Source organism: Spea bombifrons, chromosome 6, assembly GCF_027358695.1.
Source record: "Spea bombifrons isolate aSpeBom1 chromosome 6, aSpeBom1.2.pri, whole genome shotgun sequence".
In the NCBI taxonomy this organism is placed as follows: Eukaryota; Metazoa; Chordata; class Amphibia; order Anura; family Pelobatidae; genus Spea; species Spea bombifrons.
The window spans coordinates 34766418-34828827 of NC_071092.1; the positions used below are offsets into that span (position 1 = coordinate 34766418).

Consider the following 62410-nt stretch of genomic DNA (forward strand, 5'->3'; position numbering starts at 1 on the left):
CTGCTCAAAATAATAAAGGGAACACTAAGATTATACATCCTAGATCTGAATGAATGAACTAATCGTATGACATACTTCTGTCTTTACATAGTTGACAACAAAATCACACAAAAATTCTCAATGGAAATCAAATTTATCAACCCATGGAGGTCTGGATATGGAGTCACACTCAAAATAAAAATGGAAAACAACACTACAGGCTGATCCAACTTTGATGTAACGTCCTTAAAACAAGTCACAATGAGGCTCAGTAGTGTGTGTGGCCTCCACGTGCCCGTATGACCTCCCTACAACGCCTGGGCACGCTCCTGATGAGGTTGCGGATGGTCTCCTGAGGGATGTCCTCCCAGACCTGGACTAAAGCATCCGCCAACTCCTGGACAGTCTGTGGTGCAACGTGGCGTTGGTGGATGGAGCGAAACATGATGTCCCAGATGTGCTCAATCGGATTCAGGTCTGGGGAATGGGCGGGCCAGTCCATAGCATCAATGCCTTCCTCTTGCAGGAACTGCTGACACTCCAGCCACATGAGGTCTAGCATTGTCTTGCATTAGGAGGAACCCAGGGCCAACCGCACAAGCATATGGTCTCACAAGGGCTCTGAGGATCTCATCTCGGTACCTAATGGCAGTCAGGCTACCTCAGGCAAGCACATGGAGGGCTGTGCGGCCCCCCAAAGAAATGCCACCCTACCACCATTACTGACCCACCGCTAAACCGGTCATGCTGGAGGATGTTGCAGGCAGCAGAACGTTCTCCACGGCGTCTCCAGACTCTGTCACGTCTGTCACATGTGCTCAGTGTGAACCTGCTTTCATCTGTGAAGAGCAGAGGGCGCCAGTGGCGAATATGCCAATCCTGGTGTTCTCTGGCAAATGCCAAACGTCCTGCACGGTGTTGGGCTGTAAGCACAAAACCCCCACCTGTGTACGTCGGGCCCTCATACCACCCTCATGGAGTCTGTTTCTGACAATTTGAGTGGACACACATGCAAGTGACCAAAACATCAGCCAGGAAGCATAGGAACTGAGAAGTGGTCTGTGGTCACCACCTGCAGAACCACTCCTTTATTGAGGGTGTCTTGCTAATTGCCTATAATTTCTACCTGTTGTCTGTTCCATTTGCACAACAGCATGTGAAATTGATTGTCCATCAGTGTTGCTTTCTGAGTGGACAGCGTGATTTCACAGATGTGTGATTGACTTCGAGTTATATTGTGTTGTTTAAGTGTTCCCTTTATTATTTTGAGCAGTGTGTATATATATATATATATATATATATATATATATATATATATATATATACATACATACATACATACATATACACACACACACACACACACCTATATACATGAGTGAACCAGATCTACTGACCTGTTTGTACGAGTCAATTCTGTCACCGTGAAAAAAAGTTCTATTTAGAAATTCATTACACTGATAATGTGGTTGTTGGAGCCCCTAAGTATAGTTGGTACAATGAAACGATTGACACGAGCACCTGTCTATCTGGTTATGCGACAGAAGCCATACATTTGTATTCAGCTAACTAGTGAGGTTTCACTTATAACTTGGAATGAGCCTTTTAAAATAAAAAAATCACCCTTACACCTGTATACTGCCTCAAATATTGTAAGCAATGAGAAATTCCAAGCAAATGTTTGTGCCAAGACCCTTAGGTCGGTCTTTCCAGAGATAATATTCAACTCCTTTCCAAAGGGGAAATGCCATTTGAAGGACACGGAATATCTACGAGGCCCTTCTGGCAGGTGTGCTTTGGGCAGACGATCTTGCAGAAAATTTTAGACTTTCCCCAATGGCGACAGCCCATATGTGGCATTTTGCATTTTCTCTTTTCTCGGTTGACCTAATCTTGTATATTTGTAATTTTTAGTTCATAAACAAATAGTGCAATATAGGAAAACAAGAGAGGTATAATAAAATAAGCACCCTCAGTTAAAAATATTTTATTTTTGGTTCATGACTTAAAACAAAAGCCCTCACTAATGTCATAAAATACTTTATATTTTAATATGAAAAAAACACATTGCGATATACAATTGTGCACATAACGCTTTTCATTCCAGGTTGATATAATGCATATATGAAACTGATAACTCAAGCATTAAACTTAGCCAAGGATGAATAATCTACATTTTAATAAGTTAAAGAAACCAAGATTATACATAAACAGTGAACTCTGAAATCTGTTAAAAAGTTAATACATTTGTACGTAAGAAAATTCATACAAAAGGGCAACACTGAGGGGACAAAAATAATTTGGTAGTCATTTGGTTATAAATTCACCTTAACCCCATTTTTATTTTTTTTTATAAAAAATGTTTTCTTTTATTTAGATACATCTGAAAAAGTATATTTGGAGTATATAACTATTTACATGAATTTAAAAGAATTTATGTTAACAACGGATATAGCAACATGTATCCGTATCGATGTGGCTGAACACATACCGAATTAATGAGGTCTGGTTAATAAAAGTCATCTGGCGGCTGATGAATTACTAAAGCCCGCTGTCAGTTTTCTAGGGCTTGTAGTGCTCTAAACGCTGGCCAGTGTACCAAAAATGATATATATATACAAATAAATCATATTTAACCCTTTCATCACTGGATGTTTCAAAGCTTTGCTCACACTTCTGGCATGGAATTTAATTTATATTTTCTAAATCTTAATTAAGTGCATCATCTCTGTAAAAAAAAATAACATTAAAGTGACAACACATAAAAATGGCAATAGATGAAAACAGGTATAAAATATACAGTTATGATACACAAAATATGCAGTAGAGGCTTTAGCATCCTCAACACAAAAGCAATGTATTAATTGCACCGGTAACATGCATTCATTCAGCAAAGTCTAAATGCTATGCTGTGGTCTTAAGAAATTAACATTTACACTCCAAAAAGCATTTGTTCCATTGTCCCGTACATGAATACTGTTTATTATAAATAAGCATTTTTTTATATATCACATGTCACTAAGTGCACCTTATAAACTGCTTCTATTTAGAAGAATGCATACACAGGAATTTAAAAACAGAACTGAAATTTCAAAACATTTCTTCAGTGTTTTTTCTTTCCAGTTAAAATGTTTACATAAGAGGAATTCCAGAATGGCACATAAAATATGCCCCCCCCCCGGCCAAGGGGGCTTTTCCAGTGACTCGGCCAGACACCGTGGAGGTATCCCGTCTCTACACAAAGTGGGCCTCTCTGTGCTCGAGTTCCTGCATGCGCTTTGGCCTGAGTCTCTGATATGTTGGCTTTATATCTGTTGGCTGGGGTTCCTCAGAAAGAGGTTTTGTTAGATTTTTGTTTTGTCCATTGACATCTGAAACAAGGTCTGCGTTTGTAACTAAGTTCACATTGTTATTGTTAACTTGACTGTACGCTTTATTCGTGGTAACAGATACCATGTTGCTCTGGGCAGTCTCTTCATTTGGCTTCGTCTTATACGATGGAGGTTTGTAAAAAGTTCCTGGTGGGGGCTGCAAAGTTCTGGGTGCCCTTAAAACGGCAAGTGGATTGGAGTCTGCGGAAATCCCATCACTTGCTGTCACACTGGATTTCACATTGCTTGAAGAAGGTATTTTTTGGAGTGTGGCATTTGCAGATGTATTATTTGGTGAGATGGTCGAACCTGCTCCTTCATGTGCTCGGATCTCCTGCGGCACGTTGGTCATGATCATCGCAGTCCTTGGGGTAATGTCATATTGCTTGTACTGCTTATCCCATGCTTTACGATTACCCTGGGACTCGTAACAAGAGAGTCTGTGACATGAATTTACAGAGAAAGTTTTAGTCTCGGAAACTTCTTCAATGATGGGATTTTTGCAGAGTTTGTCTGAAACGGCAACACCCACATTTCTGGAATTTTTCTCATTGAGTAGAGAGGGAGGAAGAAGTCTATCCACAGGTAAACTCACGGGGCGGACACCTGACTTGACCCTGGGAGCTCTTAACTGAACTTTGGTTATTTGCCGATAGGATTTTACAGGTACAGAAGTGTTTGTTTTAGAAAGGTCTTCGGTGCTCCTTTTAGTGTTTTCAACTTCATTCTCTGCAATTGTATCCATAGCACAATCTAAACGAAAGATACAAGAGACACAGGTTAATTATTCTCCCCATTGGTAGTCCGTTACTAGTGTAAGGCCTTGAAGCACCTGTCAAACTATTATAAGGCAATCTGCTCTAGGCTAAAGGTCAATTAAAAACACTATAGAAACATAGAATTTGAAAGCCATTTGGTCCATTTTGTCTGCTTGTTTTTTAAGATGTATTTGATCAGTACTTGGTCTCATCTTAAATTCAGAATAGTAGGATAGCATAATTCAGGATAGCATCTTAAATCGCATGCATGTTGAATTCCCACACTGTGTTGACCACCCTCTCAGTAACATAGGTATAATGCAAGAAAATAACTTGCGAATTTACCAAACAAAAAAGAATTTTTATTAAACAAGGAATGGAAATAAAGTTCTTCGTCGGTTAGGTTTGTAGTTCTAAATTCACAGCCCTCCTACATGCATCAACTTATTGTATTCCAATAACAGTGACACTTGCTATTGTTTTTAAGTGCCAATGTAAAATACTTTCTCTTAATGGAGAATCCTAAAGCTATATTAATTATGAAACAATGCAGTTTATTAAGTCCGAAACTACTACTAAGAAGATTCACTACTTTGAAAACAATTTTGGTTTAACATAAATCGTTAAATGCTGTTTATAACCGTGTAAAAGTATATTTTTGGTTTCATTACAGCAGATCATTGAAGATATGATTATTGGTGTAAATTGTCCTGGATACAGGGATACTTAAAGAAAATGTCTTCTCCTTTAAATTAAAAAACATTGGGGTTATATATAAAAAGAGATTTTAGCGCAAAGTTTGAAAAGCGGTCTTATTACCAGAGTAAACAATGGAATGTCTTGTTAGATGGACAATTTCATTGGTTACTAACTCTACATAATCATCACGCAGAATTATTATACATAAGCCCTCGTGTCTCCTCCACATCTTAACACAGCATTCTAACCTATTTTTCTTACACTGATGTAAACTATCTTTATTACACTTTGTGGTTACGAGAAAAGGATATGGGCTCACCTGGATCATCATAAGAAGAACCCTGTAACATGGACACCGGGCTCGCTGTCTCCGATGAAGACTCTTGTAAATGGTCTTCAAACAGGCTTGTACTATGCTCTGTAAGATGGATTTTCAGATGTTATGCTTTAAAAGAGAGCTGATATGTAACCACATTTGCTGTTCCCCTTTGAAGGAAACATATACACACACACACACACACATATATATATTTATTCCTAGTTAAAGACACATTGTCTTATATACAATACTTGCCATTTTCTTCCAAAATGTCTGTGGTTATATGCTTCCTCTCTTCTGTTCCGCTGAACAGTAAAGATGTTTCATCCAGTGAGCTTGCTCGCTTGGAGACGGCAACACTCTATAAATAGACAGATACAGGCATGTAAACAACATTTTAGCACAATCAATAACATATGTGGCTCTTCGGAAATGTAGTCTTACTTCATTCCCAACTGGCAGTGACTGTGACTTCCTAATTTGTTGTGGTTCTCGCTCTTCTGATAAAAGAGCGTTCTCAGAAGAGATTTCATCAGTGCTAAACATGTCCGGACAGACATCAAAGATCTTATCATAGAACGTTATGAGGAGTTCCACCATTCGAGCCTGATACGGGTAATCCACTAGAGAGGACAAGGAAATAGTTGCATCCGTCTGTCTTGGTCTAATCAATGTTGGTCCAAATATTATTCCAAGGTTGCTTGCTGACATTTTGTTTTCTTCCACTTCATCTGTGACTCTGCAATGATCCAAAATAGTAACAGTTATTCTTGGGGTTTTTGAGACTCCACAGACATGTCAGATGTTAGGAAGTGGGCTAATAATGAAGCACTTTCATTATGTCACATCTACAGACCACTAGGTTTAAGGAGCATTTGTTTAGGAATATTGGTAATTTACCTGTGAAGATGTCCTATTAAATACTGCAGTGTTTTATAGTTGGGCAAAGGAAGCTGTCTCAGTAGGTCTCTTATTTTAAGAACGACTCTGTTCAGCTCGACACCTGATGGTTGTCTCTTTAAGGACGGACTACTAGCTTTTGCATCAACTTCCTCGCTGACACGTTGACTTTCTTTCGCCAACCCAATCAATTCATTGTAGAGTCGAAACAAAATCAAGGGCTCAGGAAGCTGGTGAGAGACAGGACAGACATGTTACCTCTGTCGACTTTTTAGAGAGATAAAAAAAAAAAGCAATGTACAAGTATTGGCATGTCAAACCACAATGATAGGACAAATAGCAAATCCTAGTGGGGATAAAGTGAATAGTCTTCTTATATGATATCGATAACTTGTTAAACAAATAAGGCCTGTACCCCACTCTGATGAAAGTCTGCCCTCAAGCTACACATGAAGAAAAGGAATATCACCATGTCATTACATACATTATAAATTCCTGGTATTGTTTGTTGTTGCCCTCATTTGCTGCTTGAATATTATTATATTAAAAAAGTGAGGCTGATCATTAACCTATTACTAACTTAGATAATGATCTCAGATACTGCCCGCAAGAAACTTTTTCCTGCAAAGTGTATTACTGTGTGGACTTAAAGCAGCAGGAACATAATTTTTTTTTAAAATATATATGCGTATATATGCATGCCCAACATTGCCCAATACACAGTCGATCTGCCGCTACAGTAGCAGATTGGGTGCTTTAGTTTGTGGAACCCGGCTGCATACGCCAGGCCACACACCAAGGAAACATCAAAATGTAATCTGCAGTTGTGCTTATCAAGCTGTCAGGGCTTCTTTATCATCTCCAGTCTGGCCCTGCATGTGTATAAATAATTGCAGGTAGCTACTCTTGCTACAATGAGTCTATTCAACAAGAGAAACAGCACACATGCTGCATAGTATGAGTAAAGAAGGTGTGGGGGATAGGATACCTAATGAAGGGCTGACCATAAGGGGTTATGAAAAGACAGTAAGAAGCACCCTAAGCATCATTTGTGGTTCATCCATGAAACAGAGATATAAAGACATGTCCCAGTTTATAAAACCACCATAATGTCAAGACAAATCCCAGTTCATTTACATACCTGACGCAGGTATAGTTTGAGGACATTGCTTATGTCATGTGCATAGAGGTCTGACAGCTCCACCAAGTCTTTTCCATTTTCAAAAGCTTGGCACAGTTTTTCAACTCTAGACTTTGCTCCGTTTACTCTATAGATGCCCTTAAAATAAAATAAAAACAGAACTGGAGAATATTGCCTTAATTCTTAAAAAAAAGAATATATGTATGTTATGTTCATTCACATGCACAGATAAGCAATGTAACATGCCACTTCTATAAAATGCAATTGATGGAGAACATCAATGATTCTAATATTTTGCACATTTTATATATATATATTTTTTTACTGTTCATGAGTTTTTAACATTAGTGTCAAAAATAAAAAATAAACCAATCTTTGCACGTATTAGTTTATTATTATATTTATTATTAAAAAAAAAAAAAAAAAAGGATTTGGGACACACCTACCTTTATGGTTAGCGCCCTGCTTTCTATTTCAGATGTACACTTCTTGATGATAAATGGAATGCCATCAGGGGTGTTCTTAGCAGCCTGAGTGAATTCCACTCCAAACAGATGAAGTCTTCCATGAAGCTTTTTGTGTCCACATTGAATGGCTAGTGTTTCTAGACACTTTTTGTGGCAAGCGAGGGAACACTGCAATAAAGAAACTCAGTGAATGAAAAGTTGTTTCTCTGAGCCATGCCTAATACTAACAATTGCGCGATCATTGACTTAAAAGATGAACTGAATGTAACTCAAGGGTGTAAATGTTTGACATTTAGTAGAAGCCATTTTCAGCTGGTAATGTTAAACATAAAGAATGTTCTCATCTCTTACCTCCTCACACTCTGCTCCATGAAACACAACCAAACTATCACACTCTCTGCATTTGGATGGGGCCCTTAATTTCCGGAGTTTGTGTGTTTGAGCCGCTTTGGACATGATGGTATTTCTGAAGGGCCCAGGGGAACTGGCTATCTCTGAAACAAGGTCATTTAAACCTGTAACAAACAAACCAACATTTCAAATGGCCTAACATCCTTAAAATCTCAAACAGAGACAAAACCAAGAGTGGCATTTGTTACTGTAAGGGTAGGCAATATGGATTTTCATGTTTTAAATAACTTGAAGAATGACTGTATATTTGACAGGAAAGCAATGTTTAAATTACCATTATCTGATGGGGACGGAGGTTCCCTTTCATCTAGATCATCTGCTGATGACATAGTGCCTGTTGATGGGGTCCTGGGAAGACGTCTCTTAAAGTCACCTAAAACATAATCTCAGTATTACTACAAAACTGCAAACAAAGACCCTTTTTATATATCCCTCTGATAGACAATAGGAAAAGCTTCACACCTAAGTAAGTTGTACCTGGGCTTGCAGATGGAGAATCCATGGAACGTGACTCACTACTGCCCCCGGCACTTTCCGAATCACTGCACATGCCTCCACTCTGATTGCCTACAGACCATGATCTAAACGGGGGAGGACCTCTTATGGCTATAAAAATAAAATGGAACATATAGATTGGAAAATGATTTGGACTAAATTACATTTATCAGACCTTTTCACTGAAGGACACCTATCTATTGAGTCTTTGGGTAAAATACCTTGAATATCTGTGCTACTGCTGGACCTCTTCTGCCCTATCTTGTTTGAACGGCCATAGAAAGGGCTGCCAATGTCTTCAGAAGGCTGCATGTTGAAGTCTGTCGATCCTTGACACAGGTTTCCATCTCCTTGTTCTTTGGCCCTTAATAAAGGAGAAATGTGTCAAACATCATCTATTAGTTTAAAGCAATGTATTATATAACCTGATAAATTGATGGGAAATCTATTGAAGAAAATGCCATTTGTTGGACTTTACAGTAGGCATATAACACGTTTTATAAATGGTGGTCTCCAAACATACCAACAACTAATACTTATTATTTATTTTATTTAAAATACCGTAATTTCCTTTCCGTTGAAGCAGGCTAATTAATTACAGTGAAAATTGTTTTTTTCTTCAGACAGGGTCCATGTGAATTGTGTACATCACTGATATTTCTCAATGCTCATAGCCGCTCTGACAAATTTGTCCTGTGGTATAGGGTAGGTTTTACGGGCAATGGAGTAACTGACTTACCCTCCAATCTGAGTACTTGACGCTTCAGAAGATCCTGCCTCCATGTGACTATTATCTTTGGGTAAGCGCTTTACAAATTCTGAGTACTGGTGCCCCGGTTCATAAAGCTTAGCATTCTCACAGAGAGTCTGGCAATTCACTGGGACAGACACAACTTGGGCATGTTGCAACTGGAACAGGTTGACAGTGGCCTGTAGGCACAAACAGACATCCATTTAAAACAACACTAACTCCTGCATGTTTCAACTTTAATTAGAACACGTATATGTGCAATATTTGATATATTCCAAGCAGAGATGCCAAAGAAACTGACTGTTGATCCTAATGAGGCAGCTTAACCATATAAAATCCAGGAGGCCGTGCCATGAACTAGACTTAAAGGTCTTCAAGGCTGTGTAATTTTTTTTAAGCATTTTCTAAGGATCTGACAATGAAACAAACACAGCTGTCACCCATGGCAGTCTAGTCAATCCTGACGAGTAACACTGCAAGCTCTATGGAAGGCTGCCTGCGTGGGAATGAATGGCGTCTGCATTATTTAAAATCCAACCTGTGTTCTACTAAGGACTAGACTTTGGAGTACTTGCATTTTGGATGAAACGCACTTAAGGATTAACAGTCAACCAAGTAATAATAGATTCATTCAGTCAGATAATTAACTTATTACAATTTGAGGACACTGGTTCAGCAGTCATAGCTCAGGAGCACACAAGTAATGTTTGTTGTAGAAACTCTCCAGCAGTGAAGGACTTCCTCGTACAATGCAGGGCGATACTGCAAGCAAACTTAAATCATTGGAAGGGTTTCAAAAGGAAATTGCGGTCTTTCAGCTCAACAACACAGGGGGTAGGAAAGACGACAGATCAATTTAATATAATCTAAAAGTAAATTTAAAATGAGTTTGGTTTACCGTCTAAAACATTTGCATAACCATCATAATCTAAGGATATCCTGCCTGCTAGTTATGCTGTTGCTTAAACATCAAACCAAAATAACTTGGCAAAGCTCCACTTGAGGTGCATTCACCAAGGTACAAATTAAAAGTTAAAAAAGTGATATTTGTGTTACAGGATCAAAACACAGTTTTCATCTTAAAAGAAGAAAAATAAACTTTTCTTTGGACAACATACAGCTAAATTGACCTCTTCTATTGAGGGGCTGCATAATTGCTATGGACTGCATTATTCTTAGGGTGTGATACTGTGGTGGCCCCTGAAAAATGGGACAGGTTGGCCATCCAGTGACAAGACGTAGAAGACTTTTCTTGTTGTGAATCACCCTGAATCACCTAAGACTACGCAGAACAAACATTCCGACTTAACTTTGAATCAAAGGCATAGCGTCCTGGTTAGGTCACCAAAATCGGTTAAGAAGACTATGGCTGTAGACAATGAAGTAACGAGACAAGCCTATCCCTTGCAGGTATCCTTAAAAATCCTTGCAGGTATCCTTAAAAATCAGCTATTATTGTTCAAATGCTAGAATACTTGTGTGTGGCTGTACCAGGGTTAAGCTTACAGTTAAATAGTATGAGCATTCTTGCACATAAGCTGTCAGTCTATATAGGTGTATACAAGCGAAAAAAATAATTTCATCTCTTTAAAAATTAAAAATGAAATACATTAAAAAAATTACAATTGACAATTTTCTTATACCAATGTCATCAGCACCGTATCCATTTTTTTGTTAATCAGCTTGTTAACTTCAATCAAAATGAATGTATCCAGAGAACAAAGAACACAAGACTCACAGCTTTTAGGGTAAGGTCACACTGGAAAACTAGTTCTCGAATCTGTGTTAACATTTCACTCTTGAAGCTCTCCATATCGCTCCTTTTCTCTTCAACGTCTGCTACACATGCTTTATAATGTTCTTTTGCCTCTTCAGCCTGGCAGATACAAAGAAAAACAAAAAAGAAACCATATAATATGAAAAAAAGTCAAACCAACCACACAGACACACCAAAACAAGTTATGGGAAATATTTTCTTTGTTGTACAGTCATCCCATCTTCATCAAAGGACCGCCGAGCAATGAACAAAACTACTGGCATACAATACAACACACTATTAAAACTCAAGATTGCATACCAAACATAGCACCATATCTAATCCAAACCAAACCATTTCAAACCCATATTTCAAAAAAGTCTAAAACATTTACATTGACTCATGATTGAGTAGCAGACATTGTCCAGAACAAGAAACAGAGATGCTTGGAATTCTCAGTGCCTTTGCTTTGATTGCTGCTATTTTCTTATGTTCGGCATGATCATGGTACAGTAACCTCTCCTACTGGCTAACTTTAATTACATGAAACCAATGTGAACCAACTCCTTTTTCATTCAAATGCCACATAAATCTGCTACCACCATTATCATCTCCAAAGAAGCTTTTCTATCTCTTACTAAATCTGACAGCTATTCACCATAAACCGTTCTCCACCTAAAGTTCTTGTAGTTTAATCTGTTAGCCCAGTCTTACGGATTCTTATCCTTTGTGGCCATAAAGTGTACTTGAGGTACAGGGTGATGATCAAACCAACCAATGGCTCATGGTGTTGCTTGACTATTCAGGGAAGATATGTGCTTCTGCGCATATTAAAATGTTTAATGTTTTCATTAGGATGTGAGAGTTCCATCCGCCCCAAAGGACCAATGTTTTATGTTTGGCATTGTGTCCACCTAATTTATGAAATTCTCAAAAATCAATGAAATAGTTATCAGATGCACAAGGTAAGAAAAACACTTAATGAAAAGCATATTATTTACTTCTTATTAACAAGAATACCCCTTGTAAGCCACGTATCATTCTCCATGGACACAATGGTCACTGACCTTTTGTAACGCTTCTTCCTCTAGACGTCTCCTCTTTTCTACCTGCTTGCTGCCATCTTTCAGGAGGCCTCCACTCATACTAAGCTGTTCCTCCTCTGCACGGATTGTGCTGCACTTGGCTTTTTCGTGCTCGTCTTGCCTTTGGATGTTCAATAACTTTGCTTTCCGTAACGCAGCCTCCAACTCTTGCTACAAAACAGAACATTTCAATGTACTAAACGGAAAAATCATTGTATTTGTATAGCCCTGAAACATCTCAAGTCACTTCCTGGATAAACAGAGCTGTAATGTCAACAATCAGCTTATGAAATTTGGAGCTGTGCAGGTGAGCTCATCTTGTAGGTTTAAACCGATAACCCCAATTGTAAGAGACAACTTGAGAGACTAAGCAATAGCAAGCAAAAACGTAGTATAATGCACAGAATCTGATGTATGCTCATTGAACTGTATTTAGAAATAATTGTTCATGGATAATGCGATAAGAAAAAATAAATGTGTCATATATATATATATATATATATATATATATATATATATATATATATAAATAAAATAGGTTCAAACCTACCATTTTCTTCTGTTCTCTCTGCCAAAGCTCTTTCAATTCTTTCCTTTGCCGGTCAAGCTCTGATCTCCTTGCCTGAAGGGGCTGAAAATGTTTCAGTAATGCAAGTTAGTTGCAGAGAATGTAAAAATCACAAAAAAATGGCAGCAGTATTTTATAAGGCTATAACCGTAAACACACTGCAAATATCTGGTAGACTACATGGTGCCAAAAAAAGGAAAAGAAATGGAGAGAAAGGAAAAAATACAAGATGTTTTTGGCTTGTCTAAACCAAAATGCAATTGGTGAGTGCAGCTGAATAGTATCTGTTATGTGATCTCATGGCCACAATAGATATGAAGCCTTGAAACTAGTGTAGATGACTAATAAGCCTTGCTTATACAATGCCGGTGCTGCTGGAGGCTGGCGTGGATGTGGGGACATCCACTGCAGGCGTGACCTGTGCAATTACCATTCAGACACCTTGAGAACACTATTTTTGCTGGGGAAAGGGCTAAAAAAGCCAGCAATGAAAAAGAAACAATGCATGGCCACAACGAGGCCATACACAGTAACCGGAGTTGGCCTGAAAGGGAGGACCGGGAGTTCCTCAGTATACAGGACAGGGTATCTAATGCCCCAAGACACAGAGTGCATATAATCTGGTAGGAACAAGTAGGACTGAGTGGCATCTCTGACTGTAAGGAAAGTACTCATATTTGTACTTCACTGACTACCTGGCTAAATGACACAGAAGTTAAGATTGTTCTGCTTGCAAGTGCCATCATTTCCTTATCCACGTTTTGTTGCGTTAGGAGAACAGGTCATTCTTCTTACCTGAATGAATTTGTTGCTCTGAAGAGCAGCTATCGTTTGAAGACAAACTTGGCTGCATTCAATGTCATTTTGGAAAGCTGCTGTGAAGATTGAGTGGAATGGCATAAAGTCCTAGGATGCAACACAAAGACCCCAATGATGAATTACTGAAGAGTGTAAACACCAGCCAAGCATTCAAGACCAGCCAATACTATAACAGTACAATAATTAGCATACTTAAATAATTGTGCTCTGGTACAAAGTATTATATTATAATGAGGGAGGGGTACAATAATATTGCAAAATGGAGTTATTTTTTATGACCTTGTTTTCCCTTTTCCAATGTGAAATCTTACCTGGGGACCAATTATTGATTTTGCAGTCTCTGCCATTTTCACAAGGTTCCTGGCAGCTTCTGCTTCTAAGGGTTAAAAAAAAATACAATATATTCAAATAAAAGGCCTTTAATTCAACGGAAGAAGGAAACCAATCCAGCTGAACGGTTACAGTCACTGAAACGGCTTGTAATTTAGAAATCACATTACTGACAGTCTGAAGCACATGCCCAGAACAAGATTTAATTCCAAAGCTTATTAGAGGCCAAAAGAAGCCACTCACCCACACTAAGCCTTTTCTCTACCCAGGCCAGTATATCCTTGGCATATTTTGACCAAGCTTTGGCATACGATAAAGCAGATTCAACTCCGCTGTCGCTCTGCAGAAGCATGTTGTCCACCTCTTCAGCCCGAAGGTTACCTAGAAAAAGAATAAAAGAAGAGGTGGGTGAGAGAGGAGTTCATGAAATGCTCCACGCAGACTCCAGCTGTAGTGTCAGCCAAAGGCGAACGTTAAAGTAACTCTGATTTTGAACTGTGCTTTAATGCTGGATGACACTAAGAAGGATTGACAGGGATTTAAGAAAGAAAGGGCCAGAGTCACCAGCAACTAAGAGGAGCATGTTGTCTGCCTTATGACCACTGAGGCGTCTGTGCATTTTAAACAACGGCTTTCTGTACTTCAAGGACAATGTATTTTTATACAGCAGATTTTATATATATATATATATATATATATATATATATATATATATATATATATATATATATATATATATATATTATATATATATATATATACACACACACACTAATATATAGTATTAACCTAACCGTTAACACCATTATGAGAAATAACTTAAAACCATTTACCTTGTAGCTCATCTCGCTCGTGAACTGACCCCGCTGAATCATCCACAGACAGGTTTTCAGAGGACTTATATGAAAAAAATACCAAAAAGAACGTAAATAAGTTGAGAAATACAAAAATAAAATTAAAGGAACACTCCAGTCTGAGACGGACAGAGAAAAAGCGAACCGCTCATGTACGTGAGTTGAGGTTCTATTAAAGTCTGGAGAAGTAGTAATAGGAGGAGGTAAACGAGAAAAAAAAAAGTCATTTTCTAGGTACTCTAAAAATCAAGGCAAAATATAAAGCCAATAGGGACCAGCCTAAGCCACAAGTATAAGGGCACAAGGCATGTTAAACATAGTTTTTGACTCCTTACTGTAGGCTAACAAGTAAACATATGCAAACGAGGGAGCACATTTTAAAAGTGGTCATAGCATCTGCTAGGAGAGTTAAAGAGGTTAAAGAAATGTAGAAATTGATGAATTCTGGAAATAGTTTGGTGCCACGCCATTTTAACGCAATATGTCTCAGTGTACAGTTATTGGTTGGGCGACCGCATTATTTTACAAGGAAGAATGGTGAAAGCAGATTATCTGATTAGATCACCTGCTCACCCAGAATTAGTGGCGTATGTTTTTGGCAGTTCAGCTAAAGGTCATCATAAATCAACTCTCAATAACCTCGTGTCCCTCTTACTGGGTGGATCTGGGCGGAAGTGGAGAAAACCAGCGATGCTGGATAGCTTATCTATTTAGAAAAAGTTACATGCCAAGTAAAGTTATCCAAGCTTTCAGACCCAAGAGGTCTGTGAGGTCTTTGAGGTCCTTAAAGCGTATGTAGCTGTACATGGTTTTCTATTGGGGTTGAATAAAATTATATCAACATCAACTAAATGCTCCATTTTCACTTGGGCTGGTACAGCTCTATTTTTCTTTTGCCAAATAAATGGATCCTGATCAACTTGCCATAATGAGAAACAGCGTATCTGTATACCTAAAATACTCAACTGGGAAGTAATTGGCAGTGGTTCAGAAGTATTTCTATCCAAACTGTGCTAAAGGTACTATGTAACAAGCAGGATTTAAGTTTTCTTATCCCTTCCATGTGACTTCCTGGAATAATATAAACATTTTTCCACAGTAGTTCCCTTCATTGTCTAAATGATAACTGGGCAAGGTTAGGAGCTGACACACACATTGTTATGTGGGCAGAAGATCAATAATTCTTCAACGGCAAAACCAACCACAAAACTTTTCAGATTAATCTAAATTGAAAGCGAGGCAGAAACACAGACTTACTCGACTTCGACGTGATGTATGGAGCCCCAGCGAAGACCCATTGTCTACATCTCCCATAAGGAAGTCTGAAACACTGAAAAAAGAATGACATTGATAAATAAACATTTATTTTCTGTCAAATTTATTTGTCAAAGTATGATCCAACACCGGTTTTTTGTTTGCACAGCACAAAAAAATATCTTAAAATGGACAGACATATGCTATAAAGACTATGATGTAATGAAATCTGTACTGAAGAGCTTCCGAGGGTACAAATTTTTTTTTTTAGTAAAGGCTACATCTGACCTGCGAGTCTACTGGATCTACTGGTAAGTCCTACGGCACTTTGAGACCCGTAGGTGAGCTCTCAGTTGGACTTGCTTCGTCCAGAGAACAAATGGCCTTCTGGACACACATTTTCTCTATTACACTAAACATTTCTTTTTAAGATATCACGGGCTCATTTCCTGGAATTATTTTCTCTCAACAATTTCCCGTCCTGCAGACAGAGGCCTGCACTGGACTTCTGCAACGTGACCAGGCAGACCCGATCTTGGTATACACAATTTTTTTTTGGTCTGTTCAGCTCTTCAGTCATTTAGAATTTCTCACACTTACTTACACGTTACCGAAGGTGAAGGCTAAAGTGTCAATGGATGAAAAGATTTCACTGAAATGTTCCCTCCTGTTTTCCTCATTAATGTTCTTGAAGTTCACAGCTGGAGGGAAAAATCAGAAGTTTTAGGATTTTGGAGAACCTATGAAGATTCGGAAAAGGAATGCAATGCAAATTCGACACAACATTTAGTGTTTACATGTTTCACCTCTGGGCACTACATTATATATGAAATGGCTGCCAGTCTAAACATATAAATTAAGGACCTAATGATTTCACACAAACAAAAATCAAGAACGACAATTGTTCCTGGAAAATCTTATTGTTCTGTTTGGTGTATGCATATATTCACCGATTACATATAAAAGATTATAAGACCAGATAGCATATAAGTGAACCAATAGATGTGGGGGAGAAGAATGAACCCTTAATCATATGAATCACTTCAAGAACCTGCTTTCAAGTCCTATAAAACTGACTGATGCCATGTAACAATAAGCTGCTAACCTTCCCACCAAACACGCATCATTAACCAATGTTACTCTCCAAAGGCTCTTCTTGAAATAAGTGCCCTCACCATTGTGTTTGGGACAGCAGGTCACAGATACTGCCTTTGAAGATGTAGAGAGGGGCAGTAAGTTCTGCCCATTCCCCACGCCAGATCAATAAAAGTATTCGTCTGGTAAATCCATTTCATATGCAAGTTTATTGCCCCAAAATAATGAACCTTTGAAAGATATTTATCATGCTAGGGACTGGAACCAACCCTTATGAGATAACAGCCAAAAGCCAGCTCAACAAAAAATAGTAATAGGTATTTGGACATAAAATGTTAATTACTTCAGAGAAGAATCAACCCCATCACTGTTGCAAGCTTCATGCTTGTAAATACAGGGTCTTTCCGTGTGGGGGTGCCCTGGTAAAGGGTCACTATTAACCACACGTTGGATCTTTTGGTACGGCTAAACAGAACTCAGCGGCACGTGGGCTGAACCAGCATGTAAACATACGGACAATTTCCTATTCGCCAAGTTGCCCAGAGCACAGCCAAGGTTAATCTCACCAACGTATTATTTATACAGTGTCAATAATTTACTTGTTACTTCATTAAGCACATATGTTTCAACGGGAACTTGGCAGGAAATATGCCACAAAAGAGTAAAGTGTAATTCCCTGCAAAACGCAGCTAACCGCGGAAACCGTTAACATATTCTGCAAAACTCAGGAGTACGCCAACTGTTACAGGACGTATCTTAATTCCGGGACAGATCTGGTAATTACCAGCATGGCTAATAACTAGGCCCTAGTCACAACCACCGGGAAGAATGAATGTACGCTCATGGGATGGAGATGATTAATCCAACCGTGGGTGCCAATATGTACCAGTAAGGCCCAGTAAAGCGGCCATTAGCCATTAGTAATGGGACTTTTTATGGCTGTTCAATAACCCACTGGCAAAGTTTGTAACACTGAAAAAATCTAGAATCAGTACAGAAGCTAATCTGATTTATCCATTAAGCACATTTGAAGCACATCTGTACCATATAGAACAGATTATAGGCAAATGTTTGTTTATAGAGCTTTAAGTGCCTGAATCATATAATTAATGGCACGTTTTGTCTATAGCACATTTTATGTCTCATATAACTCATTTTACATTTGAATGGTGGCTTTAAACATAGGTTTTGAAAGCATACAGCCTACTGAATAAAAAGCGTTGAGTGGGAGCGGGTTTATAAGTCACAATTCAGCATTGAGGCTTTAGGGTTATGGTGATACTTCCAAATTGAATGGCACTTAAGACAATGTAAAAGAACAGCCCATGTGATGATTCACTGTCCCTGAAATGCACAGATCACAGCGTTAACTCCGTTAAATGAAAAACACGGCAGCCTCCCCTTCCTGTGCTCACATCTGGTTTTGTGCATCCATTGTATTCATATTTTGCGCTCACCGGGGTGGCGCTCAGACTGAATAAATAGGACAGATGCACCTAAATATACTCTGAAAGTACGGCGGGAGTGGAGGAGTAGATTCATGCATGGAAGGTCCCACATGTTCCCATACGGTCTCTTTTGCCCCATCCAGCGCTGTGCATGGAAAGACAAAATGTTTAGTTTCGTACATAAGGCTTATGGTATGTAGCAGAGCATATAAACAGCTAACCCTTCACATGTTGCAGATAAATAATACTGCATTGTGAAAGCATTTCTTTTGGCGGCTGTAAGCATGATTCTCGGGAGTTATTTGTTAAAGGCAGTCTCTCTTTAATGACATCGGATCCTTACAATGATAATTACTGGCTTACTCGAATTAAAATTCCTTACCTGTCTAGGCACTGAAATCTCCAAAATGTGCCCCCTAGGGCTGACCTGAGGATTGGGATGCTGTACCATGTGCCTTTGATGATTTGGTCTTAAGACTGGGGGACAGAGATAATGATGGGAAGGCTGGCACCATTCAGCCCTGGAGGAAAGCCTCCTCTAAAATATTTGGCTGATGGTAGCAAGAGTAACAATGGTCAATGCAAATAACCTGGCCCATTTCAGTACATGTTTGCCAAAACCCACTGCTTAGAAGAAGCACAAAAAGGATGCTGTGGCATAGTAACTGTTGCCTAAAGCCTCAAAATAACAGTCACCAATGGGGTAACTGTCCCCCTTACCAGGGGTACGAGTTATATGCTGAGTGGCATCCCCAGATGTCACATGATGCAAGAAAGAAAAAAGTATACAAAGCTGTGGAATGCACAAGCAGTAAAAGTGTTAAAGATTACATTCTTAGAAAATGACTGTTTTTTTTAGTTGTTTTTTTAATAGACACATGAATGGTATAAAAAAAGCAGAAAAAAAACTACACAAAGAAAAAAAGCCATCCCTAAGCCCCATTCTTCTTAATGTCTGCGTTAACAGTAATGAAAACACTGAATGAGCTAAAACAGCATTTCATTCATTCCCACAGAACCTTTACTAATGTGCTCATGTCTTACTTCTACAATGTGGCTTCTGACAGGAAGCGGACATTCAGCTAACAAGCAGAGCAAGGAAGACACAATAGCGGACTGCACTCACAAAGAACGCACAAGGTGCAGGCGCTCAATACTTCCAGCAGTATTATTATTTAAGAGACCCAGTCACACAAAAATAAATACGTCCTGTCAAAAACGTTAAATGCTATTAAAATTAATGATCATTTAGCCCAAAAGCAGAGTTATGGTAATTTTTACAATGATTTTAGTCTTTGCTGGGTGAATGAGTCTGCCCTGCTGAGTGGTCAAAGCAGAATTCAACAACATGAACCCATACATGCTTTGCCTGTTCAACATTTTCCACCAAAATGATTTCCCATTTGTGCTTCTCTTTGAAGATAAAAGTACCTCTAACCTAAAATGAAATTCTAGCACAATTACATTTAGAATGTTTTCTACTTTTAACAATACTGAATACTGTGAAATGCCTCGTCCACAAACTTCTACGATGACCCCATGATGGAGAAGACTCTCTCTGCGATAACTCAGAAATATGGCCAATATGTAAGTAGCGGCGAGAAGGGCTTGTGTTTAGTGGCAAGTGTATGGTATGAGCAGTAAGGGAGCAGCTTGCACAAGAGGCACCCTCTCTAGGACAACATACCGAGTAGAAGCAGGAAAGGTCCGCAGATGGACTAGGAGACCCATATTTTCTTTAGTTTGCTGCAGGAAATATCAGAGACAAAGGGTGTGTGGAAGCTTTAGAGGGAAGCGATGGCTCAGAAGAATAAACAAAGCATGGGTAAAAGCACACAACGCCTGGAGTGCTGGGGCCTCCATCGTCTTGTACAACTGCGAGGAGCCACCATGACATAATATGGGGTACAAATGTGAAAACTCTCACGTGTTTTTATGAAGGGATCATGAAAAAGAATAGATTGTTTTAGTTGAGGCGAGGCAGCATCAGGTACGCTCGACTGTGAAACAGTTTGCTGTGTTCCAGGTTGCCTAGATGCCACTTACATGCTTTGAGGATTTCACCTTTGTTATGTACAACAGTCCAATTTAGGAGTCACACACAATTCATATGTAAGAAGATACTGTCATTTAGAACCAGGCATTCTATGTTTTCATTTGAATACGTTTTGGCAGCGGAGGTACAGAACTGTACCACGTTAACTGCAGAAAGAAAATGAGCAAATCTGACACCTTTCTTGGCTAACTGAATTACTTTACATTGCAAGGTTTCGAGACTATGGCGGAATAGATCTTGCATGTAAATGCAATACAGTATCTAAGGTTTTACATTTGTCCACAAAATAACACTAACAGGACATCAATGTCTGCTTTATATGAAAGACAGATCCAGATTGTAACTTTACATAATGCCAACACTCTATCTATAGATTCTTCAAAAGGCCTCGCTAACAATTTTTACGATACCCCCACATAAAATATAGGTGATATCTTCTGCTATTGCACATTAGGAAAGAATGTCCCATCCTCTGAAAAACAGCACATAAAACCAATGGCCCAAACTAGTGGTTCACCCAGTCTGTGTGCTCAGTGATGACACATCTGCTTTATACAGATGGGGAGAAGTGCTCAGAAATCGCGAGCAGTCAACAGGATCGGAAATAAAAAGCATCCATGCAATATGGAAAATTCAGTTTCCTGCTCACTGGCGCCTTGAATTGACCCCCAGAAAGACGAGGATCCAGAGCTGTAGTTATATTTACACAGCCAGGGGAAGCTCCAAACAACTCCAAGATGATTCCGGCACACAGGAAACGTCTCGCCTCCTGTTATGCACACATACATGGTCCGCAGAAAGCCGTGAGCGGCTACCTTTGCTGATACATCGTAAACAATCATTAGGATAATGGTTATAGCTGTGTGGTCTAAGAGAAGTTGAAGTCCTTAGTCAAAACCTATACTATATATATTTAGCCAAAGTAGAATGAGATGGAGTCAACATTTTGGACCTCAGGAGGTCTTTTCTGCAGATAATAATCCAAGAAGTAGAGAAGATGCAACAATATATTAAGCCAAGCAAATGAAAACAAAAATATTCCATACCGTTCTCCTAAGCATGCATTAAGTAGATATACCACCACTACACGGTGGCACTATACTTTGCGCATAGTAAAAATAAGGGAAAACCCAACATCTTCAAGAGGTCACAGAAAATATCCAGAAACTATTTTCAGCTTGGGAAGCCGACAGATAACTCAGGAACAGAACCATGATTCCCTAGATCCACAGAAACTTTCCTGTTTCAGCAGAGCCTTTCTGTACTACTTCTAAAAGTGTAAATACAGTTTAAAACTATGCATTTGTTTAATCTAAAACAAGAAACCCCTCACAATGTATAGTAAAAAATACATTAAAAATGAAAAGTCCTCATCTATTTTAACTAGTTCCTGGCTGTTCTTTTCTGGTTTAACCCCAGTACTGTAACTGGTATCAGAGTCATGTATACAGATTACAGGAGGAAATGTCCGCTTCTATTCCCACAGAGGCTTTTGTAAGAGGATGTAGTCAGCGCAGAAGAATGTGCATTTTCCTTCTATCTAGAAAGCATGATCTAAGTCTGGAAATGACTTCCACTTACAATACGTTCGTACGCAAACTATTTCATTTCAAGAACTTTGATTTAAAAAGCTGTACTGTGTTTTTTTTTTAGAACATATTTTTGGTACAGACATCAACTCAGTAAAGCAGTAGGACTCGAATAGAAGAAACTAGGCTAAAAACATACAGTAATTGTCCAGAAATCCATGTGTTTTAAACAGAGGATTCAGAAACAGACATAGAAGGCTAGATAGATTGATTACTAGAAAAAAAAGTTACTAAGACGAGACATCGTACTCACCAAGCCCATACCAGGATCCACTATCAAAAGTCAAGATCGGTGTTGGGGAATCCGAGAAACACGCCTCGATTTGTTTGTGGATTTTAAAGAAGCAAAATACTCCGTGCGGGATATTTCCTATGTAAATGTGTGGATTTTTGGGGGACAATTTTCAAAAACCTCTACTTAAAATAGGAAAATCCAGGCAGCCAGTACCATCCCTCGAGAAAGCTGGGAAGAATAGAAATGCTAAACCGTAATCCTCCTCTGAAACGAAGAATTTATCTGCACTGAATAGTTTTCCTGTCGCAGGAAGGCTTTGTCGTCACAGTCGTGTTGGGCCTTTGAACTGCTGGGTTTCGGGAAAAACAATGTAGTTGGAATGAGTGCTAATGGAGAGCTCCAAAATACAGCCCAAGTCTGCGCAGCGCACCGTCGTATCACTAAGCCCTGCTCTTCCTTTTCATGTAGTGTGTAAATGCGTGGAAGATGGAGGGACGCGGCGTGGCCTCCTTCTGTGTAATGCTGCAGTGCGTACTCGCCGTGTTTTAAAATACGCACTCTTTCCCCAGGACATCCTGGCTGTACACAATAGGCACAAACAATGATCAGGGGGCCTTCGATACACAATACGAAAGGAAAAAAAAAACCTCTCGCTGTCTGTGCATCAATTAACTTCCACGGTTACGCTCCGCCGTTCTCTTATTAAAAACAGATTTTTAAAAAATTAAACTTCTTAATAAAAAGGACTTCAGGAACATAACGATACGCCTCTCTGTTCTATTTTAATGATGATCACACGAAGCCCAGTGCACATAGACTCCATCGTAGGCAGAGAAACATTCTAGCCCATCATTATTTGTTTGTAAAATACCAAACTTTACTTGGTCTTTGGCCTTGTGCTCAGGGTACCCCCTTACTTAAGCCCCATCCCATGAATGGTTAAATTAAATTTGAATTATATTCCATTAAAATCGGACCCGTTAAACTGGTTTTGTTAACTTTTTCGAACAAGGAAAAAATGAAGTATGGTGGAAATACCCAATGCGTTCCCCTAACTCAACTACGGCTGAAGATAACACAACTACATGTGAAGTCATACACTTATCTTTATTTCAACAAAACTGTACATCAAACCGCTTCTGTTTCATTAGTACAACAAGGGTGTCAAGTCAAGAGCTACAAACACCTTGCTTATAATCCTGGCGTCTGACAAGAGCTACAAATGGAAAGCTTGTCACACACCTCCAGCCTCCCCGGGAACGATAAACGACAAATATCTCAAATATGTCCAACGTCTAAAACAACCACAACATTATAGCGTGTAGGCCGTTTATCTTCCATACATCACCAAGTTGTAGGTGAAGGAGATGCACCAGAGGACTATGGTATGTATGGGGTAGAATTAGAGCAATCAGTTACAGACATGTGTTGCTATGGTTACAGCCTCAGATTCATTCTTTATACATATCCCCCAAAGTGATCAAAAGTACTATCAGGGAAAAGTTAAGTTTTAAACTGGAAAAAAAAAACATTCAGTACAATTCTAAAAAAAAAAAAAAAAAAAAAAACGGGAAAAAGAAATAAAAATATGTACTTAATGAAAGAGCACAAAATAAAATAGATACAGAACAGTTGTTCGTCTAACTTTCACTCTTTAATACTTCTTTACAAATGGCCGTTGAAAGACACAGTAGGATGCAAAGTCTGCCTTTTCAGCTGGCTTGGAGGAGAAAATGTATTTTGCCAAGTAAAAATTCAGACACTCTACATAACGCCAGTTTCAGGCAAAGAGCGGAATGGGGGCATACTTTCCCAATCTCGTCTAAGTATTCTATTTATCGGAATATAAAGTTTCATCGTGTTCTACAGTACTGTACGATAGGTAAACAGGACATAAGCATCACTTCTTAGGAGAATTTAGACTTACGGGATCAAAAGGTAAGGAGAGCCCTCCTCTAAATGAGCTAAGAAGCCTGGGCAGAAAGCCTAAAAAGAAATCGGGAACAACAGTTCTGGAATGTCTGATTTGTATGGCTATTCTGGGGCGTGAAAGGGCACTCCAGTCGCTACTGCCCTAGGCCTCCACAGCGTAAATGGGATGGACGGGGAGATCAGAGAACCCTTGCAACCGGCTCATTGAGCAGTGGTGCCCCAGGAGCCCGACCATCCGATAGGGAGATCTGCTCCTGGTTTTAAAGCAGAGAGGCGGCCACCCCCCAGAGCTGCCACCCTAGGCCAAGGCCAGAAAACCGTGTAAAAAAGACTGGAAAAAAGAGCAGCTCAAAGCATTTTGAAAGTAAGCACTGTCTTTGCAATTGTACTCTGCCTCTCTCCTTCTCACTTAAAACAAATAAATACACAGGAATAAAGCACTCTTTCCAAATCGAGGCAAGTCCATGAATATATTTATTTTATATTTACACTAGCTCTGTATAATTCACACACACATATATATATATAAAATTGAATATATTTTTTATAAATCCCATTTATTTTTTTAAGAAAATGTTTTACGTATATATGAATATGGTTTTAAAACAAAGGCCTATGTGTCCTCAAAAAATAGAAGTTTTGCGGGTACACCACAGGGAAAATAATGGATTAAAAAAAAAACGCTCTGGTTCAGTGGTATATACCGTATTTGCTCGATTATAAGACGACCCTGATTATAAGACAACCCCCCAAAATCTGAATATTAACTTAGGAAAAAAAGAAAAAGCCTGAATATAAGACGACCCTAAAGGAAAAAAGTTTTACCAGTAAATGTTAATTCATGTAAACTATTTTTTTTAATAAAAGCTATGATTGAGAAAAATATTTTTTTTTTGTTTTTATTTCTTGTATTTTCCAACCTGTCCCCCAGTTACGCACATCTGCCCCCAGGCTTGCCACACCAATATGGCACTGTGGCCCATGATATGCCTTTTAACCCTCTATATGCCACTGTGCCCCATGGTATGCCTTTTGACCCCCTATGTGCCACTCTGCCTCCAGAAATGCCTTATACCCCTATATCCCATTCTGGCATTTAGGGGGTTAAAATGCATATTATGGGGCAGAGTGGCATATAGGGAGGTATAAGGCATTCCAGGAGGCAGAGTGGCATTAAGGGAGTTAAAAGGCATTATATAGAGCACTCTGCCTCCAGAAATGCCTTATACCCCTATATGCCACTCTGGCATTTAGGGGGTTAAAAGGCATATTATGGGGCAGAGTGGCATATAGGGAGGTATAAGGCATTTCAGGAGGCAGAGTGCACTATTAAATGCCCCCTTAACGCCACTCTGCCTCCTGAAATGCCTTATACCTCCCTATATGCCACTCTGCCCCATAATATGCCTTTTAACCCCCTAAGTGCCAGAGTGGCATATAGGGTTGTAAGGCATTCCAGAAATGCCCTACACACACACACACACACACACACACACACACACACACACACACACTTACTTACTTACTTACCGGTGCTTCCAATTTCCTGCTGTATTGCCGGGGCAGCGGGTTGACGTCTCATTCCGCGGCAGCCGGAAGGAGGTGGAGTTGGCAGCGGGGGTTTGTATGCGTCCGTCGCAAATACCTTCCCCGGCTGTCAGAGATCAGGAACTCTTGAACTCTGACAGTCGGGGAAGGTATTTGCGACGGACGCATACAAACCCCCGCTGCCAACTTCACCTCCGGAAGCACCGGTAAGTGTGTGTGGGGGGGGGGGGGCGACGACAGGAGGATCCAGGTCCCCTGCAGCGGTGCGGGGGATCTGGATCTTAGTCTCCTAATCAGACCTCTATTTGAGGTCTGATTAGAAGACGACCCCGATTATAAGACGAGGGGTATTTTTCAGAGCATTTGCTCTGAAAAAAACCTCGTCTTATAATCGAGCAAATACGGTAATAGCCCTTGTCCTTAAGGGGTTAAACAGAGTATCTCTGAGCACAGTAATGATGCTCAGCAGAGCGTTACGTCGCTTTTGTAATAAAACCAACTTCCCCCCTTTAAACCATTAATAGAAAACCTGCACATAGAGCACATGCAGAATAAACGGCAGCAGAACTTGGGAAAGATTACCTTTTACTTTAGCAATCACTGTCCCGGCAGCACCAAGAATATCCACAGAATTCAGGGTTTGGTGCTTGCTTATCACGGCTTTGAGAACGCGTAGAAGTTCCCCCAGCCGCTCGTGGACCACTTGATGTAAACAGTCCTGATTCTCTGTAAGGGGACAAGAGAAAAAAAAGACAAAAAGTAGTGAATTTCACGCTTCCAATATTTTCTATCGTAGGAGGGAAAAAGAGGGAAAATTCTCAAAATCTTCAATAATATGTTGACAGTCATCATAGAAAGTTACCACTGACCTATAGATGTATATATACGCATGCACACATATATATTTATGTGAATGGGTTTAGCCGTATTAGTCCAGTAGACACAAGGAAAAAAACAAAAAAAAACAAAAAAAAAAAAAAACTGTTTTTTGCAGAGTATGCGGTGATACTTTTTTTTTATTATTGGACCAGCATAATATTTAAAAAGACAAGCTTTTGAAAGTTATCCTCTCTTCTTTAGGTCTGAAACAATATAGCCTACAGTAAACCTTTTAAAATCCAAATAATGAAACCTTATGTTAAATACAAAATGTAAATGTGATCATAAAAGGCTATTGTATACACACTTCTTTTCAGCAGAAATAGTCACTGAACTAAACTGTCTCAATTTACATTGGTTTAGAAGTCAGAAGTGTCTCGGCATTGACTGCATTCATATTTTCATTACCGTTCTCCAAAAAAAAAAAAAAAAGAAAAAAAGAAATTAAAGGGAAAAACCCACAAACAGGCGCAGCCTACGTAGATTAATGATAATATAATATATGTTGCGCAATGATCGTGTAAGCGGCGATCTAATACTGAAATGACAAGGTTCAGGCTGCTGCCCACGGCAAACAATTAACTAGTTCATTAGGTAAAAGCAAAATGTTTAAATCAATGACATAAATCTGCGATCTACGGAGGTACAGGTTGAGGCTGGCATTTTACATTATATAAACTCGCATTTATTTGTCTGTTAATTGGTGCCTTTAAGGTAGCCGTGAATCAGTACAGGCAGTTTAATGACATCGCTAATGACTGGAGAAGACCCTACATACAATTAAGGGATGCCGAGCGCGGCAGCGTAAAAGAATAACTTCCTCTGCAGGCAGAAATTTAGCTTCAAAAGGAAAATGACTTCACCAAATTAGATCACGAGCCCCCTGAAGCACGTAGCCGCAGAGAAAAGACAGGTCGAGAGTTCTTTAAAGGAACACACAGGCCTTTACAGGCTTAGACCAAGGGTCAGAGGTTATCAAGAGCCAAATGTGCTTCTTCTCAAAAGCTGCAGAATACATAGCACCTTAGTACCCTCCTAGCCCCTACGTGATATAAAAAGCTTTAACTATCACAAACCCGAGCGTGAGCTTACTGAGACAAAGCGGGGAAAAGAGCTTGGTAGGACAAGGCTTCTAAACATGTAGTTTGGGGAGTTCTTCACCGACAGTTTCTGCCCTTGGGGAACACACTGAGAAAACCCCATCAGACATACAAAACACAAGGCTCACGAGGACAACTCATCACCGAGTTCAGATGTTACGTTCTGAGCACATTCACTTAGTGAAATTAATGGGGAACTCCCACCATATTTTTAGAAATAGCATCAGATTAGAATGAGTTAGGAAAAATACCGTGCGGTTTTCTTTTTAAACACATTTTCAGGCAGCTGCATATTAGCCATTTGTATGTATTCTAGCTGTGTAACCAATAGAGAGGCTCGGTGTTAGCCACCCAGGTAGACGCCAACTAATAGAAGTCTATGGAGGAAGGGACTATTTAGCACTGCCATAAACAATCAGAAGATCACATGACTGACAATAATGGCAGCCTCCAGGTAAAATAAGTTTATTGGTACTAAAGAAGATAAAGTGTGTTTTTTTGTCAATGTTATCCCTCGTTATTTTATACAGTAATTCTAAAGGAGAAAAATAACCATAGCAATACAACACACTGAACTTTATCAATGAGTCTTCGTGATAGCGTTCACCATATCGTTGCTTCTTCTGGCTTGGGAGCCGTCTCAATACACGCGCTCTACAGCAAAATCGCGGCCAAGTTTTGTGAAGAGGCATAGGCTGGAGGACATGACACTTCACCCACAGGCCTAGCAGCAGTCCCAATAAATGGAACGTTTGGCTGGACGGTCTGTGTCTATCACACCACCGGTGCTTAAGAATGATCCCCGCAGCACCCCACTGTCAGATGGGGGTTAATCGAGAGTTGAAACGTGGCAGACGCTTGCCCACATCAGAGCGAGACATCAGAAGACAGCAAGCAAATCAGCACCTATTACTACCCTTAAATATTTCTCCAAAGGGTTAACAAAACATCCGCTAAGAAGAACAAGGGTTACGAAAGTCAAATGGCACAAAATTGTAAATATTTAAAAGGTGAAAATCTTCTAGTTAACGTTTTTCTTGCACAAGCTTTAGTCTGCCGCTTTCGCAAGACTTTGACCACGGGGTCTTCCGGTGCTCTGCAGAATGCGGTGTTTGAACAAAAAACAAGTTTGCGAGAAGCAACCAAAGTGCAGACACGGGACAAGTATTACATTCGGCAAAGAAAAACGCTGACACCGAAGCACACATACTACAGAAATCAGACAATTATAAAAAAAATCATTTAAGAAACGAATAAATTGATATGGAGGAACATTCATGCAAAGCATTGCAAAATGGCACAAAAATTACACAAATGATTATTTGTATGAGCATTATCACTCATTAACTAGAACGTGAAATGCTATGAATCCGTCTCTACTGCCATTATTCTCTGGGACTTTCACGTTTCTAATGATGATCTGTATGATGTCTCAAGGATCTGAGTTAATAAAATACCCTAAAATGTGCTTAAATAAAATGTTAAAAAATGGAACTCCAAGTGAAATATTAACTTGAAACAGGTGTCGGGAGACAATGTACATGCGCGTAGTTTATGTTTTCGCTTTTTATCCCCTTCGGAAGTTTCAAACATGGTGCGCTTTGCCCAAAATTCTAAGCGGGAGACAATGGGGTATGCTATTAATTGGCCCAGTGACCCATAGCGATGTCGGCACATACATCCACATACATAAAGACTTTCTTATTATCCACAACGCCCAGGAGCTTGTAGCCAGACAATAGGTCGTAACTCCAGAGCCGAGACAGGTTCATGTGTAACACGCCATTTACACCGTCATATTACTTGGCATGTAAAAGAAAACAGCTTGCAAACCAGCCAAGGAGTATCTTTCCCCAATGGCTAAATCAGCAGGTATTTCAACCAACGGAGCACAAATCATACACAGACAACAAACCACGAGAGCAGCGTATGATATAAAGTATACTTTAACACAGTATACTCCTTGATTGCCAGCCAGTGAACTATTCATTGCCTGGGTGAGTCCCAGACCAAATGGAACCCCAGGGAGAGACCATCTTTGGTCCCAACTATCCCCTCCTACCCGCCTGCTACCACGACCAGCCCTGAGCGTTACTTTATTATATATGTGGAAGCGGAATGTTAAACGGGAATGCTTCGGTAGAAACGGGTGCTTCTGCCACACAAGCTATGCTTTTCGGCAAATATTCAATTACTCTGACAGTAAACTGGTTGCCAAATCAGCAGGAAAACCTTGGGGCAATTTCTCCAGATAGGCTTCACCCTTGTACGCACTCAGTTCACCGCCGTAAGCCATCTTTCAAAAAGTCTTCTTATTATTAGTCTGTACCCACTGCCTGTGCTTGGTGATTGATGTAATTATTGTATTCTATAAGCATCAAGGTATTGCCTCCACAGGGTATGGCAATCATATGAAGCAGGTGGTGCCATTAATTATTAGTAAGGAGCCATGGTTTCTTTGGGTATGTCAAGCCCTGCCTTTGAGATTTATGTTCGTAAAAGTTAAAACCAAAGTGATGATGGGAAAAAAATACACAAAGAACGCATTTATCAAATGCAACACAAGGAGCAGCTACAACACCATGAGCTGGAACCGGTAAGGTGGAGACCGAGGCCAAGAAGCTAGAAGATAAAGGACCTCACTAGCTCCACACACCTTCTAACTTACAAAGGGTGCGCAGAACGAAAACCATGTCGGGGGGGGGGGGTGTCACAAAGGTATTGCGGTTCTAGCACCGATCAGAGAACGGATGCCGTCCGGACCACGATAGCCCTGCATTCTGCACATCTGATCTGGCTGCTACAGGATGTCTCTTGTGAGAGTCGTATCCATTTGTACAAAAACCTCCTACAGTTCAGATAACGAAAACAATGCACAATGCATCAAGTTTCTTCCACGGAGATAAAAGGCTAAACTTTCTATAACCGCACAGTGCCGTTATTCACCGACACACAGAGTCTTTTCACCGTCTGCGATAGCCGACTGGCTTACGGAAACGCTGGGAAAACGCCATATTCTGCCAGGACTGATAGACTCCCCCCCGTGCGGGGAAGAAAACCTGAAACTAGGACGGAGATAATCAGCCCCGGCTAGTATTGGGCACAAGCAATGCATTCTGTGCCGTCTGGCTGGGGCCATTGTCTGGGGGTGAGAAAGCATTGTAAAGGGTACATGGGGCTTATCGCCCAAGACGTGTGCCGCAGGTCATTTTGCATGAAACATTTCTGTGTACGGTGTTTTAAAGGGGAACTCCCGCCGTGTTCTTATTACTAGTAACAGATTCAAAAAACTACATATAAATATTGTGCGTTTTTTTTTTAATGGCTTTCTGGTTTTTGAATATGTTTTTCAGACTGCTGTCTATTAGCCATTTCTTGGTGCTTTAGCTCTGTCATTTCAGCCCAATCTCCTAGACAAACATCTCAACTCTTTATCATACTGCCTGCCGTAAACAAAGGAATGGCTCAGTGTTAATTACACTGCTGGGGACTGACTAATGAAAGTCTATGAAGAAGGGACTTCATCAGCATATCCACAAATAATCAGCCCAGTGTGGTATTTGATCCAGGAGATCACATGACCGATGGCAATGGCGGCCTCCAGGGCTGTACATTACTGTATACAGCATCATATTTTATTCTCTAAGGGGAAAAGGAGTTCTGTCCTAACGTTCTCTGACATTTATTCATCTCATCCTTACAATGGCTGCCAGAACCAATCAGCAACAATCAGCAACCTAACAGGGCAGAGAGAACATAATGGGGAGGAATAATCGTACAGATGTTCCAAAAAGGACGTTAATATGGCTATTCTCATATGACAAATCTAAATTGGATCTTGAATGCATATAATTATTTTATTTTAATATGTAAGTGCGGATACATTGTGCAGAACTGGATTTGGGAAGTGACAAGTGCACTTTGAGACACATGCATGCATACAATGCGAATGAAACCAGGATTAATGAACATTAAAAACTGGTTTTGGGGGTCTTTTCAGTACTTACATTGTTCAAACCCTACTTACTTAAATAAAAAGGGTGGGCAGAGACAGAGAGAGGGGGATGTGATGGGAACATTTAACAAAGGACAAGAGGGAAGTTTATTTCAAAGTAGGAGAAATGCTAAAACAAGGTGTCGTAACCTAAAACTAGAAGCTCAGAGGTTTATGCGTAATGTTAGAAAATGTTACTTTACAGAGAGAGTGGTAGATAAATGGAACAGCCTCCCAGCAGTGGTGCAGGCTAATACAATGAGGGAATACATGCACGGGATAGCAATAAAACTATCCTGAATTTAAGACGAGACCGGGAACTGAGTAAGGTCTAAGTCCGTACAGCAGGAAAAAGACGGCCGACTGGCTTTTATCTGTCGTCAAATTCTACGCTTGTACGAGTTTAACAGAGGATGGAGGGAGTCAATCTCTACCTCGCCGTATACAATGGCTTTCCCGATCATTCAAAAGAAGAAACCGAGGAGGCACTCAGGAGAAAGAAGAAGTGTTACACATGCAGAGCTTAACATGAAAATATTTTCCAAATGTGGACTTGATTAAGTCTGGAATTCTGAGGGGAGGGACTGGTGCATAATCACAGGAGAGGATATCCTTTCAAACACATCAACGCTACGTGCCGACGAACATATGGAAAACCACCTATACACTACTTTCGTTGTTACAAACCACATTATGGTTTTAGACATAAAAGAAAGCCGCCTCTCCTGCGAAAACCATTAGAGTCCCTGCGCAGCGACCGGACAGTGTACTCTTTCTGGAGCGCACCAGCAACGTATCCGGCATCTCCAGGCCAGACGGACCGGCACATTCATGGACGACACATCACTTGTGTTCAGAATGCCGGACCCTGTCCGGGGCTGTTGGCCAAGGCCAGGAGTTCTAGTTTCTTTTTAGATTTCCTCTTTTAGGGCCAGTTACCGTAACCACAGAAACGGGGTAAAGAATGCCGGCAATTCCGCCTCCAGAACCGGCAGCAGCTAGAGCGCAGAGAGTGCTAAAATGCGCTTTATGCCGTGTATGCGTATGCACTCTCCAATGGGTGCTTAGCACTAATTGTAATCAAGGGGAACAGCAGCCAATCACATGCATGCTATCTGAATATTGGTTTTGCTAGCAATCTTGTAATTGGCTGCTGATTCAGTGCTTTCAGTAGGAGCGCTACTGAGCATGTGCAAAGGCATTTACATACCAATACTTCCTGGTTTCAGTCGAGGCAGCCAGGGGGAGGAGGAAAACCAGGGTCTCCATTTCTAAGTTCAAAGGATGCATGCCCCAATGCTTATGTAGTAAGAAATCAAGTAATAAAGTTATTCTGGTTAGAAAGTTTTTCCTCCCCCTTTTCATTATTCTGACTTCTTTCCATTTTTGGTTTCCTATGCCTTAAAGGGTAACTTGGCTATCACACCTACATTAACCAGCATTACCAGCTAGGAAAGCATTATTCTCCAATCCACAAAGCAGGTTAATCATTTTCCCGATGACCTCACGCCGGGAGCCGCTGATAACAAGTAAACAGACCTGAAATAACATAAAGGGCTATTCACAAAACCTTCGGACAGCTGGGATCCACAATGCCGCAACATAAATGCTTGTTTTCATGGCATATGCTATGGTTTCCAGAAAGTCTGCTCCAAAAAAAAATACCTGGAAAAAAAAGTTTCCTTTGCTGGCCGCCTCTCCACTCGGATTGCTGTGGGCCCTGTGGTGGACAACAGCCCAGGGGCCCTCAGCGAGCTAGGAGACCACGTGAGGTGTGGAGCAACTGTGGGAAAATGGACATTGGGCAGATGGAAATGGGGCAACAGGTGACCAACGATGGAAACCGGGGGAAGCTGGCAGAAGAGAGGGGGTCCAGGTGCCAAGTATGCACTGAGAGCCAAATTATCAGACAATGTCCCCCCATCATCCCTTTTTTTTTTTATACGGTCATCAGATTTAGCACGGGACGATACATATACGAAAAATATATGCTACAGGACGACGTAAACACACATCCGGCTCATAATTCACTAGACAGCACCATATTGACAGACATTAAGAAATGCACAAAAGATACCTGCATAGTTAAGGCTGCTTCTATAAAATGGGTTTTTAAGGCTGCTTCTATAAAATGAAGTTTGTAAAGCCATCCCTAAAATATATAATATGTACAAAACTGTGCATTTCTCTCATTAGAACCGTGCATTTTCCCTAAAACGAGTTTATGATATGTTTTTGATAATATTATATAATATTGTCAGGAAGGGTAGGAAATCTTTACACGTACCACTGTGCGAACTATGTGGAAAGGGCAGGATATTCAGGTTGGGGAGGGTGTGATAATCCCTTGCGTACAAACACCGTGGCAGACGTACGCATCATACCCTGAAAGGGGCGACCAGACTGAAGTCACGACATCATTATTCTACAGACAAGAAAGACCTGTTCAAAATGACCTCCATACAAAGCAATTGTCTCCTTCAGTTGCATGACAAGGAAAGGAGAAGAAAAAGTGGATTTTCTGAGAAAGGAACAGGTTCTGAAAGGTGCAATTATTTTAACAAGTCAGCCCTGACCACTTAACCCTTCCATGTTCCTAACCATTTCATGCCTACATAGCGGCTGGTAGCACCGATGGCTTTGGGAACCAGCGCACCACAAACCCTTTGAATCCAGACTATAGTCCAAAGGGATGACAGTAGGAGGAGTGGGCAGACCATAAATTAACACACAAACAGAGCTTTTTAGGTCAGCAGGACACTTTTGAAGGAGAAGAACCAGATGCTTTCAAGGAGCTTCCTTTAGTTTTCTAAAAGTCAGATGCATCTGTGCGGGAGAAGTGCAGTGACCTCGGGTTATGAGACCTCTGTCACCCTTTACAAATAGTAAAACATCACTGTACACAAGAAACGAAAAAGCCAACTACAAGCACTTGGCTACAGGTGACAAGAAAACAATTCAAGAAATGTCAGCCGGTCTGGATTAAGTGCAGTATTATACATGTTTACATATACACACAGACGTATAATATGACAGGGCTGATCTCTAGATCTTAGGAGTCAGGCCTGACTTTGTTTTAAAGAGACATTAGAAGGCACAAAAGGTTGAACTGCTGACCCTGTGGGCCACCTAAGGCTTGGGCAGGAATTTTCGATACCCCTGCTTGAATACAGGTATGCACTGTATAAACTAAGTAAATGCTAACTAACGTGGATGATATACCCTTACTTCGGATCTGCACCGACCCTAACAATCACTGAAAACAGCTAACTGAATTAAAGCTGCACCTGTATTCAACCGCACACGGGAACGAGCCTGACTGATACGTTTCATAGTGTTTCAAACATGGAAATTCTTGCTCCTTGACCAAATCAGATTGGCCTTGTTATGCAGTAACTCACCTGTGTTCAAGCAGTTATCCTAGTCCTTCCACGGTTCTGGATTACTACACCAATGCTCTAGAAATCAGATCCAAGCTAATTTAGAACTTCTGTATTAAAGAACAGCCCTTGATGGCGATTGTTTGAAAATGAGACGGCGTTTGTTTTCATGTATAACTGGTTGTTAAAATCGTGTTTCCCCAACAACCTAAAGCAGCAGCTAAAAGTTTGCTAGGTTTATAAGTGAAACCTCAGCGGTCAGTATCACACAATACACGGTCAGCAGGATATCGCTCTCCTGACAATACTACAAGGACAATAAGGGTTAATCCTCCGGCCCTGCTGGAACGGCACATAAAAGGCAGAAGGGAAGCAAAATGGAGCACATTTTCCTCTTCTTTTATTTCATTTAATTAAAGGTAAATGCAGAAAATATTTTACTAAACTAACAGATTAGTCACTTGATATCCTTCATTTAATTGCTGCTTCTGCATCAGTTCTACATTGAAATTCATAGATTAGCGCCCTCCCCCACTATGAGAACGGGGACCACCACAAAGCATCTTTTCATCATTCCATTTCAATATGATGTATGCCACATTCCTCCAACTTTTCCATTTATTAGCCTGCAGATTCCGATCTCATCCAACCTAGATGTGCTCACTCATGCATTTTAATCTCCGGCATAAATTATCACAAGCTGAACCCAATTTATTTATTTTTTACAATTATTATTATTTTTTTTTTTTTAAAGGAGAAATATATACAGTTTCGTGAGAAACCAAGAAGGACCTAGACTAAGAGGTTAAAAACTCCTGTCTTGGACAGAAGGCCCAGCAATGCCCACTGAGCAGACTTGGCAGTTAAATGGTTAAAACATAGAAACAGTAAAACGAGGGGTAACCTATGACGGTTTAGGAAGTGGTGGAGAAATAGGATATGATTTCTGGATAGCTCGGAATACAGATGGTTAAATCGAGAGCACATATTAAGTCGATAAATATGACGTGGATGACTATTAAGTCTTATCTCGTAGGGTAAAAATATTATATATTAGGTTTCCCTGTAAATGTTTATTATTTTGGAACACCACATGTTCTGGGCTCTAGCAGAATTATGCTAAAAATGTCAACAATCAGATCAGAGATCAATGGAAGGTCTTCAATCTGTGTCTGCGCATTCATTCAGAAGGTTAAGAAGTTGTATTGGATCCTGAGTGACTCTCTGCTCAAAAGAGATTACTATGGAAGAACCGTGTGAGGACTAGACCTAGACAGCTCTGGGGATCTTAAAACTGCTGAACCGTTCAGCAACAATTACCCTTTACGCTGTTTATGAGTGATTTAACATCCCACCCACTATCACAAGAGGAACACACAAAAAGCTTTACAAGGAGCCGGTCTACTGGTGATGACTATAGCCCTAAAAACGGCATTATTAGAAGAACTGCATTCAGGGAGACCAAAGCCACACTATCACTTCTAGAAAAGGAACGGCACCAATACACACAAAAAAAAGTAACTCAACCTCTCACACTCATTGTTATTCAGTCCATTAACTGCGTTCCTACCAGAAGGCCTTGCAATCCACCTGCAAGATCATTAAAGGGGCCTCATTACAACTTCCGACGTCGGATAGATTTTTTTATGAGACAGCATGATTCGTGACCAAAAAACAGATATGCATCCAAAGCCATTACTATGAGATGGTGCAAGACTTTGGGTCCAGCAGTAAAAACCAACGAGCCACAGCTACGTGGACACCAGGAGTAGAAGAGCATAAGATGTGGTTTACTACAAGAGCATATCATCCACAATATACTCGCCTCCACTGCAGAACACATTGCGTGTGAGCTACGCACTACGGCGAACCGCAGCAAACTTGCTTCTCACGCTGCGTGTTGTGCAGACACCCCATGGAATGGAGATCTTTGCATGAAGGGCTTGGTTGGCCCTGTATAATGCATAAGCAAAGTGGTGGGACCTCACTGGCCATTTATTTAGTAGCACTACCTGGAGCCATATTATTTCATGGTCACATATCACCGCAGCCTTACAAAAGTACCAAACAGCAATTCTCGATTAAGAGGATGCTTCCTTTAATGACGTTCAGGACCAATCTATTTCAGTCCATGTAACATCTGCTTCACACACACAGCCTGTTCACGATATCGTTAAAAAGACGGCCGGTGAAGTTTAGAAAGAGCACCATAAATTCCAGGCCAGGGAACGCCATGCAATAGTCAAAGATGGGAATCTCGTGTTTGAATAAGCCGTACGGAACTATTTCTGGTGGGAATAGCGCTATAAGGAGAAGAGGATCACCAGCCGAAAAACACAGGGCATGCTAACAGATGCGTGGTCCACAAACCAGTGTATAAAACAGCAGATAAACAGGGATATAACTAACTTTCCCCATTTCCAGATGTTGTTAGCATTAACCTTATTTTTCTGTGGTTATGAACACATTTTGGATCAGATAACTGTCTGGCATTTGCTTTGTGTAGTTGTTGGAATCTGAATTCTTATGCCATTTATTAAGTTTTTAAGGTTGTGCGCGCGTGTGTATATATATATAAATTTTGCAGGTTCTGACCAAACCTTTGGGTTGAGTACCCTCTCATGCCACACAGGTTCCTCATTAATGATGTCCAGAGAAGGCTTAGAACTCACCAAAGAACTCACCCAATATTTGCCTTAGGTGTTTCTTGAATGGTTTATGGGGGGGTAGTTCGGGGAGCAGTATGGTAAAATGCTGTCCCATACCTCTGCAATGAACGCTGTACCCAAAGCCATTTGTTTTATTAATGAAACAATATGTAAGAAAGGTCTTCATGACACGATGCCACCTATGTTTGCTAACTTTATTGTATTAACTGTATTCTACTTGCTGTTAAAGACCTACTCTGCTGCACTTTTGTGAATAGCTTTGTTGCCATGGAAACTTAGTTTCTAAAAAGTATGTATTCATTTTACATGATTGAATCTTTAGATCAAAGACTTCAGATCTGCTAAGCCCGGTTTATACAACATACTAGAAGGCATATTTTTTTTTGCCTAAGTGGGATGGCAGCATTAAAGTTGAGCGCATTGGAATGCAAACAGAATAAATATCAGGCTCCACTTTAACCACAAGCATTACGAGCAAAACATCCGAGGGTACCTTTCACTCTTTGCCTTTCCTGTGAGATACGATTACCATAAATTGGAATATTGAGAGGGTAGTGGAGAAGTGGAACTTAGCGGGTTATCTGAATGCGTTCAGTACGAGCAGACGCTTTCTGCTTTGATCGCTACAAGAGCTCGGCATGGAAAGGATTATTTTACAGATGGGGGCGTGAGGAGCGAGAAAATATTTGTTTACCTCAATTAAAAAAAAAAAAGTAGAAGCAAATATGAAGAGACAAAACATGATATAAACAATATGTACATATGATCTCGGTTTGGAAAATCCATGGCTGAGAGCCCACGGATACATTTTGGAAAATGTCAGAAGTTTTATAATCATGTTAATTACACTGCGCTACTGAATCGCTCATCTACAGAAATGATCTATGGCACATTCAAGCACTTGGAATGCAGGTGGGATGTTTGGGTTCTAAAGTTAAATTGGCCATTCTTTATGAATTTTCTTTTCACATGGGTCAGCTTCCCACTCGGTATTACACGCCTATATATGATTCTCACTATCCTTCCCTGGGAGGGGAAACTTGGGGGGTCAGTAGTACAGTGAGGTATAAAACATGACCCTTTACATAAAAATGTAAATGTTAAGCAAGTGTTTTATACACAAGTAACCAAAAAGGCTAAATAAAGAGTTTTCAATTACTTTAAGTTTCCACCTGGAGGGACTTAAAACACTAGAAGTAGTCTCCAGAATGAGGTCATTTTATTTGAAACGCATCCCTTTGAAGTAAACATTAACAATTTGCCCCGGGCTGTTTGGATTTTTTGAGGCAGAACTTAATAGGGCAGTAACAAAATGACCCCTTTAAGCATATTTATCACCAAGATAAGCTTTGCCTACAAGGTTATCAAATAACCCTATCATCCTTCCTTGGGCCATCCTGCTTCATTCCAGCACATGTACATGATGTCATTCTTAGCATGATGTACATGATGTCATTCTTAGCATGATGTCCATGATGTCATTCTTAGCAAGCATGATTTAATATACTACATATATACATAAACACACAAATTATAAGACTATAAAATGTTTACCACAAAGAAGGTTGCTGGTAACATCATGCTAGCCGATTAATATACAGCAGAAATTTCCATTAGTACTGCCACAAAAAGAATCAGTTAATGAGGTTAATAAAAGTCAAATGCACATAACAAGTTCTAGGTATTCACCGTCTTAGGGCACAGAAGACGGGAAGAGATCTGACAAAGAAATAGAAAATGTGCAATCAGAAAAATAATCACTTATATAGGATGTAAGCAGAAGAGTTCCTGCTGTCTACACAAGGACATCACACAAGCAGACAAATCATTCATTTTGTAAACGGCGCCCAACAAATTATCTTAAGAGAAAGAAAAGCAAGAAAAGCACTAGCCATGCTACAGGTGGGGCTTCTACAGAAACTACTTCCAAAGCCATCAGCACTGATTAAAGTCCAACCCTGTAGCTGTTTACATTTAATGTTTCCCCCAAGGAAGGGTGGAACGTAATGACTGCTATGGAAGAAGCCATCACTCTTTATTCCACAGGTGGCTGCACTGCCGACCTTCAGGAATTACGACACCTTTGCTCTGGAAACTCAACCGCAACGCAATGCACATTGAAGTCCGCAATGCTCAAAATTCCTAGGAAGTATTATTTACTAATCTATCTTTCGGCACAATGCGACAGATCATTTAAATTTACAGTAACAACTTAGCTTTATAAAGCAAATGACCTGTAGAAAGCCATACACAAAGCTAAGCGGACATCAAGCGGTCATGATATTTTACATAATTCTTAATGATTTTAAAAAAGTATCACTTAAATTCGATTTAAGTTTTCGTGTCATATTTTACAAAGCAAAGTCCAGTTAATATAAGGTTAATTATACAGAAATGTACGATTCCTAAAAATAACACATTTTCAGATACACTACAATCTGAGGTGGCGCTACCATCGAGCTCAATTTAACTAAGTGTTATGAATCGTCATTTCAAGGAAGCGTCTCATGGCTGGGGTTCTGGTGGCCCTGCACACTGATAATGTGGGGAGACCATGGTTTATGCATTATGATAAATCACATGGCAGCGATTCCAGTCTTTTGGCAATGTGTGCTTTATCAACCAGTACCTACAGATATGACAAGACAATCTAAATAAAATAGGAATTTGCTTTTAAAGTAGGCAGGGTTTAACCTGCGGCAAGAAATGTCTAGAGAAAATTCAGTAATTTGTATTAACATTGCAAACTAATTCAGTGAAATGCGTTCATTGTTCAGCAAAACAGCAGTCATATTGTGTTTAGTTAATAAAAAATACATACATGGGTAATGAAAACACTTTATTCACTTCGGAAATGCTAAGTATTTGATGAAAGGCATTTCATTGTGAATAAAGGCACAGTGGAAATGTTTAAGGCCTGGGGGAAACGCACAAGTCCCACAACCTTTAAAAAAGGACTGTGAGCGGGAAACGTCAAACTCAATCAGCCCATACGCAAGATCTTTCAGGACACTTGTATGCCAAGTACGTACTCAATTTGTCCCTTTTCTACTAGGCTGGAACATAGCAAGGAGCTCACACTGCACACTTTTGGAGAGTTTTTGGGAACAGAACAATCTATGATCTGCAGAGGCTTTGTGTTGATGTCAAAGTCAACAGAAGAAACAAGAGAGCTTTTGCAGGGGACAACAGTGATGATGATAATGATGATGATGATGATATATGGCAACAGCTCGACATCCCGATGGAATGTTATTTTAGTAACAGACTAACAGTAGTTTATGGAAATGGCTGAACAAGCGCCATAAAAGTAAATAAATGGAAAAACAAACAAAATAATATCCTGTGGGTGCAGGTGGTGGGATCAGCGCTCTTGGAGACAGACGTCATTCATCTCATGTTGCCATTCACCACGTTGCTCCTACTAGACCACCAGAAACAATAGCCCACAAACATCTCTCAAGGAGTAATACATTGAAATGTGGATTTTCTAAAACATGGCTACTAATCTCCCGCCGCTACGACGCAGCGGGAAGACAACTAATTAGTTTTTATGCACCGTGCTGTGACTCTATTCCAGTCTTTAGTACACTAAATTAAAATAGTGTCCACCTGTTTTCAAATAACGCTATAAAACGTAATTCCGTTATCAGCAAAAGCCTGATATTTCTTAGCATTCCCCCTTTAAGATTTAAAATAATATGAATTATAATTAAATGTACGCAGCTCTACATTGACTTGGCCAAGCCTCACTTAATGGAAGCCCAAGGACATTCTGCTCGGCTTTATTCAACCACCACCACAACCTGACCGGGGAGAGATAACATAATGGGGAGAAATAATTGTGTAGATCCACTTCTTACACATTTTGGTTTCTAATACGCCATTTTGGTTCCTTATTCAAAGCTGTAAACATAATTAGAAACCTTCAGTGTAGGTGGTAATCATAAAATGGAGGATTCGGGAGCTTTGGATACTGTGGTTCTATATAGTGGGAGTTATAACGCGTTAGACGAGTCTATGGAGTATCTAGACGACAGCGATTCTTTTTAGGACCCATAATATTTAGGGATAAGGGATATACTTCCAAGCAGATTAATGCAAAATAGTACAGAACCTTATACGCAGGATGAAGAATTCGACATCCGCTCTGATGAATAACGAGAGCGGGCTCTGCTTCACAAATATTACAATCTGACAGGGAAGCAGCACATACAGCAAAGTTAATAATTCCCCAGAAAATAAAGCCAGAATACCGATATTTTATATTTATGAACAATTATTATTATTTTTTTTTTACACAAAGCATTCTCCAAAAACCTGGCAACAGTTAACTCAAAAGCTAATGTTTACTGTGCTCGCTTAAAAGCGGATTAAGGGATTATAATAGTCTTGTTGTTTCAAAGACAGAGGGAAAACGGTCGGGCCGACTTTCATGCCGTTATTTCGTTGAACCAACCTATCGCAGGTTATGTTATCTTCAAATATTGCACTGAAAATAGCAGGGAATGTTGTTATTAGGCTTTAATCCCATACTTTAATAAATTACTAAATCCATATTGTAGATATTACTATTAGGACAGCACAAAAGCCACTAAATATTTAGAGCTGGATTACATTTCTCGTTAAAAAAAATTAAATCTAAATTACACTGTCTGGCATTCATTTTTAAAATGGCACTGTCATTCATATCGTCAGTTTTAATCTACACAGGTTTAGGGGGACAGATCAGGACCGGACTGGCGATGACAGGGCGGCCTGGCACTTTAACACCTGATGACGGGATTGTGGCTGAATTTCCATGGCCACACATTACGTTTTGATGCTTATTTAGCATGTGGCTGGCCATGTCTAGTCACCGACTGCACGCTGGAGCGGCAGTTCAGCTGAGTTGGTTATTTAACGTCAATAACGAAAAATATAAAATAAAAAAAAACAAAACAAAACATGGTGGATGCATTGTGTGACCTGGAAGCGATACTAGACAACTAAACACAATGATCTTGAGCATATCCTGACTGGAACCAGCAATACTGAAAAACAGGAGGGGGGAATTATACATAAAGTCCATTTAATTCTATGCTTTTTTTATGAGTAAGGAATGATGAAAGAAAAGATGCACACTTTATTAACAAGCTCCATTTAATTTGATAATATGGCAGATAGGAAACAGTCGCACACACACACACTCACACATACACACACCTAATGACTGTTGGTCTTGGACACTATAGCAACAAGCAGAGGTTTGTTCAGGAAGAATGCTGGGTATGTGAGTGGGGGAAGGGCCACAGCTGAGAACTGCAGGCCACTCCGCTAACCCACAAATTCCTTTGGTGGGCTTTCATCTTTAGAACTATCTCAAAATTATTCTCTGCTAATAAGGAATGTGATAAAAGGAAAATTCCATTTCAAAGACTATCTGAAGATGTTTTCAGGGGAGGGAACATGAGCGAAACAAAATGCACGGAAAAAAGTGTGTGTGTGTGTGTGTAATATATATATATATATATTATATACACACACATACATATACACACAGATAAATTATACTCGGATGCAGAAACTTAGGCTTGATATTCTAAAACAAATGACCCTGTATGTGGTAATATCTTCGGAGAGTGATCCTCCTCACAGTTCGTTTCCTGAAGTCCAAGTTGTTATGTTACGCGCTACTTGTCATGTCCTGTTTACCACTTGTACAGCGCTGTGAAATATGATGGCGCTTTACAAATCAATAAATCGTCAGGTCAGAAGGTTGTGGCCCATCACCCATACGCCCGTATATTCAGAGCTGGATTGCAGGCGACCCTGTAAATGTCAAAGCTCGGGATCAACTGGAAGAACAGTGCAAACACCGTAACTCGTATAAAGCGGCGGGAGTCTATGTACATCCAGGGGCAGATTTATTCAAAGGTGAAATAAAATAATATCTTAAAGCAGTCACTATGGAAACCCAACATCTGGTCCTACTGACAAAATAATGACAATATCTGCAACCGTAAAGATTACCCAAAGTTGCAGAAAATTCAACGGCTTCTCTGATGAAAATTTGAGACTGAGGGAGGTGAGGTCAGAGATGGATTTACTGTGAGTGCTCCATCAGGACACCACGATCAGACCATATTCACAGCCACTGGACTTGAAATAAGAAGGGTATCACGAGGACATGAATGTCTATTTAAGGTCCGCTTCAGCCTCTTCTCCAACGGGGTGATATATCTACGCTATGCACGTGATACTGTGTGTTTACGGATCGTCTCTATGGGTTGGCTCCCTTGTTTGATGTGTACGGTTCATTCACACACAGTGTACATGTGTAACGCCAGTGACAGCGCTTTGATGCGCCATTGTTTATCTCGGTTCATTTCATTAATGTATTTACCATGAATTCCTTCTAAATCCCAGCCTTCAAACACTAAAGCCTTTCAATCCTAGGAAAATGAAAGATTTCGACAGAAAGAATTCAGGCAGCATTCATGCGCAGTAATAACGCACGGACCGTGAGGCCACAACTCGGCGCGGTGCTTACAATTTATGTTTTCATAATATTAGGAAATTTAGGAAGACAACAAAAGTTTATGTTACCATACGAAAATAAACCCGGAGAATCCAGGAAAGAAACAATAGAGGAGACCTTCACCATAATCCGTATCATAAACGTTGGACTAACTTTATCTAAATCCAAAAGGCAGGGCCTGACAAATTCTGGGTAGCCACGGCTCCTAGATTTTCAGATATGGCTCCTAACTTTGTGCCATTTCATACTGATCACTATAGGTGTGCCTTTCACGAATTACCAAAATGGCTACCAGATTAGTTTGTCTGCCTCCTAACAGCTACAAAACTGTACATATTTAAGATATTTTAATAAATTATATATATATATATATATATATATATATATATATATATATATATATATATATATATATATACGCAGGACAAAGCGTAAACAGGACATCACAGTAGGGAGTTACAGGAACAAATGTTAAGGATGGCCCTGCTCAAAAGAGCTTACAATCTAGAATAATTTACCATTATATATCAGCCTCTCCAATACTGGCTGTTTTAAGAGGAATGTAGGATCTTTGTGGCAAATGTGTAACTACGTCCATTGGAATAATAATATTTCTATTATTGCAGCAGAACAAGGAAGCGTTAGCAACGTGTCTCAGTCCCCAGGCAGTCGCCGGACACGGGAACAGGTTGGGGCAGCCCTTTCCTTCTAAACCCCCAACAAACAAACCCACAACACAGTAAAACCTCAGAAAAACCCCGGGCTGTGCGGGCCGTCCGGCAACGTACACACACCTTTCATTACATTACAGTTATATATACTATTTTATATAATAATAATATATTTTTATTCCTTTTAATCTGCATTTAGTTCTACAAATACTTCCTTCCCTGAGAAAATCTTAATAAACATTGTGAGGCCAAACACCGCGAACTGTAACACAGTGACATATAAACTAAGAAACGCAGACTTGCCTAAAAAAATATCAAAAACAAGAATTGCTCTCCATGTCATGCTGAGCATAGAAACCATAACAGATGACGTTTTATTGGCTCAAGAAGTTAGTCAAAAGGTGATTTTTTTATAGTGGCTCTATAAAATCTAAGATATAGTGTCAAGCAAGCCTTACTTTGCTCAAAAAAACTATGTGGCAAGCAGTACCTGCTTTTGGGCCACATGACAGGATTTTTAAGAAGGTACAAACTCAAAAGTAAGCCTTTTTGTCGAAATAATTAACAGCTGACGCCAAATAAGACGTTTCCCACAAACACATAAGTTTTAAAACACAACAGCCAGAACAAAACCAAAAAAAAAACCCGCATTCTCGCCATTTCCATTACAATGAGTCCCGAGTTAGCATAGACGTCAAAAGGCACTAATCGCTTCACGCCGAGACGTTATCCTTTACCATCAAAGATTAGAGCCGTCTCGTTTTCACTACTGTCTTTCCTGTCCTCTCAGAACCCAATACCGAGCTGTCCCAACACAACCCCAAAACCAAACTGACCCCATCAACAGCACGGAGACCATACAGCTCTTTAGGATGTATTGTGACCAGGACTTGTCTGCAACCCCCCTTAACAACCGCTGTGCCAACAAATACTTGCAATATAAGGAACGGGTTAATTTAGATTAATCCTTCCGCGGTCCCATCTCAAAGAGTTCTTGTCTACCACGTGAACAGGTTAAAGAAGAGGTGTCACAGTGCAGCGGAATCGATCTTGAACAGGACATCTAGGGACAAACTTTACAATTAACATTCCCTCTGTGAGACAGGATCAGGGGTGTATTCACTAAATCCCGAGTTTTTAGGCAGGTGGAATCATTTCGCTATTTTCCCCCCCGAAGATCTAAACCCAGTGAGCTTCTCCTAGTAGCAGGGCAGGACTAACCCTGTATAACAGCATAGCAAAGCTGGTACGATAAAGTGTAATCTTGCATAACCTCACCAACAACACACAAGTTGATCTTGATAACGATTAAACAATTTTGAAAGGATCCCTTTTATTATTATTTTACGATCTTTCGGTAGGTTTAGTCAAATGGATGAATAATAAGAGTCCTGTTTTTGCGCAGGTCAGATCCAAATTGTCCCTAAATGCCCCCGCTCATCAGCCACACAGTTCTGTGGGCAGCGTGACCACGGGCCAGTTAATGCACCCAGACGGGCTGTGTTTGCACCCTTGAAGACTAATCACCTGCTACGATACATACACAACATCACATATTAGAAATGCCAATTAACTTATTTTACAGGAGATCATCAAGCCAGATATACATTTACACCAGAGGAGCTCTAAGCTGAACAAACATTGCCAACAAGTGATTCTTCACTATCGCACAAACGTATCAGAGAACCTGCTTATTCCGGAACGGCCAAAGGAGGACACCCATAACAAAAAGAGCTTCGGTACAAACATGCAGGCGGTTTATGAACGGCCTGAAAAACTTTAACACTTCAATATTTTCAGTAAAGAACAGGCGTTTTCTCTACAGTCTCCACCATGTACAACACGGAAAAGATGTAGTGAGGAGCGACCGGGTGTACGCCGTGTAACGAGTGATAAAGCCACAGACAGAGGGCTCAGCGAGACACATGGACAAGGCGTTAATATACACGCATATAAAATAATCACCATCCATCACCAGGACATGTCTTACCTGGGGATACAAGGGCTTCTTTCAGGTACAGGAGAATGTCTGCAAACTTCCGGACGTCGTTGACCAGCTGCATGATGTACTCTGGATCCACGATGGAGCCGTCGTTGCAATCCGAATTGGTGCTGATGCTGCTCAGCGAGTTGCTTTTGGAGCTTCGCCCCATTCCCCAACTACTGGTACTGGAAATGGTGAAGAAGTTTGAGGTAGAGAACCGGGAAAATCCCAAACCACGCTTGTTACTTCCTCCGTTCTGACGCAACATCCCAGCTGCTGCCGTGCTTTGAAAGCTGCTCGGTTGGCATCCAGTGCTACTCGCTGCCCATCGGCCACAAATCCAAACCTTTTAACACAGAAAAAAGATTGCATTTATTAAATATAAATGTCATAAAGAGCACAGGCTTTTTTCATTAGCACTTAGAGAGGAGCGCTAAGCTGCACTGCTTTTCCCGTAACCTCGTAGACATTTTGCTTATCGGTATAATTATTTTAGAAGTCTATGGGTTTAAAGGGACTGCTTTACCCCGGGGAAGCCCATATATACGTGACACAGCTAGTGTTATTGATGAAATTCCTGTTTTGATGTTATCTCTCTTCTCCCATTCCCATCTTAACAAAGGCTGCCTGAACTAATCAGCTGCCACCAAACGGGGAGGAATAATCATCCAAATCACCAGAACAGGAAGTTAACACGACTGCTCCCGTACAAATAAAAAGTGTTTCCAATACATGCCGACTGAGAAATGCTTATAAACACTACATTTACAGCTGATGACGGTCACTGCACTCGACCCCAGAAGGCAGCATACCCGGTGCATCGCAGGGCGGCCATAACCTGCTTACTGGGGAAAGAAGAGCGTTTCCCGCACTCCATCTCATGCCATAGACAGGCAATTAATAGACCGGGTCATCGCAGGCTTTCAAAAATCTTGATGAGATTTATAAACTTTACAGAAAAGTTCTAGGTCAGCTGCAGAGGTTTTTCTAAATCGGAAATAATGACCAACAATGTTCTGTGTGTTTGTTGGTGTTGGGAATACGTCTTAATAAGGCCTGTGTAACTAAACGCCTCTGCGTCTTATTTATTTTTATAAGCTAAAGCCACCCGATGACCCTTGCCAGTCACTCCCATGAAGCCACTAAAAGGCATTGCTAACACAAGGAACGGGAGAACAGGTTAGAGGTTGGCATGCGAACAATCAGCTTGGAATCCCGGGGATGTTTGCTTAGCAGCCTTATTAATAACCAACCCTTGTAAGATATGAAAGGAGTAGAAGAAAAAGAAACGTACAACGGGGTTCTCGTATAAGCATGCGCAGCGGGCACCAAAATCTGTCTCGAGGGACTGATCCCATCTTTAAAGATTTGCATAATTATGCACCCCTTAATTTATTCCTCCGCTTTCTCGAGTCTGGTGCAGACGCTCTTGGAAGGAAGAATGAGCAGAAGGGAGGTGGGTTCAGGAAAAATAACTATTTTTGTTGGCTTCGGTATAAATCGCTGCTGAGCCCAGCTTTGATGGGGTGAAAACGGGAAAGACTTCTAAATCCGGTATGATATCTCTAAACCAAACAGAGCCATTTCTGTGTGATCGGTGGCTTTAATATACGAACAACTAGAATAATCTGTGCAACTCAACAAACTAACACAACACATATTCACACTATGTTCCACATATAAGATCGAGTTGATCCCATTGTACAGCGCTACGGAGCATGATGGCGATATTTATAACTCAATACATATTATTAAAGGGGCGTGCCAGTCATCATATGCACATCACAGCCGTGTCCCTTCATGTTATACATGGGGGGGATTCAGCAGGGTCCCACTCTATGCATTGGCCTCTATGTCTGTCGCTGCTCATCCCGCAGGGTTCCCGGGTGTCCCATTAATGCGGGCTCCCATTATTGTTAACGGGAGCAGTGATTGGCCAGGGGCAAGACGCTGCATCTTCTATAAGGAGACTTAACAAACGCCAGCCCGTCCAAAATATTTGAATATGTGTTCTTTGGTGGTGAGGCTGCGAGCTTCTGTAACGTCAAAGCGATGATGAGAAGCGTCCGGCCGCCATCCATGGGCGACTTTTCCAATAATCTGTATTTAGGAAACATGGCCTACAGTTTGCTGAAATAGTCATAATCCCGGAGATACACTTTCTTCTATCCCGGACGTTATCACTGGGAATATATGTATGAACGAAGAACGGGAGCTGCTTAGAAGTACTCCCCGGCATCCAGCTCCACCGAGAGTCCCAGGGAGTCTAACGAGACACCCAGATAAAGGAGCCGACGGGACAAGTGGACAGCTTTAGAAGAAGCACCACGATAACAGACATTTGGGGGTAGGGAGCTCGTTACCGTCCTTTTATCAGCCTCGTCTCTCCCAGCCCCATTGATTGCGTCGAGCGGGTTATTTGTCATGCAGAAGGAAAGAATAAGCGTGAATGCCTTATCACAGAGGCAGAGCAAACTAAAGCGCTCCGCTAGAACTCGTATTTCAGGCTCTCGATCTCTGCCGCAGAGAGTAACACAGAGGCGACCGATCCAAGTCCACAAACTAAACATTAAACATCGGGGGGGGGGGCGGCTGGAAGACGCAGCTGCTCGTAGCTTGGAATTTTGGGCAAAACCACACATAATACCAGACTCTCTAGAAAATATAGTTTATGTTGGGTGATAACCAGCGGCAGAACCGGCCAGCAAACGCAGCACAGAAAACATCCAGATATCCCAACAATTTGCTCGCTCAGCACAAAGTCCAGGAGCGCAACTGAAGAATCCCCACTGTGTGTTTATTTAGGAGACGGTTTCACACCAAGCCCGGACACTCTAGAGGTTAACGGACCAGACTTATGTACACGCCAACCGTTTCGTTATTGCAGAAGAGCGGGACAGCAAGCAGCCCACACCGGAAACAATTATTGACTTCTATCTCGCCATCATATACCGCAGCGCAGTACAATTGGTCAGCAGGACACAAGAAGTAGCGTATAACATAATAATCTGGACATAAAGGTCTCTCTGCATGTCTAGAACAGGGAGGACGAGCTTTCTAGGTTTTATCCACCAAGACATAATCCCAGGCAGTACAAATCTAAGCAAAGCGACAGAGTTTGGAGTCCGATAAGAACCAGTCGGCCGTCTAGTCTGCCCATTTCTCCCGATGTTAAGACTCATTGCTTGGTCTCGTCTTAGATTCAGGATTGCTTTAAGCTTATCGCACATATTCTTGAATTCCCTCAATGTATCAGACCTTACCGCTTCTGCTGGCAGGCTGTTCCACCCTCTTAGTAATGTAAAATTTCTTAACATTACATCGGAACCTCTGACTCTCCAGCCATGTAGGTGCTGGGTAGCTCCTTATGGTGTTGATATCGGACTTACTGTAGCATTTTAGGAAATGTGTTTATGGATAACGCGCTACGCACGGTTTTTTAAGTGGGAAAGAGCTAGTTTTAGTCTTAGAGTGTTAAAAACGTCCCAAGAGACACAATCTTATCAGCCATGTGAAAATTTTATGAACATTGATTTCGCCCCAATATTAGCGTGACTATAATCCGCAGAGGTGCTCAGCTTCCCAGGGCTTGTAAGCAGGGGTCCCGCGGTGAAACGCTTGCATGTGATCAGCTGCCAAATCGCACGCTCCTCGTACTATTGAAACACAATCGATGGCCCTCGCTTACAGGAAACACAATCGCAGACGGACGCGAGATAAGCATTGTGAACCCTGCAGAACCACAAGAAACCATACAAACGAGAGGCCCTGCTTTACTACGGGGCAAGAAAATTGAGAAAAAGTATCATAAAGAGGGCAAAATATCGGACAAAAAGCCAATATCTTAATATTCCACTAGCAAAAGATTATAACAACAGAACAGATAAGAGCTTAATTTATATAAAGGGACCCATACAGCCCCACCAAAGAATAATGCATAATATAATATATATATAAAAAATACACACATCGGTAAAAACACTATAGTATGTATGTGTGTGTGTGTGTGTGTGTATACATATATATTAATAAAAGAACATTAATAAAAGAACACACACAGCAGTGAAAACACTATAGTATCTATGTGTGTGTGTGTATACATATATATTAATAAAAGAACACACAGAGCAGTGAAAACACTATAGTCTGCATACTGCGCCAGCTTGAAGCAGCCAATCACAGGGAAGCACCTTGTCGCATGTATACAGAGGTTCTCATTATACCCTAGGCAGCACTGGAGCTGGCTGCCGGTGGGTAGGCGCGCATGCTTAATGCATGTCTGGTATTGTGAATAGCGTGGGGGGGCAGGGGACGATGCATCCTCTATGCATTGGCATGCAGAAATGGTAACATAAGAGTATCGCTTGGTATCTGCATTACAATGCATATGAAGGACGGAATTTCCCCTTAATTCTATTCTAGGGCTCGGCAAATCCTCGGAGCCAGATAGTCTAGCTTTCAGATCTGGATTTTTAACTTCTTGTGCCATTTTATACCAATGTCTACGGGCGGGTAGCAAAAAAACAAATGATCTATTATATCCGGTATATACATATATATACACACACATTAAGCTGACCTCTACATACATTTGCAAACCCCATCTTCCCCATGAACCTATGGTACAGACCTATCTGAAAAAGTCCCGAGCTCATCTATCGGAGCGCTGCCGACACATACCCAGCACGGCTATATTAATGATTTCTATGAATACGCACAATAAAAAGGCACGTCTTCAGCAGAAGTCTCACTAGTGATCACATCACGTTTCTGTGAAACACACTCGTGCCAGAGCCCAATCTTCTGCATGATTTATTATGTCATCGACATGACTCATGAATGCTTAGAACTATGTGCAAGTAAAGGAAGCAGAAGCGGAACTCCATAACCTAATCAAGCGAATTCCAACACAGCCCGCTAAAGCCAATACAAGTATCACTATTAAAAACACTATTGCGACAACACCATCACAATATTATACAACAGCCTGCATCTCAGCGGGCATTCTATTGTCACAAATAACATGAGTTTATTGGATCTTGGGAGACCCCCCATTACCGTGGCACATGATAAAGATATCCGCTGTAGAAGTGACCCCGTGCACTAACACGTATCAAGATGACTCCAGATTCCGTTGGCCCTCACCTGGGAATAACCTTGTTAAAGCCGCGATGCGGGACACAGAGATCCAGATTAGAGGAGATCAAGGCTTAGAAGAACCCAAGGAATGGATCTGCCTCGCTTAAATACCTGTCTTGGATCATGCACTTGATTCACAGTCATTCACTTCTTACGTCAATGCAGCCTCACAATGCAGCGTAAACGCATCACACGTTCTAGATAGCACTTAAACTCATCATCTCAGGTAACGGAGAAACTAGGAAATCACACTGCAAACAATCAGCGGGACTTAATCACATTACAAATACAATAAGCGCCATATCAGTTTTGACGAAACAACAATCAGGAAAGGATACAGAGGACGGCTCTCCAGCAGAGCCGGTAAAAGTCAAGCAGGAGAAATGCTTGGAGGTCTATTTCTAATAATCCGATTCAGTGTCCCAAAATAAAATGACATTAATTATGTATATTAAACCCAGTGCAGGGGGCAGAATGCCAATTTAACTCTTTAAGACTTTAATGCGGAAATATAGTAATCCAGGTAAAAAGGCCAAACCACAACTCCTAAAAGTTACTAGGACTTTGTATTATCGCACCGGGATATGGGGTACATGCTACGAGGCATCCTTAACAAAACACAAACACAAAATCGGTAACAATCATATAACATAAGATCACCACAGAGGTCTCTTCTTCAATAAGCCAACTCTAGATCCAGTAACATTCCTCTATGCTGGTGCCACCCACTAAATACAACATGCGCAGCATCGCCAAAATAAATAAAAGGAGGACGAACACAAGTGTTCAGTATAATGCTGTCGCATGGCAGCAGGACTGAAACACGTTAGGGTAAGTGATAAAGTGAAAAATCACAAAAGTAATAGCCAGAAAAAAACCGCGTAAATTACCCTGCGCGGCTTCCCATCCGCCGCCAGCCACACCATCCTATGTATAAAGGCAGCAAGGTTTGTTTACACACGGCTGACGAGATCTAGATCGTCCCAAAGGCTTGCACTCTATTACACTTTAGATAAGGCATCATCTGTACCAAATCTGCCCTCCAACATGCCATTTGTAGCACCTTTTAAGCACTGAGCCCCGACTCCAGCCCCCACTGACACCAGGTCACCTGACACAGGAGACCCCAACACACTCCACCACAGGTGGCCAACATACCTGCTGCCCCTCAGACCCCATATTCCTCTACCGCACATGCCAGCTGGGCGCTCTCTAACACCTATCACTCCCAATCAGCCAGCAAGTAAATACTTGCCCTCCCGCGGGCGAGCTGCCAGACGCCCCTTACAGATCATCCCATTCCCTCCCACGGTGAACAAGACCCCCTAAAGCGCCCCACTGTCCCGCTCTCCGATCTCAGTTTAGGGGCACCGCTGCCCGTGAAGTCCGTTTAATCAGTTGCCAAATAACTCACACAGAGAGCTCATCCGATCTCCAGCCCTAGCCTGTGGCATACGGTCACGGCCCGGTCAGCACCAATCAAAGACCCGCGACCACCACAGCTACAGACAGCCAAGTAAAAACCGGTCTTACCTAGCGTGCAGAGCCGCAGCATCCCTCCACGGGCCGCAGAGCCCCCGGCACACTCAGCCCTCTTGTACCCCTAACACACGTCCCGTAACGGTTCAATGTTAGCTCCTCAACTCACAGCGCCGCATTCGTAACCTGCCACGCAGCGTCTCCTGTGTCCGACTGGTGCCGCAACCGCACTCCCGTCCGCACAGCAGCGAGAGCACTAAACACGCCCCTTCGTACCGGGACACGCCCCAATACATTGAACTAGTTTCCCGTACCCTACGCAGCCCCACCCCGTCCGTGTACACTTAGTGTTGCTTCGGCGCCAGGGCTACGTTCTGTGGGGTAAGACACAGGCCACGCCTCCATTGTGCATATGTGACCCGCCCACTTAAGTAGATACCGCCCTCTCCATGTATTACCGAGAGCCGACTCTAAAACAGGTGGCGTCTTCTCACGGAATGCGGTGCGGGAATGCTGCGGGAAAATATTATTCATGTCTACATAACATTCCTCGCGAACCGAGCCACGAACCGACTCACACATTTCACCGGCGTTTTCTTCTCGTTACCACAAAGATCTAGTTTTACTTTATACTGAAAAATATATATTTCATAAATACACACACACATATGGACAAAAGTATTGGGACACCTGACCATTACACCAACGGGGACTTTTATGACATCGTATTCTAAACACATAGACATTAATATATAGTTGGTCCCCCTTTGCAGTTATAACAGCTTCCACTCTTCTGGCTTCCCACAAGATATTGAAATGTTTCTTGTGAATTGTTGCCCATTCATCCAGTAGAGCATTTTTTAGATCAGGCACTGATGTTGGGCGAGAAGGTCTGGCTCCCAATCTCCTTTCCAGGTCAGGGCCAGTCAAATTCTTCTGCACCAAACTCATCCAACCAAGTGTTTATGGACCTTGCTTTGTGCTCCGGGGCACAGTCATGCTGAAATAGAAAAGGACTTTCCCCAAACTTTTCCCACAAAGTTGGAAGCGTATCATTGTCCAAAATGTCTCGGTACGCTGAAGTATTAAGATTATCCTTCACTCGAAGTAAGGGGCCCAAACCCTAAAAAACATACCTAGACCATTTCCCTCCTCTACCACTTTACAGAAGACACTATGCATTCTGATGGGTAGCGTTCTCCTGGCATCCGTTAAATCCAGATTCGTCCAGATAGTGAAGAGACCCCGAAGAATACGTTTCCACTGCTCCAGAGTCCAGTGTGCTTTACGCCACTCCAGCCGACACTTGGCATTGTGTGTAGTGATCTTCAGCTTGTGTGCAGCTGCTCAGCAAAGAGTCGCCCAGGGCAGAATAACATTTCGGTGGATGACTGATACCCAGACCCATTCTATTGTCAATGTTTGTCTATGGAGATGGCTGCTTATGTGCTTTATTTTATATACCTGTTAGCAATCAGTGTGGCTGAAATTAACTCAGCAACACTGGTGTTCACATACATTTGGTTATATAGTGTATTTAGAGACACATATACATTACTGTATATTGAATATTCTTCTTTAGAAGGTGTTAAAGTTATCTCTGAATGGTTCGGGGGCACTGCAGCAGTTTTACTTAGATTAAAGTGGCACTACAGCCACCGTATGAACACACACTCACACTTACACATTCATGCTAACACACACATGTATGCATACACACTCACTCTAACATACATAGAAAAGCAGCCTCATATGACTCCCTGCTGTGATGCCATCTTGGCAAGTGCCAGATCAGACCAGCCCCTTATGAAGAAGTGCTGCAGCTTCTACCACAGGTAAAGCCTTTATTTTTTAATTAACATTTGATTCAGACCCCCCATGCACGTGTGGCGAAAATGCTTCCAATCTCTCCAAAGAAGCTCTGGACCATGGAGGGCAGGTGCAGAGCTGCAGCTTCTAACTCTGGCAAGTGGGTTTTCTTTTATTTTCAATATTGCATATTAAAGTTCTTTTAAAGTACTTTAATATGTATTCTTCTTTAGGAACATATGAAACATTATTGATTCATCTACCCTGATATAACAAGTAATTGTTTCCATCAATATAGAACCAAATGTGAGTTTCCTGTGAGGTGACAACAGGAAAATCAACCTAGGCTTGTTGAACTTGACTCACACTTGTGTCACTGAAGTCGCTTTAGGCAGGTGATAGTGTTATGAAGTAATCCACTAGAAGTGTCCGTACTCGCTGATATCAGGGAGGTGTTTGCTAAACATACCATGTGTCTGCAAATAAATACCTAAGTGTTATACAGATCTCTATTCCTCGCCCTTTGTAGTTTCATATAGAGAGGTACGATTTGGCCAACCATTTAAACCCATATTTGGATGCGACCAGGTATTATTTGAACAAATGCATTGTGTGGAGAAAATGTTTCACGCTGCTGAGGTTGGCATCTTGATTTAAATGATCTTTTAGTTCATTTTTTTAATTATTTGTTATCCAATTAAAGGGTCCCTGAAATCTTAGGAGTCAGCACTCCGAGATATGCCACCTCTCCTTCCTCTGCTCTGCAGAAACCTCTAAGGGGGGCAGATCCTCTTGGTGACGCTCAGTGAGCGTTCCTGCTGACATCGAGGGAAACACCCTCATTTAAAAGGGGAAATGGGCAGGGAGTGGGGCGTGTCAAGACCCCGCAACCTTGAGTATTCTCCAGGCCAAACTCAAAGAGTTCGCAGGTATGCCCATAAAATGTCTACAACACTCAGTCACGGTGCACTTTAAAATGGCCTTGATGGATATCATGTGTGGGCACAGTATGATATGACAGTGCTCCACAGAAATAAATATGCCTCATGTGTGATTGTGTCCAATTCAACTTCATACGTACCTATCTAAAGGTGAATTGTCATGTAAACATGTCCTGCTCCCTAGTCATGCCCCAACTGCAAATTCAATGCAAGGTATGTCATCTTTTGCAAAAAGGGTTGATTAAAATCCTTCAGCCCACTTTGCTAACATAAGCCTTCCTTATACAAAGTGACCTCTAGAATGCATCGGAGGATCATAATCATACCTGGGAATTTTCTGGCCACCTAGAGATGCAGGTGGGCGGTCCCGCTGACATCAGTGGGCGGTCCCGCTGACATCATGCCATTGTTGGAGAGGAAGCAGGCGGGTAGTGGGCCGTGCTGCGACACCCCCCCTCCCTCGACCTGGAGTTTCCCCATTGTGACACAGAGACCCGGAGAAGCGGTGCTTCACCCAGAGACTCCTGGTGAATCCTGGAGAGTTCCCAGTTGCGTCCATAATATGCCATGTAGTTTGCCACATAGTAATGGTCCAGTCTGTGACTTGCATTATCTACGTTTTGCTGGAGCTGCTGGAATCATACACTTTCTTTTAAATAAGGCAGAGTTTTCTGTCGTGGAATAGCATATAAGTAACTGGATTGTGCAAAAGGCTAAAAGTAGATAAAGTTTTGCTGCTAAGGAGGAAACTCAGTACAGGTTATAATAAACAGATGTAATGTAATGTAAATTGGACCTGTCCTGAAGGGGTTAAGATCTACCACTAGAAGTCAAATTTTAGCAGTGCTTCCAGGGTCCAATTTGGCAGCTAAGATTTGAATCTCTGAATGTGAATACAAATAACATGTTGTATGGTGTTTAAGCAAATGTTATTAAAAATAATCTTTTAATAAAAATGACAACATATGTACACAGCGCTTCACAATTTATAGTATAATTAAAAAATGAAGTAAACAAAGGGCAGTCATATAAATATACATTTTGAGAGAGGTATATTAGGAAAGGAGCTCCCTGTCCCACAGAGCTTACAGTCTATGTACATGATACTGGGAGCCCTATTTGAATGGGAGCCCTGGGCAAATGTAAAAGTGTCGTGATTATATTGTTAATTTGTAGCTGGCTATTTTAGTTGTTCTCAGGCCTCCATCATGCTAGTTACACCCCAACCCACTCCTAATTTTATGGAAATGAACAATCAGTGCTGAGATACAGAAATAAAGCCAGGGCTGAGATCCTTTACCTGTCAAGTTGAGATCATATGACAATACAAGGTTCACAGGAAGGCCGCAACAATTTAAAAGAGATTAAATGAGGAATCAGGAATAGTGCACAGACGTGTTTGCTTGATCTGGCTGTATTTCACCCAAACAGGTCCTTCCAGAACACAGTTTAAATGAGAAGTGAAGATTTAACAGATTAAAGTCACTGAAACCAGTCATTCTATATGTTCCAGTTCATCCCAAAAGTGTTCGATGGGGTTGAGGTCAGGGAGCTGTGCGGCCAGGCAAGTTCTTCTGCACCAAACTCATCCAACCATGTCTTCCATGAATGGGCAAAGATTCCCACAGAAACTCTCCAAAATCACGTGGAAAGCCTTCCCAGAAGAGTGGAAGCTGTTATACCTGCAAAGGGGGACCGACTGCATATTAATGTCTATGTATTTAGAATATGATGTCATCAAAGTCCCTATTGGTGTAATGGTCAGGTGTCCCAATACTTTTGTGCAAAACTTTTTTTATGCATGTCTGTTTTATTATTTAATTATAGCTTATTATTTATTTTGTTTGGTTTCTAAAGATCTGCGGTCAGAGGACAATATTATTTTATTATATGTATTAAATACATTGACAATTGTCTTAAAAGACACTAGAATGCCAACTTCCAGTGTTGGATTTCATTGAATATAGCGCTCTGTCTAAAGAGAGGGAAATTGAATTTTATAAGAGACAACCACATATAAACTCCTGGCCTCCCTGCAGATTATACCTTGGATTCTGTTTGTTTTAGTCTAATTTCATATTAGCTGGTCTAGCTATTGTCATGGTCAAGGCAGAGTTCAAGCCACTATGGGAGAATACACTGGGTGTTCCGCCATTGCCTATGCATGCGCGGGAGCGATGCATGTATGTGCAGTAGATTCGATAGTCCTTTCCTGCTAGGAGACAGCTGGATTCCTGACAATGACATAGGCCATGGCTGCCCTTTTAAAAACAAAGAGACACACTAGCGTATAAAATTTTTATTAATATTTGATGGGTTTTTGGACCAAAAAAAAAATGCTGGGAAACTTGACCCCCTCATCTCAGGTAGTGGTATCGCATCTGAAGTATATTTAAAGAACGGTAATTCTACTTTCGTGTCACAGGGGAGATTTTAGGCATTGTTCATTTAATGCACTTGAGACATCCGTAAAACCTCACCCCATAGAGACGCGAACAATGTCACAGCCTGAAACATCTCAATGATGTCATCAAAAACTTAAAAGCGTGCTATTTTGCTACAACAAAGCTGCACATTTTCATTCATCACAATACCACACAGGGTATATTTTAAGAGTTTCTACAACATGAAAGGGGTTAGGCAGCATAGGGGGGTTGGCACGTTCCTCATAGCATTTACTCTCAGGTTAAAGACATGAATGGTTACGACGTGACAGTCACAGTCTGGCCTTCCAACAAATAGTTAAAAACAACTGTTACACGTTTTACTGGGCAATTCTTTGCTCAAAGACTACATAATGATAGAACGTTCATGTGAGTTGTTTGTGACAAATTCTTCCGTGTGGGATGCTGAGAAAGAACACAGGGAGTCAAATGTTGCAACTAGGAAAGAAATGGACAGATTTTTGCTGAGCCTTGCATTTGATGTAATGTATATTGTGACAAAGGTTTATTGTCATAATGTATAAATGGTCTGTAACAATACATAATTAGAATGTGTACATATATATATATATATATCGGTGTATATATATATATATATATATATATATATATATATATATATATATATACACACACACTATATATATTGGAGAACACACACTATGTTTTATTGCAATGCATTGCCAAATATCAACTTGCATGTCAGAGTAATTATAGTCTGCTATAATTAAATGGTAAGAGTAATTACAAATGTTGTAAAGAAACAAGCACAATGAGCCATAGCTGTGGTATTCTCATATAGCAAAAGGCTTAGCCCTCCTTCCTATAAACATGCTGTAGTGGAACTGTACGTTAACAGGTGAAGAACTTAATAGATGGGATTTGGTTTATATGCTCCTGACACCAAAGTAACGTAATGAGATGTAACTAATGAATAACCTGCAAATGCTGTCAGGCCGCACCCCAGCAGGCTAACCATTGCCCTAAATCTGAAGGCTGATACAATGAGGGTTATGCATAATGATGAGTCTGGGGTATAAGTTGTCTTTTTCTCCATAGCAACCAGTCCATTTTGCAGATTTATAAAATGCGTTGCTATGCTGGTAAGACCATTTTCTCTGCCCCTTTTTTTTCCGAAGCCCAAGTTATTGTGCTGCCCCTTGTGTGAAGAGAGCTGTTGTGATCCAGTGCATTAGGGCCACAGCGGACACTGCATCCACAATCTACCTCTTATGGGGCTGCTTTTCTAACTTGTGGGTATGCAGCCCCTTCCTTCCCTTTGTAGAATCCTAAAGGAGGGCTGGATCTTCTAGATTCCCCTTTGAAAATGGGAACCCTCACCAATTAAACAAATCTTCAAGGACCCGGCAGCATTTCCAGTGCAAAACAAGCATGTGATTCCATTTAAAAACACATGTACAAAAACCGGAACAAGTGCCTATAAATGTGTGAGAAAAAAATCAGTGCCATTTCTAGCATCATAACAAATTTACCCTCTACCCACGAAGCAGACAGGGCAGTGTGGGCAAGAAAAAAATAAAATAGTGCGTGAAGAGTGTACTTAGCGGTCCAACAAGTGAATGAATTGTGCACAATGTACCCCACCTTGTCGCACACCCTGGTGGCGTTAAAGAGGGCAGCGTACCCTTGGCCTCAAAGCCTCAATGGCCTCAAGGCCAAAGGACCAAGTGTCACAGGCACTACATTCGATCTTAGCCAAAAGGCAGAGAAGCGGTCTTAGCGTCCTAAACTGTGAATAGGTCTACTCATGCTAGGACAGTAGATATCCATTGATATTTTGCACACTGAGTAGATCACGTTAGATATACCGGTAAACGCCCCATTAAATGATTAAATGTAACCTTTAATTAAATACTCAAAGATAAGATAAAATAAATCCTGTCTTGTGGAGGGTATTATAATGTCATAACAATATCATGCATTGTTTGGTGACTTAGTCGGTATCCTCAGATAATCTATTTGCCGCTAAAGGTTAATGCAGTGTGGTCAATATCAATCCCACCATATCCTTTGGGGGTCTTCTATGTTCATTCCTCCATCTCATTATGTTCAGTCCGCCATTAATTTCACCATCATTCTTCCTCACTACTTTGCATTTTCTTCCAGTGTGCCTGTTTCTGTTGATAGATCCAAGACTGTAGGTGAGAGACATGTAGAAGGACCCCCAACAGTGACCAGATTACCACTCCTATTATCTCAGAGAGAAACAGCTCCCTCAGATTGCTGAAAGTTCTAATTTATCAATAGATCAAGGACTACAGGTTGACCACCCAAAAAGTTGTCAGTGTTATATGAAATGATAATGTGTTAATGAGTGATTTCCTCTGACTTTCACTTGATTAGAGACCATTGTCTGATTAATTCTAAAACTCAGCTACATAACAATGACCCCACTTGTCAGAATGCATTGTTAAAATGCTACTTTCAACCTCGCCCGGTCTTTCTTACCAGTTACATTATATCTGTAAATTATGGCAACATTCTTTCACCGTCTGGATCACGTAGTCCTACAACCCCCAGGAAAGTAAAAGATAAAAACATGAACATTTTTAAACAATATGAAACCAACTAGATATTTTGGAACAAAATTTCAGAACATTTATAGAATGCAGATAAGAGGAAATATAATTAATATAGTTGATATTCCTATTAATAATAAAATAATCCTCACATTTCCTTTATTTAATATATTTTCTGGTATATTCTTTTGGATATCAGGATGAAAAAGTCTATCACCGTTGTCTTGTACTGAACCGTCACACATCTGTTTGTGGCTTTCATCAATGGATTCATCAATAGACTAATAAAATAATTATTAGCAGACTTTAATTTCCACATAGAGTTTTAGTTGTGCTTTGGTGACTATCTACAATGTGCTCTAGGACCAAGAATAGAGCATAATGGGTGTCTCTTGTACCATGTAAGAATGCTCACATCAGGGTCTATGTATGACCTTGAGATTGGAGTCAAACCCCAAGCATTTCTGGTTGGAAATCAATAAGGCTGGACTGGAGGTTACGAGGCTGTCCAGGTACTTTAAAGCTAGGAGCTGCGAAACAGCATGTGGGGCCTCATGTTACTTTTTTGTGCCCATGCAGCGAGTGGCTGGCCATATCATGCCAGCGGTCGCATGTTGCAGCGCCTGATCTGCCACTGGAATGGCCGAGTGGATGAGTATGGAGTGCTGTAGGTCAGCAGCCCACTGGGTATTTAAGATGGCCAGTCTGAGTTTTGAAATCAACCACATGTTGGTGTCGTTCTACCTGTACATCTATAATAACTGTTCCTTCAACACTCAAGCAAACAAAGAAGAGGGAAAGGTCTTCGCTGGCTATACCTGCCATCATACGCTAGCTACACCAAATATTTAGGACATCGTTAAGAATAATAAATGTGTGTGTTTGCGATTACCTGGAATTAATTATACCCTGGAGTGGTTATATGTATCTCATTGCATCAAGATGCCTACTCTCAAGAGAACGTACAACTACCAGCCATTTAACTATTACACTGAATGTGT

General features: G+C 40.8%; 1 protein-coding gene across 1 annotated transcript; it reads right to left on the bottom strand.

Moving 5' to 3' along the window:
* Nucleotides 1-2684: 2684 nt before the first annotated feature.
* Nucleotides 2685-53884, bottom strand: ARHGAP29 (Rho GTPase activating protein 29). Its single transcript, XM_053470310.1, has 24 exons — nucleotides 53730-53884; nucleotides 47064-47403; nucleotides 26443-26586; nucleotides 16562-16658; nucleotides 15961-16033; nucleotides 14683-14746; nucleotides 14093-14230; nucleotides 13831-13895; nucleotides 13496-13606; nucleotides 12683-12763; nucleotides 12115-12303; nucleotides 11030-11167; nucleotides 9280-9470; nucleotides 8762-8904; nucleotides 8523-8651; nucleotides 8320-8418; nucleotides 7986-8149; nucleotides 7614-7802; nucleotides 7168-7305; nucleotides 6027-6256; nucleotides 5571-5865; nucleotides 5378-5487; nucleotides 5127-5248; nucleotides 2685-4103 (listed from the first exon to the last, which is right to left on the bottom strand). Exons 2-24 carry the CDS (start codon nucleotides 47323-47325, stop codon nucleotides 3214-3216), a joined length of 4062 nt encoding a protein of 1353 aa, XP_053326285.1. The 5' UTR covers nucleotides 47326-47403; nucleotides 53730-53884; the 3' UTR covers nucleotides 2685-3213.
* Between the last annotated feature and the right edge of the window lie 8526 nt (nucleotides 53885-62410).

Excerpts from the sequence above, each read along its gene's own strand:
- ARHGAP29 (XM_053470310.1), bottom strand. The coding sequence starts at position 47,325 with ATGTTGCGTCAGAACGGAGGAAGTAACAAGCGTGGTTTGGGATTTTCC. Across the intron at positions 14,231-14,682 it reads CGAGCGAGATGAGCTACAAG|GTAACCTTCGGGCTGAAGAG; the intron begins GTAAATGGTTTT and ends TTCTTTTTCTAG. Across the intron at positions 8,419-8,522 it reads TTCTCCATCTGCAAGCCCAG|GTGACTTTAAGAGACGTCTT; the intron begins GTACAACTTACT and ends ATTATGTTTTAG.